This window comes from Salvelinus namaycush, unplaced genomic scaffold, assembly GCF_016432855.1.
Source record: "Salvelinus namaycush isolate Seneca unplaced genomic scaffold, SaNama_1.0 Scaffold61, whole genome shotgun sequence".
NCBI classification, from domain to species: domain Eukaryota; kingdom Metazoa; phylum Chordata; class Actinopteri; order Salmoniformes; family Salmonidae; genus Salvelinus; species Salvelinus namaycush.
The window spans coordinates 205,938-267,870 of NW_024061320.1; the positions used below are offsets into that span (position 1 = coordinate 205,938).

The 61,933-nt window shown below is 42.0% G+C and overlaps 1 protein-coding gene across 1 annotated transcript; it reads left to right on the forward strand.

Moving 5' to 3' along the window:
* Nucleotides 1-39,061: 39,061 nt before the first annotated feature.
* LOC120042065 (tudor domain-containing protein 3-like) lies at nt 39,062-60,526 on the forward strand. The gene is made up of 8 exons (XM_038986956.1): nt 39,062-39,275; nt 39,932-40,016; nt 41,213-41,278; nt 44,770-44,930; nt 53,122-53,263; nt 56,784-56,855; nt 57,575-57,724; nt 60,275-60,526. Exons 1-8 carry the CDS (start codon nt 39,238-39,240, stop codon nt 60,524-60,526), a joined length of 966 nt encoding a protein of 321 aa, XP_038842884.1. The 5' UTR covers nt 39,062-39,237.
* Nucleotides 60,527-61,933: the final 1,407 nt, after the last annotated feature.

A 61,933-nucleotide genomic window follows, 5' to 3' on the forward strand; every position in this document is an offset into this window, starting at 1 on the left:
TTTAGGTCCTTAAGTAAAGGTAGACATCCAAAATTTCAGCCCTTTGGGTCCTGCCACAGAGTTATATTACAAGTGCCCTTCCAAGAAGGATATAGGTCATTGGCCACAGATAGAATGACGTCAAATCATGTGATATCTACAGTCGCTTTGATTGGACTGATCATGTCAACATCATACTTTCAGTCTAAGCTAACAGTCATCATCATGAATCAAGTCGACAATCTACTGACAAATCATTTTTAACCCTTGTCATATGAAAATAAATAATGAAGAGAAAGTATAGATAAAACCTATCGGTGTTCATCGGCCATTGGACATAAAGATTACACACCAAGTTGGAAATCGCAAATTCAACAATGAGTCGTTTGGAAGGAATCAGTGGCTAACTGCAAGCATTGCAAAGCAACCAGTAGCCTGCTATTCAGTGGAGTGGCAGTGTGTTTTAAATCCAGAGAATGACAGACTTTGATGACAAAGTTTGATGACGAAATTTCCTCACAAGGGACTGCCGCGCCAACTTCCTGTTCAAGTGGGCACAGCACAACAAGGTGAGTCCAAAAATGTATTGAATGCCGCTGCATTAAGGATGTAATACGCCAGGGAGATGTGTATACTGTAGCTAAGAAAGTAATACTAAGTGTATGTTGTGTTGTAAGATGTTAGTAGCCCATGTGCCTTACCCTAATAATTTGGTCTATTTTCAACTCTTAATGTCGCCTAACGTTACTGTTCTGACTTGGTGGTGCTGCACATGTAGCTTATAACCTGTCTTTGAGAAATGTCATCATCTAATATTGTAAGAGGTTTCATTGTCTGCTTTATATGCCCCCTTTATTTATCCTACGGTTCTGACTTGGTGTACAGGGAAAATACTGTAAGAGCAGCCCATGTTCTGCATTCTGTCACAGTACTTTTCAAAAGTGCTGAACACAGTAGTTATATTTACTATGTCAGTCTTACTGTAGCTCGCTCATTAATGTCTTCATTGAAATTACGGAATGCCTCTTATCCGCTCATCTTTCCCTTATGCCATAGTTTGTACATCTCACTTGTCAGTAGAAACCACATTTGTTTAAGCAAGTCAGCCATATCAGCTATGGTTGTTTTTTTTAAAGGCAGAAAAACTAGGCTGAATTAATTGTTTCGCTGCCAGATAAGGCTCAGCTGATAACCAGGTGTAGCCGTGGTAAGGAGTCGCTCCATTGTGCTGCAAAGAAAGCTCTGCTGTTGCGACAGCTTTATGTTGGCCCTAACAGATTGTGGGCACCGTTTGTCACCGTTATAGTCCAATTAATGCATTGTTTAGTGTTGTGTCGTGTCTATGCTACACATAGTTGTGTTGTGTCTATGCTACGCTGTCTATACAGACAGCCTAATATAATAATCTACCATAGTGGCTGATATAGTCCAGTAATACAGACAGCCTAATATAATAATCTACCATAGTGGCTGATATAGTCCGGTAATACAGATAGCCTAATATAATGTGCCACGTGAAAATCTCTCGTATTTTAACCTATTTTTTAAGTTAATTTTTGCGCATTTGATATTGCCTATACAGTGCGCAAAAATGCTGTGACCATGGCTGGCAAGTGAGCTTCGTCACATACGCCTAAAATAACATTTGCTGGACTGCGGTTGGGTTTGGGACCAGTTCTTGCGGTACCGGGTTGGAGTCGGTACATAAAACCAGCGGGTGCGCTATGAAAAGCTGTGGGTGCGGGTGGGAGCGGGATTAAGAAATCAGTCCCGGGCAGACCACTAGTTAGTTGCTTGTCGCAACCCTGTGGTGCCAATTGAAATGACACTCTTATAACGCATTATAACGGCACCAGCATTAGGTCTCATTCAAATCTGCTTACTCACTCTCAAACCTATAGGCCCTAACTAACTGAATTCCTCGTGGATATGAAATGACTGGATATAGGATTAAACAGTTCAACACAATCTCACAAAAAATGGCCTTTCTAACTACAAGTTCACCAGTATCCCAAAATATTACGCGAAATCAAGCATATATAATAAAACACATTTTCCCACAAATTAAGTCGCACGTAAATGTGTCTTTTCTCGCAAATTCTCTTCAGAAAGTATTGTGTGTGTGTAGTCTACTGGTAAAATGTGTGTCCCTTTCACACGAATTAAGTAGCACATAAATTCGTGTCTTTTCTCACGAATTAATCCGCACAAAAACGCACGCAATTTGCTGAAATACATTATGTACATGTATGCACGAATTGAATGTGAGATTGTGTTGAACAGTTCCCCCTATGACATAAGAGCTTCTGCTAAATGACAAAAAAAATTCATGTAAATTAGGGTGTTACAGAACAAATGTGCCGTTGTAGCCAAATGTGTTCACCGTCTCTGTCTAGTGTAGCCGTGCGTGATTCACAGAGACCGGTTAAACCAGCCTAAAACCATGTGTCACTCAAACCACTGGACCGGAGGCTAACCCCAAGTCAAACACTTCAGTACCAAACCATACAAGGATATCAAGAATCAATGATTTGTGTATCAGTAATCTTTTGTCAAAGAACAGGACATTCGTTTTTGGGGTAGGCGATAGTTTAGAATTCATGAATGAATGATTCTTCCCCTCCAGTGTTCCGGGAAATGCTGGAACTGTCACATGAGTTGAAGCTGGAGAGACGAAGCAGGTACGGGGACTAAAACATTTAATCATAACAGACAGAGAGGAAACAGGAACAGCATCAGAAACAAATTCAAAAGACAAAAACAATACAATGCAGCAGCTGGGAACAGAGCTGGGGAACAGACAAATATAGGGGAGGAAAAGAACATGTGATAAGTGAGTCCAGGTGAGTCCAATAACGCTGATGCGAGTGACGAGGGAGGGCAGGTGTGAGTGATGGAGGGTAGGTGTGAGTGATGGAGGGCAGGTGTGAGTGATGGATGGCAGGAGAGCGTGATGCAGGGTAATCTGGCGCCCTCAAGCGCCAGAGGGAGGGAAGAGCGGGAGCAGACGTGACAGGAACAAAAAGTGAGCGGAGAGGGGGGTGACTTGGGGAACTCTGAGGTAAAAAACACATTTATAATAAAGCAGTGAAGGTCTATCATTTAATTTGCGTGGTGGCATAGAGCACTAGACTAGAGGCACTTATAGAAGTTGCAAACATGGTGACATTTTTTTTTGTAGCCTAGGGTCCAATAATTTTTTTGTTGCCTTTAATAAAATAATGTAATGCAATTCTATGTCATTTTACATGAATGGAGACTGTCAGAATCTTCTTTTAATACTGAACAAATGATCGAAATGTCAGGCTACTTTGACACACTGACAAACTGACAATCTGAAATCAATAAAAAAATGACCATGTCTTGAATCCATCAGTAGCCAAAGTGTGTGGATTCACTCTAAACATGTGGGGTTCAACAACGGTTCTTCTTAGATCCTCAAAGTTCTTCAAAGAACCTTAGGGTTCTTGGCATTGAAAATTTCCCCCCCCCCAAAAGGTTCCTCCAAGAACCTCCATAGGAGATGGGGTTCATCGTGGAACCTCCTTATGGTGGGGGGTTCTTGCAGGAACCTAACTGCCCAACTGAAACATTAGGATTTGAATTTGAAAGGACAGGAGGTGAAGGCCCTTAACTGAAAAATGTAAAGATCTCCTCAATTTAAGGTAAGGTTGGTCCCTTGTATATCATCTACATTTATATTGTTTTATGATCATACCATCTATCTTTTCATATTGGTGCAAATCTTTCTAAAAACAGAAAATGGACACAATTCAATGGGTATCAATCAACAAAGAGGTCAGAATATGTTGAAGGCTATAAGAATATGTTGAAGGCTATAAGAATATGTTGAAGGCTATAAGAATATGTTGAAGGCTATAAGAATATGTTGAAGGCTATAAGAATATGTTGAAGGCTATAAGAATATGTTGAAGGCTATAAGAATATGTTGAAGGCTATAAGAATATGTTGAAGGCTATAAGAATATGTTGATGGCTATAAGAATATGTTGAAGGCTATAAGAATATGTTGAAGGCTAGCTGTATTGGAGGCAGATGACTGCACTGATCACTTTTGTGTCTGTGTCTGCAAATCAAATCACATTTATATATATATAGCCCTTCTTACATCAGCTGATATATCAAAGTGCTGTACAGAAACCCGGCCTAAAACCCCAAACAGCAAGCAATGCCGGTGTAGAAGCACGGTGGCTAGGAAAAACTCCCTAGAAAGGCCTGCAGGTCTGCAGGTATACAGACGAGGAGGCATACAAAGGTATGTCAATCGGTATTGGAATGTTATGCAGATCACATGTACCATCCTCCTCCCTTACCTCTTTAATGAATATCCCAGAGGCCTCTACATTATGGACAAGGTATGTGTAAGAAAAACATTATCAAAATAGTTTTTTTTTCATTCACATTTACCACAAAAAACCAAGGTATGAATACTGTCATGTGCATGTTTTGTTCATCTTTATAATTCAGGGGAGCAACTTTCACTGGGGACACTCAATGCCCCCCCCCCCCCCCCCCCCCCATCTGAAATAGCATTTTTATTCCCCCTCAGTTTTATCATTGTAATGTGATACAAAGGCAAGCAACAGTGTGCTTTAGGACCATGTGGACGCCTCCGAGTGGTCGGTGTCGTGGATAATCGTCTCAGAAATATACCACTCTTATAAGAACTTGTAAAATCAATAAAGACTTTTAATACAATGTATCACAAGCCGGGGTGATCCGCGGATCACACACCTTCCCAGAGCACTGGCTCTGTCTTATACACACACAGCACATGAGATCATTACATACTTTAATTAAATGACTTCTCCTAGGTCATCTGCCACTATTATCCTTCATTTCAGGCTTCCTGCTTGTTTACGCCCAATAACGCCTGTATCTGCTCTTGATTAGATTATAATGGTGGCAGGACCCTCTTGTCTCCTAAAATTAATATATGTCTATCTTACCCTAAGCACTTATGGCCTTTACCCTAAGCACTTATGGCCTTTCCTCTCTATTTAATCTTCATAATGGTGTCCTGCTCTTTTCATAAATGCACTTTAAAGCACGTATGGCTTCGGCCATTTTACTCTCTGTTTTATCTTTGGTTTCCTGTTTTTACCAGCCTGTATCCATTCACTCACGTCTGCCTTCTCCTGTTATATTCTAATGTACACTTTTATGTCTGTCCCTAAATGTATCATTCACTCACGTCTGCCTTCTCCTGTTATATTCTAATGTACACTTTTATGTCTGTCCCTAAATGTATCATTCACTCCCACATCGGCTAGGCTGTTTGGAGTGTTAATCCGACCGGATAAATATATATATATATAAAATTATGTCCCCCCCCCCATTTCTAAAACCAAAATTGCGCCCCTGGTATAATTAGTAAATACAATTTTTTGGTTTCACAGACTTCACCCTCCCTACACCTCTGATGAATATAACAGGAAACCTGTTCCATCACCAAGCACTGCAAAATCATTCTGGCTATGGATAGAGGATATATCCAATGGACCTGCGGCTCTGCTGGGAGTTTACCTCATATTAAAAGCATTAACACTGACAACTAAAATGTTGTGTTATTGTTATGCATGTTATTATTAATAAACGAATAGGGGGAGGTAGTAGTTCAAAAAGGAACCCCGAAAGGTTCTTCGAGGATCCATTAAAACGGCTTCTTTGAATAACTATTTTTATTTATTTTGTTTATCCTTTATTTAACTAGGCAAGTCAGTTAAGAACAAATTCTTATTTACAATGACGGCCTACTTTTAAAGGGTTCTTCGAAGAATTTATAGAGGTTCCCTCATAGTTCCAATTTGAAGGACCCCTAAAGGATACTCTAGGAACATTTTCTTTTTAGAGTGTACATATCGTAGGCTACAATATGAGGAGGAAATTATAGTCCTTAAAATGCTTTCCAGTTTCACTGACTCACCCGAATGATGCGCTGCTCACTCGCTGGTGATGGCAGATCCGCTGGTGCCAAAAAAACGTTCTCTCTCTTGTTTAACTTTGTAAAAAATATATTTGGAAGTTGATTAAATATTTTGGTAGCCTACAGCAGATTGATAAGAGTTGTGTCTTTTCAGCAGGAGTTATTTTCTTTCCAACCTGTGTTTTCCCGCGATTGTATTTGAAAATATTGCAAAAAGGCCTGTTTTGTCCGCGTGCTGTTTGTCCGCTGACAGGTTTGCCGTGCGTTCCCGACTGTAAATTGAGTGTGAAAATGTGCTGGACTGTAGGCTATGCTTTGTTATTGGGCCATTGAAGAAGCCATTGATCTAAATTCTAGGCCTTATCTTGGTGTATTAGGCTATTCTGAATTATTTAATTTCTTTCTGAACAGACAGCTGTAAATCTATAATTTTTGGAAAATGTCTTTCAATTTCTCAGGGGTGCTGCGGCTCCTCCAGAACCCTTCGCACGGCTAAGATTCTATAAGTAAACAAAGTGTTAAGTGCAACGCTGGAGAAATGAGAGTTGCAGGTTCATGTCTATCAGAGAAGAGAGCGGGGGAGAGAGAGATGATGATAAGTGAATCTCATTCTAGTTCTGTGAGAGATACCAGGCGTGATTCTCACACAACCACCGCCAGGTGTTGGTCTCAAACAGGTTAGTTACCATGGTAAGGGAGCAAAAAAATATTGTAATAAAATTACAGATACTTTTGAAAAAACGAGATGATTACTTCGAGGATTACTTTTAAATTCAGAAAGAATGTTTTCTCAATGACATCTAAATCAGCGTTGAAAAAAAGGCGCAAAATACATTTGTTCCACCTGAGCGAGTCTGACCACAAATCAGAGACCACTACGATGACACACCAAATGACGATCACCAATCAGAGACCGCTACGATGACACACCAAATGACGATCACCAATCAGAGACCGCTACGATGACACACCAAATGACGACCACCAATCAGAGACCACCACGATGACACACCAAATGTGTTTGATGGATCGCGGGGGAAAGAGCAGGAATAGGATTTTGTAGGCTACGGTCCAAACTATGTCTTCCAATGGTGCGACTGCTGTCGGCATCCAAAGATTATCCAACTTGAATAAACGCTTGGAGGTAAGGATGACAGCAGTGGTTTAGTCTACGGCGATACGGATATCACTTATTATTGATATCTACGTAGCGCATTGATGTGAATCACACTGCTGCTCTCTCATTTAGCTATGTGTGCCTTATGGATTGTGGTTGTTGTGGATGGCTATGTTCACAAATCTAAAAATGTATATTTGAACCCAATTTAATGGTTGAATTCAAGAAGTTTAAAAGCTACCTATCAATCATTGTTTTTGAAACCAGTGGACAGCCAGTGAAAAAATGTGCTCTTGCAGCAGATGCACAGTGCGGATCCCAGCCTATGGAATAAAAATAGGGATTTTTATTGCTCAATCTAATTCAGGCTGATAAAATACATCCATAGGCCTAAAGGACACGTGCTCAAACTGGCACACTTATGATAGACTTCAAGGGGCAATCTGTGGTTGATAGACTTAAAGGGGCAATCTGTGGTTGATAGACTTAAAGGGGCAATCTGTGGTTGATAGACTTAAAGGGGCAATCTGTGGTTGATAGACTTAAAGGGGCAATCTGTGGTTGATAGACTTAAAGGGGCAATCTGTGGTTGATAGACTTAAAGGGGCAATCTGTGGTTGATAGACTTAAAGGGGCAATCTGTAGTTGATAGACTTAAAGGGGCAATCTGTGGTTGATAGACTTAAAGGGGCAATCTGTGGTTGATAGACTTAAAGGGGCAATCTGTGGTTGATAGACTTAAAGGGGCAATCTGTGGTTGATAGACTTAAAGGGGCAATCTGTGGTTGATAGACTTAAAGGGGCAATCTGTGGTTGATAGACTTAAAGGGGCAATCTGTGGTTGATAGACTTAAAGGGGCAATCTGTGGTTGATAGACTTAAAGGGGCAATCTGTGGTTGATAGACTTAAAGGGGCAATCTGTGGTTGATAGACTTAAAGGGGCAATCTGTGGTTGATAGACTTAAAGGGGCAATCTGTGGTTGATAGACTTAAAGGGGCAATCTGTGGTTACTACATCCACTATATATATTAATGTAAAGATATAATTTAATCGTATTCTTATATGTAGTAGAAAGTGATGGGTTAGAAGAAGCCTACATAACCAACTCATAAAGTAAAATTTAACATCCATGTATGCCCAGCTATGTAAACTTTAACATTGATTTATCCTGCAATAGATGTCGTTCAATTGGTAACACACATTCTATGTCTTCTTCTAATGCCTCTTAAGGGAAAAGTAATCTTTAAAAAGTAACTGAATGTAATCAGATTACATTACCGAGTGTGGGCAATCCAAAAGTTACTTTACTGATTACAATTTTTGACAGGTAACTTGTAACTGTAATAGATTACATTTAGAAAGTAACCTACCCAACCCTGTTAGTTATAATGTTGCTGAAACCATAAACACGGGGCGGCCCAACCAGAATCAAGTGTTAGAATATCAGGCCGGGATGAAAAATCTACTTTTTCACGTTATGGGGTGCAGAAGAATGAAAGAATACACAACTTGAATGAAATTTGATTGCTTTAATTCAAATTTTTACATTGCAAAAAGTGAGACTTTTTTTTTTATGCCACTATAAGTACCGTATCAGGCCAAATAAGTTCCGGAAGGCAATAGTCCAAAACGGAGAGGTGCCGGATCCTGTTCTGGCAGGATCCGGCTTAAATTAGGTACTGATCCCTTCTAAAAGTTGTAACCAGACAGACCCAAAGACTACTGATTTACGTGACATTTTTTATCCAAAATATTCATATGGTAAATGTACATGGTGCATCAACCTGGTCTCAGAGAAATTTGTATTATTCTGTACGTAAATCCGAGACATTCTATTTAGTTACGTTTCTAAGGTAAGGTGTTGATAAGGGAATTTATATGTTTAAAGTAATGACTAAAGGATTCCACCCTGAAATCATATAATTGTATGAAATATGTTAGTAGTCATAATTCCATAATGTAACTGGACCATTGTGTTGTGGTGTGGTGCTGTGTAGTGTGGTGTGGTGCTGTGTGGTGGTGTGGTGCTGTGTGGTGGTGTGGTGCTGTGTAGTGTGGTGTGGTGCTGTGTGGTGTGGTGCTGTGTGGTGCTGTAGTGGTGTGGTGGTGTGGTGCTGTGTAGTGTGGTGTGGTGCTGTGTAGTGGTGTAGTGGTGTGTAGTGGTGTGGTGCTGTGTAGTGGTGTAGTGGTGTGGTGCTGTGTAGTGGTGTAGTGGTGTAGTGGTGTAGTGGTGTGGTGCTGTGTAGTGGTGTAGTGGTGTGTAGTGGTGCTGTGTAGTGGTGTGGTGCTGTGTAGTGGTGTAGTGGTGTGGTGCTGTGTAGTGGTGTGGTGGTGTGTAGTGGTGTGGTGGTGTGGTAGTGTGTAGTGGTGTGGTAGTGTGTAGTGGTGTGGTAGTGTGTAGTGGTGTGGTAGTGTGTAGTGGTGTGTAGTGTGTAGTGGTGTGGTAGTGTGTAGTGGTGTGGTGGTGTGTAGTGGTGTGTAGTGGTGTAGTGGTGTGGTGCTGTGTGGTGGTGTGTGGTGGTGTAGTGGTGTGGTGCTGTGTGGTGTGGTGTGGTGTGGTGGTGTGGTGCTGTGTGGTGTGGTGCTGTGTGGTGCTGTGTGGTGTGGTGCTGTGTGGTGTGGTGGTGTGGTGTGGTGCTGTGTGGTGCTGTGTGGTGTGGTGGTGTGGTGTGGTGCTGTGTGGTGTGGTGTGGTGCTGTGTGGTGGTGTGAGAGTTGAGAGAACAGAGGACAACAGGAAAGAGGCTCCTTCCAAGGTCCCTCTAATCTGGGGAGGGAGGGAACGGGATGGAACAGCCAGCCTTCCAAGGTCCCTCTAATCTAGGGAGGGAGGGAACGGGATGGAACAGCCAGCCTTCCAAGGTCCCTCTAATCTAGGGAGGGAGGGAACGGGATGGAACAGCCAGCCTTCCAAGGTCCCTCTAATCTAGGGAGGGAGGGAACGGTATGGAACAGACAGCTTGGTAGTGATAAACGAGGAATGTGAACTGTGGGGAAAGATACATCCCACCTACTGTTTGTGTGTCTGTGTGTGTGTGTAATCCCCCTACTGTTTGTGTGTCTGTGTGTGCGTGTAAGTAGTTGGGAGGGGGTGGAAGTTATGAAATGACATGTCATTGCATTTTTTGACTTTAGAACGTTCTCGTGAATAAAGAACCAACCTTTTGCAGAAGCTGAGTCTTTGCCTAATTCTTCTTAACCCTAGCTTTACAACCTAGGGGGAATTGGTCAAAGCTATAGTGATTGTTATCATCATTGGGATTGAAAATTCTCGTGACAACTATATATTAATTTGTGGAGGTCCATCACCCATTTCGTATATGTTATGAATTACAATTCGTATTATATGTTATGAATTTGCAAAACGTACAATACGCAATGAGACATAATGCCTCGCCTGGTTCACTAACTACTTCTCAGAGTTCAGTGTGTCAAATCGGAGGGCCTGTTGTCCGGACCTCTGGCAGTCTATATGGGGGTGCCACAGGGTTCAATTCTCGGGCCGACTCTTTTCTCTGTATACATCAATGATGTCGCTCTTGCTGCTGGTGATTCTCTGATCCACCTCTACACAGACGACACCATTCTGTATACTTCTGGCCCTTCTTTGGACACTGTGTTAACAAACCTCCAGACAAGCTTCAATGCCATACAACACTCCTTCCGTGGCCTCCAACTGCTCTTAAATGCAAGTAAAACTAAATGCATGCTCTTCAACCGATCGCTGCCCGCCCATCTAGCATCACTACTCTGGACGGTTCTGACTTAGAATCTGTGGACAACTACAAATACCTAGGTGTCTGGTTAGACTGTAAACTCTCCTTCCAGAATCACATTAAGCATCTCCAATCCAAAATTTAATCTAGAATTGGCTTCCTATTTCGCAACAAAGCATCCTTCACTCATGCTGCCAAACATACCCTCGTAAAACTGACCATCCTACCGATCCTTCACTTCGGCGATGTCATTTACAAAACAGTGCCATCTTTTGTCACCAAAGCCCCATATACTACCCACCACTGCGAACTGTACGCTCTCGTCAGCTGGCCCTCGCTTCATATTCGTCGCCAAAGCCACTGGCTCCAGGTCATCTACAAGTCTCTGCTAGATAAAGCCTTGCATTATCTCAGCTCACTGGTCACCATAGCAGCACCCACCCGTGGAACGCGCTGCAGCAGGTATATCTCACTGGTCACCCCCAAAGCCAATTCCTCCTTTGGCCGCCTTTCCTTCCAGTTCTCTGCTGCCAATGACTGGAACGAACTGCAAAAGTCACTGAAGCTGGAGACTCATATCTCCCTCACTAACTTTAAGCATCAGCTGTCAGAGCAGCTTACAGATCATTGCACCTGTACACAACCCATCTCTAAATTGCACACCCAACTACCTCATCCCCATATTGTTTTTTTTGTTGCTACTTTGCACCCCAGTATCTCTACTTGCACATTCATCTTCTGCACATCTATCACTCCAGTGTTTAATTGCTAAATTGTAATTATTTCTCCTCTATGGCCTATTTATTGCCTTACCTCCCTAATCTTACTTCATTTGCACACACTGTACATAGACTTTTCTATTGTGTTATTGACTGTATGTTTGTTTATTCCATGTGTAACTCTGTGTTGTTGTTTATGTGTAACTCTGTGTTGTTGTTTATATGTAACTCTGTGTTGTTGTTTATATGTAACTCTGTGTTGTTGTTTATATGTAACTCTGTGTTGTTGTTTATATGTAACTCTGTGTTGTTGTTTATATGTAACTCTGTGTTGTTGTTTATGTGTAACTCTGTGTTGTTGTTTATGTGTAACTCTGTGTTGTTGTTTATGTGTAACTCTGTGTTGTTGTTTATGTGTAACTCTGTGTTGTTGTTTATATGTAACTCTGTGTTGTTGTTTATGTGTAACTCTGTGTTGTTGTTTATGTGTAACTCTGTGTTGTTGTTTATATGTAACTCTGTGTTGTTGTTTATGTGTAACTCTGTGTTGTTGTTTATATGTAACTCTGTGTTGTTGTTTATGTGTAACTCTGTGTTGTTGTTTATATGTAACTCTGTGTTGTTGTTTATGTGTAACTCTGTGTTGTTGTTTATATGTAACTCTGTGTTGTTGTTTATGTGTAACTCTGTGTTGTTGTTTATGTGTAACTCTGTGTTGTTGTTTATGTGTAACTCTGTGTTGTTGTTTATGTGTAACTCTGTGTTGTTGTTTATGTGTAACTCTGTGTTGTTGTTTATATGTAACTCTGTGTTGTTGTTTATATGTAACTCTGTGTTGTTGTTTATATGTAACTCTGTGTTGTTGTTTATATGTAACTCTGTGTTGTTGTTTATGTGTAACTCTGTGTTGTTGTTTATGTGTAACTCTGTGTTGTTGTTTATGTGTAACTCTGTGTTGTTGTTTATGTGTAACTCTGGTGTTGTTATTTTTGTCACACTGCTTTGCTTTATTCTTGGCCAGGTCACAGTTGTAAATGAGAACTGGTTCTCAACTGGCCTACCTGGTTAAATAAAGGTGAAATAAAAATTGTATACATAAAGTTGTGTATGTGTGCCATTCAGAGGGTGAATGGGCAAGACAAAAGATTTACGTGTCTTTGGACGGGTTATGGTAGTAGGTGCCAGGCGCACCGGTTTGCAATGACTGCTAGGTTTTTCACGCTCAACAGTTTCAATATGTTCCACCACCCAAAGGACATCCAGACATCTTAAACACAACTGTAGGAAGTACATTGGAGTCAACATGGGCCAGCATCCCTGTGGAACGCTTTAGACACCTTGTCACCTTGACACAGGGATGCTGGCCCATGTTGACTCCAATGTACTTCCTACAGTTGTGTTTAAGATGTCTGGATGTCCTTTGGGTGGTGGAACATTTTTGATTCACACAGGAAACTGTTGCCCTGTTGCAACTCAATATAAGGAAGGTGTTCCTAATGTTTTGTACACTAAGTGTAAGAAATATTGTCCGATTTTCGTTTTGCGAAGACACAAGATAAAAACATATTGATGAGCAGTATGTTATGTTGTTCTATGTTGAACCCCCAGTGGGGGGGGGGGTGTGTGTGTGTGTGTGTGTGTGTGTGTGTGTGTGTGTGTGTGTGTGTGTGTGTGTGTGTGTGTGTGTGTGTGTGTGTGTGTGTGTGTGTGTGTGTTCGCCCAAGCGTGAGTGTCAGGAGACAATGGACTCCCATTTGAACACACACACACAGTTGTAAACAGTTACATTGTTTGTTTCTTGTCTATATTTCACAGGGTGTCTGGTCTGTGACAGTGGGAATCTTCAAGAAGCAAGGAGTCTCTCTCTCTCTCTCTCACCTGACTGGATAAACTTTGAAATTGAAGCATCTGGGCAGGCCAATAGAACGGCAGCTCTGTCAGTCTTGAGGACTTAAGAGACATGGTTAATCTAAGGCACACGTTCTAGCCTTAACGATAGCAGAAACACAGAAAGATAGACGCATGGGGAAGGCAGCGGAGGCCATGACCGAGTCCTACATGAAGGAAACCAAAGCTCTATTTCAAACAGTGTATAATTTGGCCCCCCAAAAAACCCCGACCTTTCTCTGATCATGAGAGCCTCATTGACCTGCAGGAACTGAATGTTGTTAAAATGGTTTAAAAATATATATAAAAATAATGTAACCTTTATTTAACTAGGCAAGTCAGTAAAGAACAAATTCGTATTTACAATGACGGCCGGCTAGGGAATAGTGGGTTAACTGCCTGTTCAGAGGCAGAACAACAGATTTTTACCTTGTCAGCTCAGGGATTCGATCCAGTGCTCGGTGACTGGCCCAACGCTCTAACCACAAGGCAACCTGCCGCCCCTACGCTCTAACCACTAGGCAACCTGCCGCCCCTACGCTCTAACCACTAGGCAACCTGCCGCCTCTACACTCTAACCACTAGGCAACCTGCCGCCCCTACACTCTAACCACTAGGCAACCTGCCGCCCCGGGTTAAAATTGTCTCAATACTTAATTCACGTTACAGTGTAACCTAAATGACCAAACATGTGGCCACTGAGATGCAGAGCAATTTCAGGTGTAGCAACCAGGTTGACCTCAAGAGGCCCAAAGTGTTTTACATGGTAATGTATAAACCACAGACTTGTTTTACATGGTAATGTATAAACCACAGACTTGTTTTACACGGTAATGTATAGAACCACATAATTGTTTTACATGGTAATGTATAAACTACAGACTTGTTTTACATGGTAATGTATAGAACCACATAATTGTTTTACATGGTAATGTATAAACTACAGACTTGTTTGACACGGTAATGTATGGAACCACAGACTTGTTTTACATGGTAATGTATAAACCAGACTTGTTTTACATGGTAATGTATAGAACCACATAATTGTTTTACATGGTAATGTATAAACTACAGACTTGTTTGACATGGTAATGTATAAACCACAGACTTGTTTTACATGGTAATGTATAGAACCACATAATTGTTTTACATGGTAATGTATAAACTACAGACTTGTTTGACATGGTAATGTATAAACCACAGACTTGTTTTACACGGTAATGTATAAACCAGACTTGTTTTACATGGTAATGTATAAACCACAGAATTGTTTTACACGGTAATATATGGAACCACAGACTTGTTTTACATGGTAATGTATAAACCACAGACTTGTTTTACACGGTAATGTATAAACCACAGACTTGTTTTACATGGTAATGTATGAACCACAGACTTGTTTTACATGGTAATGTATAAACCAGACTTGTTTTACATGGTAATGTATGAACCACAGACTTGTTTTACATGGTAATGTATAAACCAGACTTGTTTTACACGGTAATGTATAAACCAGACTTGTTTTGCACGGTAATGTATAAACCAGACTTGTTTTACACGGTAATGTATAAACCACAGACTTGTTTTACATGGTAATGTATAAACCATACTTGTTTTACATGGTAATGTATAAACCAGACTTGTTTTACATGGTAATGTATAAACCAGACTTGTTTTACACGGTAATGTATAAACCAGACTTGTTTTACACGGTAATGTATAAACCACAGACTTGTTTTACATGGTAATGTATAAACCAGACTTGTTTTACACGGTAATGTATAAACCAGACTTGTTTTACACGGTAATGTATAAACCACAGACTTGTTTTACACGGTAATGTATAAACCACAGACTTGTTTTACATGGTAATGTATAAACCAGACTTGTTTTACACGGTAATGTATAAACCAGACTTGTTTTACACGGTAATGTATAAACCACAGACTTGTTTTACATGGTAATGTATAAACCAGACTTGTTTTACATGGTAATGTATAAACCAGACTTGTTTTACATGGTAATGTATAAACCACAGACTTGTTTTACATGGTAATGTATAAACCAGACTTGTTTTACATGGTAATGTATAAACCAGACTTGTTTTACGTGGTAATGTATAAACCACAGACTTGTTTTACACGGTAATGTATAAACCACAGACTTGTTTTACACGGTAATGTATAAACCACAGACTTGTTTTACACGGTAATGTATAAACCACAGACTTGTTTTACATGGTAATGTATAAACCACAGACTTGTTTTACACGGTAATGTGTAAACCACAGACTTGTTTTACATGGTAATGTATAAACCACAGACTTGAACTAGGGCTGTATCAGATACAGTTGATGAGGTCAACGCTGTCAACCATTTCAAAGCGTTTTATGAGGAAGCTACACTCTCTACATAGTATGTCAAACAAAAATGAACCTTGAACTCAGGGATGCAGCAGCCCAAGTAGGCTCACAACTTCTTCCGTCATCGTCAAGAGTGTTGGATGTGAGCTGGGTCGCCAGTCGTTTTTTGTTCTGTCTGTACGTCGCCGGGTGCACTTGTGCAGCACTTCTAAAATGCTTGTGCAGATGAGAGGAGAACCAACACAGAGAAGCAAACATACAAAGGGTGATTAGACCGCGGCCTTATGCATCATACACTGCATGATCTAAGCATCAGAATCGCTCTAGAACTCTCCTCAGAGCAGAGCAACTTCTAGATCACACAGAGCGATAGGTTCTAAATCACACAGAGCGATACGTTCTAAACCACACAGAGCGATAGGTTCTAAACCACACAGAGCGATAGGTTCTAAACCACACAGAGCGATAGGTTCTAAATCACACAGAGCGATAGGTTCTAAACCACACAGAGCGATACGTTCTAAACCACACAGAGCGATAGGTTCTAAATCACACAGAGCGATAGGTTCTAAACCACACAGAGCGATACGTTCTAAACCACACAGAGCGATACGTTCTAAACCACACAGAGCGATACGTTCTAAACCACACAGAGCGATAGGTTCTAAATCACACAGAGCGATAGGTTCTAAATCACACAGAGCGATAGGTTCTAAATCACACAGAGCGATAGGTTCTAAATCACACAGAGCGATAGGTTCTAAATCACACAGAGCGATACGTTCTAAATCACACAGAGCGATACGTTCTAAATCACACAGAGCGATACGTTCTAAATCACACAGAGCGATACGTTCTAAATCTCACAGAGCGATAAGTTCTAAATCACACAGAGCGATAGGTTCTAAATCACACAGAGCGATACGTTCTAAATCACACAGAGCGATAGGTTCTAAATCACACAGAGCGATACGTTCTAAATCACACAGAGCGATACGTTCTAAATCACACAGAGCGATACGTTCTAAATCACACAGAGCGATACGTTCTAAATCACACAGAGCGATACGTTCTAAATCTCACAGAGCGATACGTTCTAAATCTCACAGAGCGATAAGTTCTAAATCACACAGAGCGATAAGTTCTAAATCACACAGAGCGATACGTTCTAAATCACACAGAGCGATACGTTCTAAATCACACAGAGCGATACGTTCTAAACCACACAGAGCGATACGTTCTAAACCACACAGAGCGATAGGTTCTAAATCACACAGAGCGATAGGTTCTAAATCACACAGAGCGATAGGTTCTAAATCACACAGAGCGATACGTTCTAAATCACACAGAGCGATACGTTCTAAATCACACAGAGCGATACGTTCTAAATCACACAGAGCGATACGTTCTAAATCACACAGAGCGATAGGTTCTAAATCACACAGAGCGATACGTTCTAAACCATACAGAGCGATACGTTCTAAATCACACAGAGCGATACGTTCTAAATTACACAGAGCGATACGTTCTAAACCACACAGAGCGATAGGTTCTAAATCACACAGAGCGATAGGTTCTAAATCACACAGAGCGATAGGTTCTAAATCACACAGAGCGATAGGTTCTAAATCACACAGAGCGATACGTTCTAAATCACACAGAGCGATACGTTCTAAATCACACAGAGCGATACGTTCTAAATCACACAGAGCGATACGTTCTAAATCACACAGAGCGATACGTTCTAAATCTCACAGAGCGATAAGTTCTAAATCACACAGAGCGATAGGTTCTAAATCACACAGAGCGATAGGTTCTAAATCACAGAGCGATAGGTTCTAAATCACACAGAGCGATAGGTTCTAAATCACACAGAGCGATACGTTCTAAATCACACAGAGCGATACGTTCTAAATCACACAGAGCGATACGTTCTAAATCACACAGAGCGATACGTTCTAAATCACACAGAGCGATACGTTCTAAATCTCACAGAGCGATACGTTCTAAATCTCACAGAGCGATAAGTTCTAAATCACACAGAGCGATAAGTTCTAAATCACACAGAGCGATAAGTTCTAAATCACACAGAGCGATACGTTCTAAATCACACAGAGCGATACGTTCTAAATCACACAGAGCGATACGTTCTAAATCACACAGAGCGATACGTTCTAAATTACACAGAGCGATACGTTCTAAACCACACAGAGCGATAGGTTCTAAATCACACAGAGCGATAGGTTCTAAATCACACAGAGCGATAGGTTCTAAATCACACAGAGCGATACGTTCTAAATCACACAGAGCGATACGTTCTTAATCACACAGAGCGATAGGTTCTAAATCACACAGAGCGATAGGTTCTAAATCACACAGAGCGATAGGTTCTAAATCACACAGAGCGATAGGTTCTAAACCACACAGAGCGATAGGTCCTAAACCACACAGAGCGATAGGTTCTAAATCACACAGAGCGATACGTTCTAAATCACACAGAGCGATACGTTCTAAATCACACAGAGCGATACGTTCTAAATCCCACAGAGCGATACGTTCTAAAGCACACAGAGCGATACGTTCTAAATCACACAGAGCGATACGTTCTAAATCACACAGAGCGATACGTTCTAAACCACACAGAGCGATAGGTTCTAAATCACACAGAGCGATAGGTTCTAAATCACACAGAGCGATAGGTTCTAAATCACACAGAGCGATAGGTTCTAAACCACACAGAGCGATAGGTTCTAGATCACACAGAGCGATAGGTTCTAAATCACACAGAGCGATAGGTTCTAAATCACACAGAGCGATACGTTCTAAATCACACAGAGCGATACGTTCTAAATCACACAGAGCGATACGTTCTAAATCACACAGAGCGATACGTTCTAAACCACACAGAGCGATAGGTTCTAAATCACACAGAGCGATAGGGTCTAAATCACACAGAGCGATAGGGTCTAAATCACACAGAGCGATACGTTCTAAATCACACAGAGCGATACGTTCTAAACCACACAGAGCGATACGTTCTACATCACACAGAGCGATAAGTTCCTTCATGGAAAGTTCAGGAGAGAAGTATGCAGAGGCTTTAGAAGCGCAAAAAAAGAGTGGCGAGTATCAGTCAATAACCTTAAAACCAAAAGCAAAGTTCAAGTCAATCAATGCGGGTCAGTTTCTACCAAGACTCATTAACAACTCAGAGAAACGCTTGTCTTTTTGAGGATGAAATAAAATCAAAGACTTCAGCATTCTGGATCAGACTAAAGGACCATCAAACCCCAACATCCGCCACGGTGAAGCAGAAGTAATACTTCTGTGCAAAGGGTTTTTAACTTGTCCCCAGACTAATCACTGAACGGGATAGGACCCTAACAGTGAGCCCAAGAACCTAAATCCGCTTATGAACTGTGTGAAAACGTTCCCTGTCAGCGCAGAGAAGTGTGGGAGGAATTATAGCCTTATTAACAATATCAGCACAGACATAAAGGGCTACGCTAGTGCCCACAAACATATTAAACTTCAAGATGAGTAACATCAATGTCCCTCCTCCCCATATTTCCTGGGTTTGACCCCTGATAGTAAACCAGGACCTGGTTACAGAGCCACCGTGCTGGCCCTCTGCTTTTGACCCCTGATGGTAAACCAGGACCTGGTTACAGAGCCACCGTGCTGGCCCTCTGCTTTTGACCCCTGATGGTAAACCAGGACCTGGTTACAGAGCCACCGTGCTGGCCCTCTGCTTTTGACCCCTGATAGTAAACCAGGACCTGGTTACAGAGCCACCGTGCTGGCCCTCTGCTTTTGACCCCTGATAGTAAACCAGGACCTGGTTACAGAGCCACCGTGCTGGCCCTCTGCTTTTGACCCCTGATAGTAAACCAGGACCTGGTTACAGAGCCACCGTGCTGGCCCTCCGCTTTTGACCCCTGATAGTAAACCAGGACCTGGTTACAGAGCCACCGTGCTGGCCCTCTGCTTTTGACCCCTGATAGTAAACCAGGACCTGGTTACAGAGCCACCGTGCTGGCCCTCCGCTTTTGACCCCTGAAGGTAAACCAGGACCTGGTTACAGAGCCACCGTGCTGGCCCTCCGCTTTTGACCCCTGATAGTAAACCAGGACCTGGTTACAGAGCCACCGTGCTGGCCCTCTGCTTTTGACCCCTGATAGTAAACCAGGACCTGGTTACAGAGCCACCGTGCTGGCCCTCTGTGTTTGACCCCTGATAGTAAACCAGGACCTGGTTACAGAGCCACCGTGCTGGCCCTCTGCTTTTGACCCCTGATAGTAAACCAGGACCTGGTTACAGAGCCACCGTGCTGGCCCTCTGCTTTTGACCCCTGATAGTAAACCAGGACCTGGTTACAGAGCCACCGTGCTGGCCCTCTGCTTTTGACCCCTGATAGTAAACCAGGACCTGGTTACAGAGCCACCGTGCTGGCCCTCTGCTTTTGACCCCTGATAGTAAACCAGGACCTGGTTACAGAGCCACCGTGCTGGCCCTCTGCGTTTGACCCCTGATAGTAAACCAGGACCTGGTTACAGAGCAACCGTGCTGGCCCTCTGCTTTTGACCTACGGTCAGATGAGACCAACATAGAGTTTCAATGGGACCAGGTTCTATGTTCAGATGAGACCAACATAGAGTTTCAATGGGACCGGGTTCTATGTTCAGATGAGACCAACATAGAGATTAAATGGGACCGGGTTCTATGTTCAGATGAGATCAACAGAGTTTCAATGGGACCGGGTTCTATGGTCAGATGAGACCAACATAGAGTTTCAATTGGACCGGGTTCTATGTTCAGATGATACCAACATAGAGTTTCAATGGGACCGGGTTCTATGTTCAGATGAGACCAACATAGAGATTAAATGGGACCGGGTTCTATGTTCAGATGAGATCAACAGAGTTTCAATGGGACCGGGTTCTATGGTCAGATGAGACCAACATAGAGTTTCAATGGGACCGGGTTCTATGGTCAGATGAGACCAACATAGAGTTTCAATGGGACCGGGTTCTATGGTCAGATGAGACCAACATAGAGTTTCAATGGGACCAGGTTCTATGGTCAGATGAGACCAACATAGAGTGTTGAGAATGAGAATGCATGCTCTTCAACCGATCGCTGCCTGCACCTGCCCGCCTGTCCAACATCACTACTCTGGACGGCTCTGACTTAGAATATGTGGACAACTACAAATACCTAGGTGTCTGGTTAGACTGTAAACTCTCCTTCCAGACTCACATCAAACATCTCCAATCCAAAGTTAAATCTAGAATTGGCTTCCTATTCCGCAACAAAGCATCCTTCACTCATGCTGCCAAACATACCCTTGTAAAACTGACCATCCTACCAATCCTCGACTTCGGTGATGTCATTTACAAAATAGCCTCCAAAACCCTACTCAATAAATTGGATGCAGTCTATCACAGTGCCATCCATTTTGTCACCAAAGCCCCATATACTACCCACCACTGCGACCTGTACACTCTCGTTGGCTGGCCCTCGCTTCATACTCGTCGCCAAACCCACTGGCTCCAGGTCATCTACAAGACCCTGCTAGGTAAAGTCCCCCCTTATCTCAGCTCGCTGGTCACCATAGCAGCACCTACCTGTAGCACGCGCTCCAGCAGGTATATCTCTCTGGTCACCCCCAAAACCAATTCTTCCTTTGGCCGCCTCTCCTTCCAGTTCTCTGCTGCCAATGACTGGAACGAACTACAAAAATCTCTGAAACTGGAAACACTTATCTCCCTCACTAGCTTTAAGCACCAGCTGTCAGAGCAGCTCATAGATTACTGCACCTGTACATAGCCCATCTATAATTTAGCCCAAACAACTACCTCTTTACCTACTGTATTTATTTATTTTGCTCCTTTGCACCCCATTATTTCTATCTCTACTTTGCACTTTCTTCCACTGAAAACCAACCATTCCAGTGTTTTTTTACTTGCTATATTGTATTTACTTCGCCACCATGGCCTTTTTTTATATTTTTATTTATTTATATATATATTTTGTTTGCCTTCACCTCCCTTATCTCACCTCACTTGCTCACATTGTATATAGACTTATTTTTCACTGTATTATTGACTGTATGTTTGTTTTACTCCATGTGTAACTATGTGTTGTTGTATGTGTCGAACTGCTTTGCTTTATCTTGGCCAGGTCGCAATTGTAAATGAGAACGTGTTCTCAACTTGCCTACCTGGTTAAATAAAGGTGAAATAAAATAAATAAAATAAAATATGGTCAGATGAGACCAACATAGAGATTCAATGGGACCGGGTTCTATGGTCAGATGAGACCAACATAGAGTTTCAATGGGACCGGGTTCTATGGTCAGATGAGACCAACATAGAGTTTCAATGGGACCGGGTTCTATGGTCAGATGAGACCAACATAGAGTTTCAATGGGACCGGGTTCTATGGTCAGATGAGACCAACATAGAGTTTCAATGGGACCGGGTTCTACGGTCAGATGAGACCAACATCGAGTTTCAATGGGACCAGGTTCTATGGTCAGATGAGACCAACATAGAGTTTCAATGGGACCAGGTTCTACGGTCAGATGAGACCAACATCGAGTTTCAATGGGACCAGGTTCTACGGTCAGATGAGACCAACATCGAGTTTCAATGGGACCAGGTTCTATGTTCAGATGAGACCAACATAGAGTTTCAATGGGACCAGGTTCTATGGTCAGATGAGACCAACATAGAGTTTCAATGGGACCGGGTTCTATGTTCAGATGAGACCAACATAGAGTTTCAATGGGACCGGGTTCTACGGTCAGATGAGACCAACATAGAGTTTCAATGGGACCGGGTTCTATGGTCAGATGAGACCAACATAGAGTTTCAATGGGGCCGGGTTCTATGGTCAGATGAGATCAACAGAGTTTCAATGGGAACGGGTTCTATGGTCAGATAAGACCAACATAGAGTTTCAATGAAACCGGGTTCTATGGTCAGATGAGACCAACATAGAGTTTCAATTGGACCGGGTTCTATGTTCAGATGAGACAAAAATAGAGATTTTTGGAAACAAACACCAGAGGTGGGTTTGGCGAAGACAAAAGAAAGATAGATAGACAGAAAAGTACCTCATCCCCACTGAGTAAACTCAATTATTTTACTTTAATAAAAGGTAAGATTTTTGTGAATATTTTGAATGAAAGACCAAGACCAAATAAAATTCACAGTTCGTGTTTACGTAGGCTGCCAATATTAGTGGAGAGCACTGTGCATGTCACTGGGTGCCAATATTAGTGGAGAGCACTGTGCATGTCACTGGGTGCCAATATTAGTGGAGAGCACTGTGCATGTCACTGGGTGCCAATATTAGTGGAGAGCACTGTGCATGTCACTGGGTGCCAATATTAGTGGAGAGCACTGTGCATGTCACTGGGTGCCAATATTAGTGGAGAGCACTGTGCATGTCACTGGGTGCCAATATTAGTGGAGAGCACTGTGCATGTCACTGGGTGCCAATATTAGTGGAGAGCACTGTGCATGTCACTGGGTGCCAATATTAGTGGAGAACACTGTGCATGTCACTGGGTGCCAATATTAGTGGAGAGCACTGTGCATGTCACTGGGTGCCAATATTAGTAGAGAGCACTGTACATGTCACTGGGTGCCAATATTAGTGGAGAGCACTGTGCATGTCACTGGGTGCCAATATTAGTAGAGAGCACTGTACATGTCACTGGGTGCCAATATTAGTGGAGAGCACTGTACATGTCACTGTTTCTCATGTAATCTATTCAAACAGGGCGCCTTTCCTTTGCCGGGATGAAATGTTTGGGGTGTATAGTATACCCACTTCTCCAGGCACCACTATACCACTGCTGTTATTAGTTAGAAAAATGATGACAAAGTCACACACACACACACACACACACACACACACACACACACTCACACTCACACTCACACTCACACACACACTCTCTCTCTCTCCAGGTATCCCCAAAGCAATGCTATAGGCCTAGGACTACCATTATAATGGCCATATGGTCCTGGACACCGAATGGAGTTTACTCTCTTGGTACTGTCGTTGAATGTGAACACATGGAGTTTATCCTCTTGGTACTGTCGCTGAATGTGAACACGTGGAGTTTACTCTCTTGGTACTGTCGCTGAATGTGAACACGTGGAGTTTATCCTCTTGGTACTGTCACTGAATGTGAACACATGGAGTTTATCCTCTTGGTACTGTCGCTGAATGTGAACACGTGGAGTTTATCCTCTTGGTACTGTCGCTGAATGTGAACACGTGGAGTTTATCCTCTTGGTACTGTCGCTGAATGTGAACACATGGAGTTGCGTACATCAATCCCTGTCAGGCTGCCCTTCAAATGCGCTACGATGTTATATCTTCAAATTCCTTGCGTATGCCAACACCTTGCATGTTAAAGAGAGTCCACAGCTAATCCTAGCCTCTATGTCCAAACGGAAGGTTCATTTACAAATCTGTGTGTAGTGGCATGGTGTTTTATGTAGGCATACACTTCCATACACTTCCTACACTTCCATACACTTCCTTCACTTCCTACACTTCCATACACTTCCTACACTTCCATACACTTCCTACACTTCCATACACGTCCTACACTTCCTACACTTCCATACACTTCCTACACTTCCTACACTTCCATACACTTCCTACACTTCCATACACTTCCATACACTTCCTACACTTCCTTCACTTCCATACACTTCCTACACTTCCTACACTTCCATACACTTCCTACACTTCCTACACCACCATACACTTCCATACACTTCCTACACTTCCTTCACTTCCATACACTTCCTACACTTCCTACACCACCATACACTTCCTACACTTCCTACACCACCATACACTTCCATACACTTCCATACACTTCCTACACTTCCTTCACTTCCATACACTTCCTACACTTCCTACACTTCCTACACTTCCTACACTTCCATACACTTCCTACACCACCATACACTTCCTACACTTCCATACACTTCCATACACTTCCTACACTTCCATACACTTCCTACACTTCCTTCACTTCCATACACTTCCTACACTTCCTACACTTCCTACACCACCATACACTTCCTACACTTCCTTCACTTCCATACACTTCCTACACTTCCATACACTTCCTACACTTCCATACACTTCCTACACCACCATACACTTCCTACACTTCCTTCACTTCCATACACTTCCTACACTTCCTACACTTCCTTACACTTCCTACACTTCATACACTTCCATACACTTCCATACACTTCCTACACCTCTATACACTTCCTACACTTCCTTCACTTCCATACACTTCCTACACTTCCATACACTTCCTACACTTCATACACTTCCATAAACTTCCATACACTTCCTACACCTCCATACACTTCCTACACTTCCTACACTTCCATAGACTTCCTACACTTCCATACACTTCCATACACTTCCTACACCTCCATACACTTCCTACACTTCATTCACTTCCATACACTTCCTACACTTCCTACACTTCCATACACTTCCATAAACTTCCATACACTTCCTACACTTCCATAAACTTCCATACACTTCCTACACCTCCATACACTTCCTACACTTCCTACACTTCCATAGACTTCCTACACTTCCATACACTTCCTACACTTCCTACACCACCATACTCTTCCTACACCACCATACACTTCCTACACTTCCTTCAGTTCCATACACTTCCTACACTTCATACACTTCCTACACTTCCATACACTTCCTACACTTCCTACACCACCATACTCTTCCTACACCACCATACACTTCCTACACTTCCTTCAGTTCCATACACTTCCTACACTTCCTACACTTCCTACACTTCCTTCAGTTCCATACACTTCCTACACTTCATACACTTCCTACACTTCCATACACTTCCTACACTTCCTACACTTCCTACACTTCCATACACTTCCTACACTTCCATACACTTCCTACACTTCCTACACTTCCATACACTTCATACACTTCCTACACTTCCATACACTTCCTACACTTCCATACACTTCCATACACTTCCTACACCTCCATACACTTCCTACACTTCCATACACTTCCTCCACTTCCTCCACTTCCTTACACTTCATACACTTCCTACACTTACATACACTTCCTACACTTCCTACACTTCCATACACTTCCTACACTTCCTTACACTTCCTACACTTCCTACACTTCCATACACTGCCATACACTGCCATACTCTTCCATACACTTCCATACACTTCCTACACTTCCTACACTTCCATATGCCTATCATTATTATTTTGTGAATGTAGCCTAATGCACGGATTGAGTTGAGAAGGCTGTTGGGCTCACTGGCTGCCCCCGAACCCCTGTGATTGACACCTTGCATAGCCACGGGGCAGGGAGCATGTGTCCGGGTAAAGCCCCGTCTGAGACAGCAATTTTACGGTCCATTATCATAACCTATTACAGGTCTAACCACAAGCCTCAGTCTATATATGATGAGTCATTATACAAAAATGGTGTCTTTCCTGTCCCCCACCTTAACTACCGGGAAAAACACTTAGAAATGTCAGATAATGACACAATATCTGTTTTTGTTTTAATTTAAGTGTTTTATTGTTAATAAAATATATTTGTAAGACAGTTATATTGCAAATTATTATTTTTATATATTTTAGGCGGGCTGTTTTAAAAAGCACATCGTGAGTCTGCACTTTCGTCATATGTTAAGCAATTTGACTACTAATTTGGTAATTTCATGCGAAGCTTTAAGATGTGTCTCTGGTGTTACACAGTTTATAGTAAAGGGGAAAAGGAAATTTGATTAATATAATTGATCAAATCACATTATTTTTTATTAATTTACAACTTAAGAAGTGTTGTTTGAGCTACTGTGGCCGCCATTTTAGATATTCTATATTCTCTGTAGATTTGTCACTGGTGTTGCCATGACTGCTGTTACTGTTCCTGATGGATTTAATACAATAGTCTGAAGATTAGTCACTGGTGTTACTGGTCACTTGTGTTACCGGTACTGGTGTTATTATAGAAAAATGTGTTAAAAGTAAATTATTACTAATGAATACAAATACAGATATTCATATTAACATGAACCTTTTCTCTCTTTGATTTTATATGCAAAGTAAAGAGTAAAATTACATTCTGGAATGCCTGAATTGTCATTAAAAGGTTATAGAGGCATATGAACTAACAGGTTATAGAGGCATATGAACTAACAGGTTATAGAGGCATATGAACTAACAGGTTATAGAGACATATGAACTAACAGGTTATAGAGACATATGAACTAACAGGTTATAGAGGCATATGAACTAACAGGTTATAGAGACATATGAACTAACAGGTTATAGAGGCATATGAACTAACAGGTTATAGAGACATATGAACTAACAGGTTATAGAGGCAAGGCATATGAACTAACAGGTTATAGAGACATATGAACTAACAGGTTATAGAGGCATATGAACTAACAGGTTATAGAGGCATATGAACTAACAGGTTATAGAGGTAAGGCATATGACCTAACAGGTTATAGAGGCATATGAACTAACAGGTTATAGAGGCATATGAACTAACAGGTTATAGAGGCATATGATCTAGCAGGTTATAGAGGTAAGGCATATGACCTAACAGGTTATAGAGGCATATGAACTAGCAGGTTATAGAGGCATATGAACTAACAGGTTATAGAGGCATATGACCTAACAGGTTATAGAGGTAAGGCATATGACCTAACAGGTTATAGAGGCATATGAACTAACAGGTTATAGAGGCATATGAACTAACAGGTTATAGAGGCATATGACCTAACAGGTTATAGAGGCATATGACCTAACAGGTTATAGAGGCATATGAACTAACAGGTTATAAAGGCATATGAACTAACAGGTTATAGAGGCATATGAACTAACAGGTGGTAGAGGCATATGAACTAACAGGTTATAGAGGCATATGCACAAACAGGTTATAGAGGCATATGAACTAACAGGTTATAGAGGTAAGGCATATGAACTAACAGGTTATAGAGGCATATGAACTAACAGGTTATAGAGGCATATGATCTAACAGGTTATAGAGGTAAGGCATATGACCTAACAGGTTATAGAGGCATATGAACTAACAGGTTATAGAGGCATATGAACTAACAGGTTATAGAGGCATATGAACTAACAGGTTATAGAGGCATTAGAACTAACAGATTATAGAGGCATATGAACTAACAGGTTATAGAGGCATATGAACTAACAGGTTATAGAGGCATATGAACTAACAGGTTATAGAGGCATATGAACTTACAGGTTATAGAGGCATATGAACTAACAGGTTATAGAGGCATATGAACTAACAGGTTATAGAGGCATATGAACTAACAGGTTATAGAGGCATATGAACTAACAGGTTATAGAGGCATATGAACTAACAGGTTATAGAGGCATATGAACTAACAGGTTATAGAGGCATATGAACTAACAGGTTATAGAGGCATATGAACTAACAGGTTATAGAGGCATATGAACTAACAGGGTATAGAGGCATATGAACTAACAGGTTATAGAGGCATATGAACTAACAGGTTATAGAGGCATATGAACTAACAGGTTATAGAGGCATATGAACTAACAGGTTATAGAGGCATATGAACTAACAGGTTATAGAGACAAGGCATATGAACTAACAGGTTATAGAGGCATATGAACTAACAGGTTATAGAGACATATGAACTAACAGGTTATAGAGGCATATGAACTAACAGGTTATAGAGACAAGGCATATGAACTAACAGGTTATAGAGGCATATGAACTAACAGGTTATAGAGCCATATGAACTAACTGGTTATAGAGGCATATGAACTAACAAGTTATAGAGGCATATGAACTAACAGGTTATAGAGGAATATGAACTAACAGGTTATAGAGGCATATGAACTAACAGGTTATAGAGGCATATGAACTAACAGGTTATAGAGGCATATGAACTAACAGGTTATAGAGGCATATGAACTAACAGGTTATAGAGACATATGAACTAACAGGTTATAGAGGCATATGAACTAACAGGTTATAGAGACAAGGCATATGAACTAACAGGTTATAGAGGCATATGAACTAACAGGTTATAGAGACATATGAACTAACAGGTTATAGAGACATATGAACTAACAGGTTATAGAGGCATATGAACTAACAGGTTATAGAGAAATATGAACTAACAGGTTATAGAGGCATATGAACTAACAGGTTATAGAGGCATATGAACTAACAGGTTATAGAGACATATGAACTAACAGGTTATAGAGGCATATGAACTAACAGGTTATAGAGACATATGAACTAACAGGTTATAGAGGCATATTAACTAACAGGTTATAGAGGCATATGAACTAACAGGTTATAGAGACATATGAACTAACAGGTTATAGAGACATATGATCTAACAGGTTATAGAGGCATATGAACTAACAGGTTATAGAGGCATATGAACTAACAGGTTATAGAGACATATGAACTAACAGGTTATAGAGGCATATGAACTAACAGGTTATAGAGACAAGGCATATGAACTAACAGGTTATAGAGACAAGGCATATGAACTAACAGGTTATAGAGACATATGAACTAACAGGTTATAGAGGCATATGAACTAACAGGTTATAGAGACATATGAACTAACAGGTTATAGAGTCATATGAACTAACAGGTTATAGAGGCATATGAACTAACATGTTATAGAGACAAGGCATATGAACTAACAGGTTATAGAGGCATATGAACTAACAGGTTATAGAGACAAGGCATATGAACTAACAGGTTATAGAGGCATATGAACTAACAGGTTATAGAGGCATATGAACTAACTGGTTATAGAGGCATATGAACTAACAGGTTATAGAGGCATATGAACTAACAGGTTATAGAGGCATATGAACTAACAGGTTATAGAGGCATATGAACTAACAGGTTATAGAGGCATATGAACTAACAGGTTGTAGAGGTAAGGCATATGAACTAACAGGTTATAGAGGCATATGAACTAACAGGTTATAGAGGCATATGAACTAACAGGTTATAGAGGCATATGAACTAACAGGTTATAGAGGCATATGAACTAACAGGTTATAGAGGCATATGAACTAACAGGTTATAGAGACATATGAACTAACAGGTTATAGAGACATATGAACTAACAGGTTATAGAGGCATATGAACTAACAGGTTATAGAGGCATATGAACTAACAGGTTATAGAGGCATATGAACTAACAGGTTATAGAGGCATATGAACTAACAGGTTATAGAGGCATATGAACTAACAGGTTATAGAGACATATGAACTAACAGGTTATAGAGACATATGAACTAACAGGTTATAGAGGCATATGAACTAACAGGTTATAGAGGCATATGAACTAACAGGTTATAGAGGCATATGACCTAACAGGTTATAGAGGCATATGAACTAACAGGTTATAGAAGCATATGAACTAACAGGTTATAGAGGCATATGAACAAACAGGTTATAGAGGCATATGAACTAACAGGTTATAGAGGTAAGGCATATGAACTAACAGGTTATAGAGGCATATGAACTAACAAGTTATAGAGGCAAGGCATATGAACTAACAAGTTATAGAGACAAGGCATATGAACTAACAGGTTATAGAGGTAAGGCATATGAACTAACAAGTTATAGAGGCATATGAACTAACAGGTTATAGAGGCATATGATCTAACAGGTTATAGAGACATATGAACTAACAGGTTATAGAGGCATATGAACTAACAGGTTATAGAGGCATATGAACTAACAGGTTATAGAGGTAAGGCATATGAACTAACAGGTTATAGAGGCATATGAACTAACAGGTTATAGAGGCATATGAACTAACAGGTTATAGAGGCATATGAACTAACAGGTTATAGAGGCATATGAACTAACTGGTTATAGAGGCATATGAACTAACAGGTTATAGAGGCATATGAACTAACAGGTTATAGAGGCATATGAACTAACAGGTTGTAGAGGTAAGGCATATGAACTAACAGGTTATAGAGACAAGGCATATGAACTAACAGGTTATAGAGGCATATGAACTAACAGGTTATAGAGGCATATGAACTAACAGGTTATAGAGGCATATGAACTAACAGGTTATAGAGGCATATGAACTAACAGGTTATAGAGGCATATGAACTAACAGGTTATAGAGGCATATGAACTAACAGGTTATAGAGGCATATGAACTAACAGGTTATAGAGGCATATGAACAAACAGGTTATAGAGGCATATGAACTAACAGGTTATAGAGGCATATGAACTAACAGGTTATAGAGACATATGAACTAACAGGTTATAGAGGCATATGAACTAACAGGTTATAGAGGCATATGAACTAACAGGTTATAGAGGCATATGAACTAACAGGTTATAGAGGCATATGACCTAACAGGTTATAGAGGCATATGACCTAACAGGTTATAGAGGCATATGACCTAACAGGTTATAGAGGCATATGACCTAACAGGTTATAGAGGCATATGACCTAACAGGTTATAGAGACATATGAACTAACAGGTTATAGAGGCATATGACCTAACAGGTTATAGAGGCATATGACCTAACAGGGTATAGAGACATATGAACTAACAGGTTATAGAGGCAAGACATATGAACTAACAGGTTATAGAGGCATATGAACTAACAGGTTATAGAGGCATATGAACTAACAGGTTATAGAGGCATATGACCTAACAGGTTATAGAGGCATATGAACTAACAGGTTATAGAGGCATATGAACTAACAGGTTATAGAGGCATATGAACTAACAGGTTATAGAGGCATATGTACTAACAGGTTATAGAGGCATATGAACTAACAGGTTATAGAGGCATATGAACTAACAGGTTATAGAGGCATATGACCTAACAGGTTATAGAGGCATATGAACTAACAGGTTATAGAGGTATATGAACTAACAGGTTATAGAGGCATATGAACTAACAGGTTATAAAGGCAAGACATATGATCTAACAGGTTATAGAGGCAATGCATATGAACTAACAGGTTATAGAGGCAAGGCATATGAACTAACAGGTTATAGAGACATATGAACTAACAGGTTATAGAGGCATATGAACTAACAGGTTATAGAGACATATGAACTAACAGGTTATAGAGGCATATGAACTAACAGGTTATAGAGGCATATGAACTAACAGGTTATAGAGGCATATGAACTAACAGGTTATAGAGGCATATGACCTAACAGGTTATAGAGGCATATGAACTAACAGGTTATAGAGGTATATGAACTAACAGGTTATAGAGGCATATGAACTAACAGGTTATAGAGGCAAGACATATGATCTAACAGGTTATAGAGGCATATGAACTAACAGGTTATAGAGGCAATGCATATGAACTAACAGGTTATAGAGGCAAGGCATATGAACTAACAGGTTATAGAGACATATGAACTAACAGGTTATAGAGGCATATGAACTAACAGGGTATAGAGGCATATGAACAAACAGGTTATAGAGGCATATGAACTAACAGGTTATAGAGGAATATGAACTAACAGGTTATAGAGGCATATGAACTAACAGGTTATAGAGGCATATGACCTAACAGGTTATAGAGGCATATGAACTAACAGGTTATAGAGGCTTATGACCTAACAGGTTATAGAGGCATATGAACTAACAGGTTATAGAGGCATATGAACTAACAGGTTATAGAGGCATATGACCTAACAGGTTATAGAGGCATATGAACTAACAGGTTATAGAGGCATATGAACTAACAGGTTATAGAGGCATATGAACTAACAGGTTATAGAGGCATATGAACTAACAGGTTATAGAGGCATATGAACTAACAGGGTATAGAGGCATATGAACAAACAGGTTATAGAGGCATATGAACTAACAGGTTATAGAGGCATATGAACTAACAGGGTATAGAGGCATATGAACTAACAGGTTATAGAGGCATATGAACTAACAGGGTATAGAGGCATATGAACAAACAGTGTATAGAGGCATATGAACTAACAGGTTATAGAGGCATATGAACTAACAGGGTATAGAGGCATATGAACAAACAGGTTATAGAGGCATATGAACTAACAGGTTATAGAGGCATATGAACTAACAGGTTATAGAGGCATATGAACTAACAGGTTATAGAGGCATATGAACTAACAGGTTATAGAGGCATATGAACTAACAGGTTATAGAGGCATATGAACTAACAGGGTATAGAGGCATATGAACAAACAGGTTATAGAGGCATATGAACAAACAGGTTATAGAGGCATATGAACTAACAGGTTATAGAGGCATATGAACTAACAGGGTATAGAGGCATATGAACAAACAGGTTATAGAGGCATATGAACAAACAGGTTATAGAGGCATATGAACTAACAGGGTATAGAGGCATATGAACTAACAGGTTATAGAGGCATATGAACTAACAGGGTATAGAGGCATATGAACAAACAGGTTATAGAGGCATATGACCTAACAGGTTATAGAGGCATATGAACAAACAGGTTATAGAGGCATATGACCTAACAGGTTATAGAGGCATATGAACTAACAGGTTATAGAGGCATATGACCTAACAGGTTATAGAGGCATATGAACTAACAGGTTATAGAGGCATATGAACTAACAGGTTATAGAGGCATATGACCTAACAGGTTATAGAGGCATATGAACTAACAGGTTATAGAGGCATATGACCTAACAGGTTATAGAGGCATATGAACTAACAGGGTATAGAGGCATATGACCTAACAGGTTATAGAGACATATGAACTAACAGGTTATAGAGGCATATGAACTAACAGGGTATAGAGGCATATGACCTAACAGGTTATAGAGACATATGAACTAACAGGTTATAGAGGCATATGACCTAACAGGTTATAGAGGCATATGAACAAACAGGTTATAGAGACATATGACCTAACAGGTTATAGAGGCATATGACCTAACAGGTTATAGAGGCATATGAACTAACAGGTTATAGAGGTATATGAACTAACAGGTTATAGAGGCATATGAACTAACAGGTTATAGAGGCAAGACATATGATCTAACAGGTTATAGAGGCATATGAACTAACAGGTTATAGAGGCAATGCATATGAACTAACAGGTTATAGAGGCATATGAACTAACAGGTTATAGAGGCATATGAACTAACAGGTTATAGAGGCATATGAACTAACTGGTTATAGAGGCATATGAACTAACAGGTTATAGAGGCATATGAACTAACAGGTTATAGAGGCATATGAACTAACAGGTTATAGAGGCATATGAACTAACAGGTTATAGAGGCATATGAACTAACAGGTTGTAGAGGTAAGGCATATGAATTAACAGGTTATAGAGGCATATGAACTAACAGGTTATAGAGGCATATGAACTAACAGGTTATAGAGGCATATGAACTAACAGGTTATAGAAGCATATGAACTAACAGGTTATAGAGGCATATGACCTAACAGGTTATAGAGACATATGAACTAACAGGTTATAGAGGCATATGAACTAACAGGTTATAGAGGCATATGAACTAACAGGTTATAGAGGCATATGAACTAACAGGTTATAGAGACATATGAACTAACAGGTTATAGAGACATATGAACTAACAGGTTATAGAGGCATATGAACTAACAGGTTATAGAGGCATATGAACTAACAGGTTATAGAGGCATATGAACTAACAGGTTATAGAGGCATATGAACTAACAGGTTATAGAGGCATATGAACTAACAGGTTATAGAGACATATGAACTAACAGGTTATAGAGACATATGAACTAACAGGTTATAGAGGCATATGAACTAACAGGTTATAGAGGCATATGAACTAACAGGTTATAGAGGCATATGACCTAACAGGTTATAGAGGCATATGAACTAACAGGTTATAGAAGCATATGAACTAACAGGTTATAGAGGCATATGAACAAACAGGTTATAGAGGCATATGAACTAACAGGTTATAGAGGTAAGGCATATGAACTAACAGGTTATAGAGGCATATGAACTAACAAGTTATAGAGGCAAGGCATATGAACTAACAAGTTATAGAGACAAGGCATATGAACTAACAGGTTATAGAGGTAAGGCATATGAACTAACAAGTTATAGAGGCATATGAACTAACAGGTTATAGAGGCATATGATCTAACAGGTTATAGAGACATATGAACTAACATGTTATAGAGGCATATGAACTAACAGGTTATAGAGGCATATGAACTAACAGGTTATAGAGGTAAGGCATATGAACTAACAGGTTATAGAGGCATATGAACTAACAGGTTATAGAGGCATATGAACTAACAGGTTATAGAGGCATATGAACTAACAGGTTATAGAGGCATATGAACTAACTGGTTATAGAGGCATATGAACTAACAGGTTATAGAGGCATATGAACTAACAGGTTATAGAGGCATATGAACTAACAGGTTGTAGAGGTAAGGCATATGAACTAACAGGTTATAGAGACAAGGCATATGAACTAACAGGTTATAGAGGCATATGAACTAACAGGTTATAGAGGCATATGAACTAACAGGTTATAGAGGCATATGAACTAACAGGTTATAGAGGCATATGAACTAACAGGTTATAGAGGCATATGAACTAACAGGTTATAGAGGCATATGAACTAACAGGTTATAGAGGCATATGAACTAACAGGTTATAGAGGCATATGAACAAACAGGTTATAGAGGCATATGAACTAACAGGTTATAGAGGCATATGAACTAACAGGTTATAGAGACATATGAACTAACAGGTTATAGAGGCATATGAACTAACAGGTTATAGAGGCATATGAACTAACAGGTTATAGAGGCATATGAACTAACAGGTTATAGAGGCATATGACCTAACAGGTTATAGAGGCATATGACCTAACAGGTTATAGAGGCATATGACCTAACAGGTTATAGAGGCATATGACCTAACAGGTTATAGAGGCATATGACCTAACAGGTTATAGAGACATATGAACTAACAGGTTATAGAGGCATATGACCTAACAGGTTATAGAGGCATATGACCTAACAGGGTATAGAGACATATGAACTAACAGGTTATAGAGGCAAGACATATGAACTAACAGGTTATAGAGGCATATGAACTAACAGGTTATAGAGGCATATGAACTAACAGGTTATAGAGGCATATGACCTAACAGGTTATAGAGGCATATGAACTAACAGGTTATAGAGGCATATGAACTAACAGGTTATAGAGGCATATGAACTAACAGGTTATAGAGGCATATGTACTAACAGGTTATAGAGGCATATGAACTAACAGGTTATAGAGGCATATGAACTAACAGGTTATAGAGGCATATGACCTAACAGGTTATAGAGGCATATGAACTAACAGGTTATAGAGGTATATGAACTAACAGGTTATAGAGGCATATGAACTAACAGGTTATAGAGGCAAGGCATATGAACTAACAGGTTATAGAGACATATGAACTAACAGGTTATAGAGGCAAGGCATATGAACTAACAGGTTATAGAGACATATGAACTAACAGGTTATAGAGGCATATGAACTAACAGGTTATAGAGACATATGAACTAACAGGTTATAGAGGCATATGAACTAACAGGTTATAGAGGCATATGAACTAACAGGTTATAGAGGCATATGAACTAACAGGTTATAGAGGCATATGACCTAACAGGTTATAGAGGCATATGAACTAACAGGTTATAGAGGTATATGAACTAACAGGTTATAGAGGCATATGAACTAACAGGTTATAGAGGCAAGACATATGATCTAACAGGTTATAGAGGCATATGAACTAACAGGTTATAGAGGCAATGCATATGAACTAACAGGTTATAGAGGCAAGGCATATGAACTAACAGGTTATAGAGACATATGAACTAACAGGTTATAGAGGCATATGAACTAACAGGGTATAGAGGCATATGAACAAACAGGTTATAGAGGCATATGAACTAACAGGTTATAGAGGCATATGAACTAACAGGTTATAGAGGCATATGAACTAACAGGTTATAGAGGCATATGACCTAACAGGGTATAGAGGCATATGAACTAACAGGTTATAGAGGCATATGACCTAACAGGTTATAGAGGCATATGAACTAACAGGTTATAGAGGCATATGAACTAACAGGTTATAGAGACATATGACCTAACAGGGTATAGAGGCATATGAACTAACAGGTTATAGAGGCATATGAACTAACAGGTTATAGAGGCATATGAACTAACAGGTTATAGAGGCATATGAACTAACAGGTTATAGAGGCATATGAACTAACAGGGTATAGAGGCATATGAACAAACAGGTTATAGAGGCATATGAACTAACAGGTTATAGAGGCATATGAACTAACAGGGTATAGAGGCATATGAACTAACAGGTTATAGAGGCATATGAACTAACAGGGTATAGAGGCATATGAACAAACAGGGTATAGAGGCATATGAACTAACAGGTTATAGAGGCATATGAACTAACAGGGTATAGAGGCATATGAACAAACAGGTTATAGAGGCATATGAACTAACAGGTTATAGAGGCATATGAACTAACAGGTTATAGAGGCATATGAACTAACAGGTTATAGAGGCATATGAACTAACAGGTTATAGAGGCATATGAACTAACAGGGTATAGAGGCATATGAACAAACAGGTTATAGAGGCATATGAACAAACAGGTTATAGAGGCATATGAACTAACAGGTTATAGAGGCATATGAACTAACAGGGTATAGAGGCATATGAACAAACAGGTTATAGAGGCATATGAACAAACAGGTTATAGAGGCATATGAACTAACAGGGTATAGAGGCATATGAACTAACAGGTTATAGAGGCATATGAACTAACAGGGTATAGAGGCATATGAACAAACAGGTTATAGAGGCATATGACCTAACAGGTTATAGAGGCATATGAACAAACAGGTTATAGAGGCATATGACCTAACAGGTTATAGAGGCATATGAACTAACAGGGTATAGAGGCATATGACCTAACAGGTTATAGAGACATATGAACTAACAGGTTATAGAGGCATATGAACTAACAGGGTATAGAGGCATATGACCTAACAGGTTATAGAGACATATGAACTAACAGGTTATAGAGGCATATGACCTAACAGGTTATAGAGGCATATGAACAAACAGGTTATAGAGACATATGACCTAACAGGTTATAGAGGCATATGACCTAACAGGTTATAGAGGCATATGAACTAACAGGTTATAGAGGTATATGAACTAACAGGTTATAGAGGCATATGAACTAACAGGTTATAGAGGCAAGACATATGATCTAACAGGTTATAGAGGCATATGAACTAACAGGTTATAGAGGCAATGCATATGAACTAACAGGTTATAGAGGCATATGAACTAACAGGTTATAGAGGCATATGAACTAACAGGTTATAGAGGCATATGAACTAACAGGTTATAGAGGCATATGACCTAACAGGTTATAGAGGCATATGAACTAACAGGTTATAGAGGCATATGAACTAACAGGTTATAGAGGCATATGAACTAACAGGTTATAGAGGCATATGACCTAACAGGTTATAGAGGCATATGAACTAACAGCTTATAGAGGCATATGAACTAACAGGTTATAGAGGCATATGAACTAACAGGGTATAGAGGCATATGAACAAACAGGTTATAGAGCAAACAACGCAATTATCACAACACATTGGTTGTAATGTGAATTTCTTTCTGGCCTGGCTTCCCCAGTGATTTTACTCATGCATTCTACTGGATCTTTAGTTACCCCCTATTCTGAACATTCCTTTCGTTATAAAGGCCTAGCTGTTAGACTTCCTAAACTAGGCAATGCGAGGTGTTCGCCTAAATTATGCAGAAGAACGTTGTAGCTCATTCTGGGTACAGACTGACCGGGACTCAACCCCAGGCCTCTTCGCACAGTCAGTGACCATAGACATTAAAACCAGTCGCTGACAGTGCCAAGAGAGTTTCTTCATTTGCTTGTGCTCATGACCGTTCTAAGAGTGTATGCCTGGTCTGCAGTTGCACAGGGGGAAAACAAATTTGAAATTGAAACATTGAACCTAATATTATTCCATTTCACGGAGTGTAGTAGATCATTGGATTGATAAAGCACGGTACATGTAGGGATTTCCTTTGCCACTGGGGCTGCTGTGTTTGTCCCTTCCCTCTTTGCCGCCAAGTACCAGATTCAACTTTGACGTCTCGCCCAACGAGAGGTCATTTGTTTTAGTCGGCAAACGCTAAAATATCCGGCTAAACTCATTGATTATCGGATTAATTATTAAAGATAAAACAATGGATAATCCACAAATTAAATAGTTCATCGACTATATTTGCATTTGATACTTTATTTTTTAAAGAAAATGGCTGAAATCAACTTAGCCCTCACCAAAGAAGGCTGGTGGGTAGCTTGTGGCTAAGGTGTTAGCTAGCTAGCTACATCACACGTTCACTTTGCTAGCATAGCTTTGGCTTTTCTATTTAACGTTAGCTAAATTAACACCTAATGTTAGATTTAGGATCTCACATACTATGATTCCTGTGAAAATGTAGTTAAAATGTTTGTACGCCAGATATGTGTAACTATGGTATTACATATCTGGCGTACGAACTGATAACAGTAGCTAATAATGATTATTTTGGCAGTTGATGTTGCGAAGTGTGTCATTTGTCTAGCAAATTGCTGTCAATTATTTTAGCATGTATAGCTTTGGTACGCTAACTAACAAGGCCATGTATGCTCATTTGAAGCTAAGTAGCTACCTAGCTAGCTACCTAAGTAAACAACTCCGTGACCACCGGTGTAGCTAGCTAGCTCTACATTACTGTACTATAGCTAGCTAGCTATTAATATATCTTCAAAGTTGATCTGCTAGTCAGTTGTTAGCTACGTTAGTTAAGTACACTCGAGTGATATGCGAGTTGGCTGGCTAGCTAGCTTTTGAATTTCAATGTGTTTGTTCACTGTAGCTAGCAGGAGTGTTGTTTAACCACAGTAACGTTACATAGGTTACGCCATGATGTGAGCCCTTTCTTTTGGTTTACCTTCCTACACAGGTACCTTACAGACGAAGGAATAGAGGAGTTGAAACGCACTTCTGAGAAACCCTCAGCTAATTACATTATTCGCATTGCACTTAATGTAAGTAGCTAGTATTCTCTCTTCTAGTATACAGGAAAAACGTTTTCCCTTCACCCCTGTAGATGTACATTTAACTGTCTCCTGGGGTTTGAGTAGAAAAGAGACTGTTTGTCAAGTGCTTACAGTCGACCTCATTTCAAAATCAATCAAGCTTACAAAACAGGTTTGTGTAAGGCCCACAAAACAGATTCCTCTACATTGCTTTGAATATTGCTTATTGAATGTTTTGATGGTGTGTCAGTAAACCAAAGTCACCCTAATATGGCTGCATTCCAATTCCCCACCCTTGTTTGTACTTGCACACTCCCACAGTCCCTCCAGCCAATGCTTACGACAATCTAGTCTGAATAATCAGGCTCTAATACATACTATACACAATTGGTATATACAGCCTGAGACATTTGTGTGCACAATGTTGTAAATGTTCCTTTACAAGCCAGAATGTTGATTAAAATCGCATGTAAGCTCACTCTACCGGTTGTTTGTGTGGTTTGTCCCTTTCCGCTGCTCTAAATTTGAGACAAAATATCCACAGGAAGGTCTTGTTTACCTGACATTGTAGAGAGCCGGTGGGTATGTGGTTTGGTACTGAGGTAAAGTGAGTTTTATATTGGATATTTGGATTTCTATCTTCAAAAAAAGATTCAGAATATACAATTTTCATTGTCATGGCATACTTGGTTCGATAGCTATTGACAGAATATACCATTTTCATTGTCATGGCATGCTTGGTTCAATAGCTATTGACCAGAGAGTCTGGGCTTTGAGCACTCTAAAAAGTCACTTAAACAAGACCTTCCTGTGGATATTTTGTCTCAAATTTAGAACAGAGGAAAGGGACAAACGGGGAGAGTAAGTTCAAATGTGATTGTATTAAACATTCTGGCTTGTAAGGAACATTTGCACACGTCTGGCTGTCTATACCGATTAATTGTAAATTACAGCCTGACTAATCAGACTAATACCAATCCAATAGTTTGAAATCCATGACTGGAAGTGTACTCATGCCCACTTTGGGAGACGTGGAGAATCAGGATTCAGGCAATATTTACCAGTGCTTTGAAAAAACAGGTTTCTCTACATTGCTTTCAATTATGCTTCTCAAGGTTTACAGGTAATCTCATTGTCAGCTTAATATGTTGGTTGGGCAAGTATTGCTTAACCCCCCCCCCCTGTCTCTGTGGCTATCTCTACAGAGTGACCTGAGGCCTATTGGCAGGAAGTTTCTCCCTGCGGACATCAACAGTGGCCGGGTGGAGAAGGTGAGGCATTGTCTGTGTGTGTGTGTGTGTGTCTCTCTGTGTGTGTGTGTGTGTGTGTGTGTCTCTGTGTGTGTGTGTGTGTGTGTGTGTGTCTGTGTGTGTGTCTCTCTGTGTGTGTGTGTGTGTGTGTGTGTGTGTGTGTGTGTGTGTGTGTGTGTATTAGCACAGATATGTGTACGCCAAAGGGTCAGAGAAACTATCAAAGATCCTGTCATAATGATTCAATACAGAACAAAAACAAAGTTAGAACCAACAGGATAACAGTGTAATAGTCAGTGGATGGAGGTTAGTCAAGCTAGACTGCTATGGTGAGTAACCATGCTGAAGACCCATGGCAATTTAGAAAGCTAATTCCTGGGCTTTTATCTCAGTGGGCTGTATATCTCAGCCTTGAAAACAACATGCACCTGACCCGGGTTTGATACCCTGTTGGTTACACTGTCCTGTGAACGTTTGAGTAATACATAAATGCACTACTTCCAAAGGCCACTAGATGTCTCTTGTCACACCAGCTTTAAAATGCCTTCATTCCTTCCTTCAGCCATGGGGAGTTGCACTGAGTTCAACTGAGAAAATGCCACAGATGATGACGAGGTAGATAATTAATGAATTCATTTGTATGTGAGCAAATAACCCACGGTACTCCTAAGGCTCAGAGAGCTAAAAACCCACGGTCCTAAAGCTCAGAGAGCTAATAACCCACGGTCCCCCTAAAGCTCAGAGAGCTTATAACCCACGGTCCTAAAGCTCAGAGAGCTAATAACCCATGGTCCTTCTAAAGCTCAGAGAGCTTATAACCCACGGTCCTAAAGCTCAGAGAGCTAATAACCCATGGTCCTCCTAAAGCTCAGAGAGCTAATAACCCACGGTCCTAAAGCTCAGAGAGCTAATAACCCACGGTCCTCCTAAAGCTCAGAGAGCTAATAACCCACGGTCCTCCTAAAGCTCAGAGAGCTAATAACCCACGGTCCTCCTAAAGCTCAGAGAGCTAATAACCCACGGTCCTCCTAAAGCTCAGAGAGCTAATAACCCACGGTCCTTCTAAAGCTCAGAGAGCTAATAACCCACGGTCCTTCTAAAGCTCAGAGAGCTAATAACCCACGGTCCTCCTAAAGCTCAGAGAGCTAATAACCCACGGTCCTTCTAAGGCTCAGAGAGCTAAAAACCCACGGTCCTTCTAAGGCTCAGAGAGCTTATTACCCACGGTCCCCCTAAAGCTCAGAGAGCTAATAACCCACGGTCCCCCTAAAGCTCAGAGTAAGATATTGCACTCCTTTCAGGTAAGTACAACTCCCACTCTGCATTAGTCTAACAGGGAACACGCCATCAATACTGGTAATTCAGAATTTCTCAGTCTGCATTGAGTTATTTATTTATTGTTGCCTGGCTCTTTTCCCAGAGTAGGTTATCACTAGACTGCAATTAATATGTACTGCATTTACAAAGAGGTGATTGAATATGCCGTAGAATGCCAGCTCTTGGAGCTCAGATACACTATTTTAATTGGAACGTGTAAACCTCAGTTTTTCACAATTCCTGACATTTAATCCTAGTAACAATTCCCTGTTTTAGGTCAGGTAGGATCACCACTTTATTTTAAGAATGTGAAATGTCAGAATAATAGTAGAGTGATTTATTTCAGCTTTTATTTCTTTCATCACATTCCCAGTGGATCAGAAGTTTACATACACTCAATTAGTATTTGGTAGCATTGCCTTTAAATGGTTTAACTTGGGTCAAATGTTTTGTGATGCCTTTCACAAGCTTCCCACAATAAGTTGAGTGAATTTTGGCCCATTCCTCCTGACAGAGCTGGTGTAACGGAGTCAGGTTTGTAGGCCTCCTTTCTCGCACACGCTTTTTCAGTTCTGCCCACAAATTTTCTATGGGATTGAGGTCAGGGCTTTGTGATGGCCACTCCAATACCTTGACTTTGTTGTCCTTAAGCCATTTTGCCACAACTTTGGAAGTATGCTTGGGGTCATTGTCCATTTGGAAGACCCATTTACGACCAAGCTTTAACTTCCTTACTGATGTCTTGAGATGTTGCTTCAATATATCCACATAATTTCCCTCCTCATAATGCCATCTATTTTGTGAAGTGCACCAGTCCCTCCTGCAGCAAAGCACCCCCACAACATGATGCTGCCACCCCCGTGCTTCACGGTTGGGATGGTGTTCTTCAGCTTGCAAGCATCCCCCTTTTTCCTCCAAACATAACGATGGTCATTATGGTCAAACAGTTCTATTTTTGTTTCATCAGACCAGAGGACATTTCTCCAAAAAGTACGATCTTTGTCACCATGTGCAGTTGCAAACCGTAGTCTGGCTTTTTTATGGCGGTTTTGGAGCAGTGGCTTCTTCCTTGCTGAGCGGCCTTTCAGGTTATGTCGATATAGGACTTGTTTTACTGTGGATATAGATACTTTTGTACCTGTTTCCTCCAGCATCTTCACAAGGTCTTTTGCTGCTGTTCTGGGATTGATTTGCACATTTCGCACCAAAGTACGTCCATCTCTAGGAGACAGAACACGTCTCCTTCCTGAGCGGTATGACGGCTGCATGGTCCCATGGTGTTTATACTTGCGTACTATTGTTTGTACAGATTAACGTGGTATCTTTAGGCGTTTGGAAATTGCTCCCAAGGACGAACCAGACTTGTGGAGGTCTACAAATTTTTTTCTGAGGTCTTGGCTGATTTCTTTTGATTTTTCCATGATGTCAAGCAAAGAGGCACTGAGTTTGAAGGTAGGCCTTGAAATACATCCACAGGTACACCAATTGACTCAAATGGTGTCAATTAGCCTATCAGAAGCTTCTAAAGCCATGCCATCATTTTCTGGAATTTTCCAAGCTGTTTAAAGGCACAGTCAACTTAGTGTATGTAAACTTCTGACCCACTGGAATTGTGATACAGTGAATTATAATTGAAATAATCTGTCTGTAAACAAATGTTGGAAAAATTGCTTGTGTCATGCACAAAGTAGATGTCCTAACTGACTTGTCAAAACTATAGTTTGTTAACAAGAAATGTGTGGAGTGGTTGAAAAACGAGTTTTAATGACTCCAACCTAAGTGTATGTAAACTTCCGACTTCAACTGTAAAAGCAGTAAGGTCAATTTGAGCGAGGAGACGGCGAGGGTAGCTCAATTCAATAAACTTTATTCATCCCAGAGGAGCAGTTATTGAAGCCAGGACCATCTGCTGAGGTTGTTTACCAGTTAGTGCTTACAAGGCCGATGTCTTTACTGCAACAAACCCTGGCATTAGGACACACCGTAGCAAAAAAATTGTTTTGCAACTTTAAAAACAAAACGCTACATTTCTTATTGGACAAGTTCAGGTCCCCTCTCTGTGTTGATCTGTTTGGTGCCTCATGAATACGGACCCTAACTCACTCTCTGGCTGTAAAAAACGTTTTTTTGCTACAGTGTGCCCTAATTAACACGACCCCTGTCTTTTATCTCGCCCTACCCGTTCCCACCCTCAGTTGGAGGGTCCTTGTGTGCTGCAGATTCAGAAGGTGAGGAACGTGTCGGCTCCCAAGGACAACGAGGAGTCTCAGGGAGCCCCCAGGATGCTGCGGCTGCAGATGACAGACGGACACACCAACGCTGTCGGCCTCGAGTTCAAACACCTGTCCCAGATCAGGTAGAGAACCACTACTAGTTCAAACACCTGTCCCAGATCAGGTAGAGAACCACTACTGGTTTAAACACCTGTCCCAGATCAGGTAGAGAACCACTACTAGTTCAAACACCTGTCCCAGATCAGGTAGAGAACCACTACTAGTTCAAACACCTGTCCCAGATCAGGTAGAGAACCACTACTAGTTCAAACACCTGTCCCAGATCAGGTAGAGAACCACTACTAGTTCAAACACCTGTCCCAGATCAGGTAGAGAACCACTACTAGTTCAAACACCTGTCCCAGATCAGGTAGAGAACCACTACTAGTTCAAACACCTGTCCCAGATCAGGTAGAGAACCACTACTAGTTCAAACACCTGTCCCAGATCAGGTAGAGAACCACTACTAGTTCAAACACCTGTCCCAGATCAGGTAGAGAACCACTACTAGTTCAAACACCTGTCCCAGATCAGGTAGAGAACCACTACTAGTTCAAACACCCGTCCCAGATCAGGTAGAGAACCACTACTAGTTCAAACACCCGTCCCAGATCAGGTAGAGAACCACTACTAGTTCAAACACCCGTCCCAGATCAGGTAGAGAACCACTACTAGTTCAAACACCCGTCCCAGATCAGGTAGAGAACCACTACTAGTTCAAACACCCGTCCCAGATCAGGTAGAGAACCACTACTAGTTCAAACACCTGTCCCAGATCAGGTAGAGAACCACTACTAGTTCAAACACCCGTCCCAGATCAGGTAGAGAACCACTACTAGTTCAAACATCCGTCCCAGATCAGGTAGAGAACCACTACTAGTTCAAACACCCGTCCCAGATCAGGTAGAGAACCACTACTAGTTCAAACACCCGTCCCAGATCAGGTAGAGAACCACTACTAGTTCAAACACCCGTCCCAGATCAGGTAGAGAACCACTACTAGTTCAAACACCTGTCCCAGATCAGGTAGAGAACCACTACTAGTTCAAACGCCTGTCCCAGATCAGGTAGAGAACCACTACTAGTTCAAACGCCTGTCCCAGATCAGGTAGAGAACCACTACTAGTTCAAACGCCTGTCCCAGATCAGGTAGAGAACCACTACTAGTTCAAACACCTGTCCCAGATCAGGTAGAGAACCACTACTAGTTCAAACACCTGTCCCAGATCAGGTAGAGAACCACTACTAGTTCAAACACCTGTCCTAGATCAGGTAGAGAACCACTACTAGTTCAAACACCTGTCCCAGATCAGGTAGAGAACCACTACTAGTTCAAACACCTGTCCCAGATCAGGTAGAGAACCACTACTAGTTCAAACACCTGTCCCAGATCAGGTAGAGAACCACTACTAGTTCAAACACCTGTCCCAGATCAGGTAGAGAACAACTACTAGTTCAAACACCTGTCCCAGATCAGGTAGAGAACCACTACTAGTTCAAACACCTGTCCCAGATCAGGTAGAGAACAACTACTGGTTCAAACACCTGTCCCAGATCAGGTAGAGAACAACTTGTGGCCAGAATTACAATGAATTATAGGATCTCTAAGATCAGGTAGAGAAATGGCTTTTTAAGGGTCTAGGTCAGGTTACTATAAATTACTTTGACAACTGTTAATTTAAAAAGTGCTTTCTGAAATAAATTGGATTGATTGATCAGGTAGAGAATAGCTACTTTTTAAACACCAGGCTGAGCTCAGAGGTCGTTTGTATCAGTCTTCTTAGAGTATGGGTGCTGATTTCAGATCAGTTTTGTCTTTTAAATCTCCATGAATGAGAGTAAATAGACAGGGGTGACCTGACCCTAGATCAGCACTGCTACTCGGACATCCTTGATGCATACGGGCCATAGGAACAAGATCAGCTACTGAAACTCGGAGATCCTTGATGCATACGGGCCATAGGAACAAGATCAGCTACTGAAACTCGGAGATCCTTGATGCATACGGGCCATAGGAACAAGATCAGCTACTGCTACTCAGAGATCCTTGATGCATACGGGCCATAGGAACAAGATCAGCTACGGAAGCTCTCTCGATCATCACCGTCACTCCAGTTGGAACATAGTATCGCGTTAGCATCAAAAGGCTATCCGCTTCTTCTCCAAAGGCACAGAACCAACACCTAGTAAATCATTTGGTTTTCTGGACTGGAGACAACTCCGGCATTCCAGCGTACAAGGAATTTACCACCCAGGAAAAGTACCGTACGGTGCCAGGAACGGAGAAAAAACCCCATATATATATGTACAGTGCATTCGGAAAGTATTCAGACCCCTTGACTTTTTCCACATTTTGTTTTACGTTAAAACCTTATTCTAAAATGGATAAGCAAAAACTGGTTTTTAGACAACATTACACCTAGATAGGGCCTACCATCTGAATATCTAGTCATCAATTAATTACTCCTAGATAGGGCCTTCCATCTGAATATCTAGTCATCAATTAATTACTCCTAGATAGGGCCTTCCATCATGGAATATCTGGTCATCAATTAATTACTCCTAGATTGGGCCTTCCATCATGGAATATCTAGTCATCAAGTAATTACTCCTAGATAGGGCCTTCCATCTGAATATCTAGTCATCAATTAATTACTCCTAGATAGGGCCTTCCATCTGAATATCTGGTCATCAATTAATTACTCCTAGATAGGGCCTTCCATCATGGAATATCTAGTCATCAATTAATTACTCCTAGATAGGGCCTTCCATCTGAATATCTGGTCATCAATTAATTACTCCTAGATATAGGGCCTTCCATCTGAATATCTAGTCAATTAAATACTGACAAAAATATAAAAATGGTACATTCCCCTGACAGAGGCCTTGTTAGATCCCCATTTCAGATATCTCTGTTGATGATTCTGGCTATTCCCTACGTAGGGCATTACTTTTGACCAGAGCCCTATGTGTCTCCCTATGGGTCTCCCTATGGGTCTCCCTATGGGTCTCCCTATGGGTCTCCCTATGGGTCTCCCTATGTGTCTCCCTATGGGTCTCCCTATGTGTCTCCCTATGTGTCTCCCTATGGGTCTCCCTATGTGTCTCCCTATGGGTCTCCCTATGTGTCTCCCTATGGGTCTCCCTATGTGTCTCCCTATGGGTCTCATGGGTCTCCCTATGGGTCTCCCTATGGGTCCTGGTCAAAAGTAGTGCCCTATAGACGGAATAGAAAGCCATTTGGGAAGCAAGCCTCCATCTAACAGGCTGATGAATGGACACGTCTTCCTTTTTTCAGAAGTACAAAGGAGGCTTCAGATCAAGGAGGCTTTAGAATTAAGCCAGCCACTTGATTGGCGGTCACTTCTTCTTTACCAAAACAAGGGTTTCTTCCAACCGTGTTAATTGGTTGAGAGAAGGGACGTATCAGAGCAGGAGGAGGGTCTTTTCTGTGTTTCTCAGCTGCATGGTTATTCAGGTGGATATGTGGTATGAAGGTATGAACACTGCATACAATTACCACAGCGAATCCTTCCTCTTTAAACCCCCGATAGTCGATGTCCACTGCACCGCGAAAATCAAATTGGCATAGTAATAAAAAATCCCACATCAAAATGTGTCAGTTTATGCTGGAGATGTTTTTGTTGCTTTGGATGCGTCTCAATCCACCGTATCAGACGACGTCGATACGTCACTACTGATACGTCCCCAGGTAGAAGGTGGCAGAGCTAGACGCTGTGTTTGTCACACTAGGAAACATCCTGAAAATCGGTCTTCACGGAAAAACGTCTGTAGCGTACGAATGGTTTGGCCTACAGATGAGACTCTCAGGAACACCATGGTGTTCTCCGTTTTTGCTCTACGATCCTCACAAGCCACTCGGTTCCGCCGATCTGCCAACTGAAGTCGGTTCCGCCAACTTCTGTCTGTAGCGTCCGAACAGTTTGGGATACACATTAATATGACCCCCCTCTGTGGAAAGGTGAGTCTCTCACGAACACGTAGTTGTCGGTCGTTTTGCTCGAGGACACCAACAAGCCTCACAAAACTCGAAGGTTCCCGGGAAACGAGTTTTAAAAAATTAATAGGAAAATATATGGAGATAGTTTAGTGCCAACAATAAGGGATAAAATACATGACCCAAAAATGATAAATAGTTTCCTGATCTTCTATCTCCTAGATATAGGGCAGATGCTTCAGAACAAACTTCCTTATGATTCTTTTGGGGGGGGGTTTATCTGTTCCATGTAGTGAATCTGTTATTCAATGTGTTTCTATTGTCTAATAGCTATAAGGCCAAATACAATTTTTCATCAAAAACAAAAAAAGTTATACTTCAAGTGTATAATGTGATCCTTGGTATGACCTTTTAAAATAATTCTATATAGCTTAGTAAGGAAATGCCATTTTATGACCTTTTTAAAAACAATTCCATATAACTTAGTAAGGAAATTACATTTTATGACTTTTTTTAAACTTTTCCAAATAGCTTAGTAGAACCCCTCCCCCGCCTTGTTAGACAGGGCTTTTGTATATTTTTTTTTATAAGGAAATGCCATTTTATGACCTTTCAATTGATTTCCCCCAAAATATATTAGTACTCTGAATGTGTACCTCATGTAAAAGTATAAAAATGACTGAAGAAAGTAACTGGCAGTCATTCGTATGGTCTTGGTGACACACTGTTGCTATCCATTATGAATTACCATTTAGAAGTGGATACGGTTCAAATCACTACCTGTTGACTATATAGACCTGTAGACTGATGCTGCTTCACTCCTGTCTACCAATCACCTCCTGTTGACTATATAGACTGATGCTGCTTCACTCCTGTCTACCAATCACCTCCTGTTGACTATATAGACTGATGCTGCTTCACTCCTGTCTACCAATCACCTCCTGTTGACTATATAGACTGATGCTGCTTCACTCCTGTCTACAAATCACCTCCTGTTGACTATATAGACTGATGCTGCTTCACTCCTGTCTACAAATCACCTCCTGTTGACTATATAGACTGATGCTGCTTCACTCCTGTCTACAAATCACCTCCTGTTGACTATATAGACTGATGCTGCTTCACTCCTGTCTATAACTCACCTCCTGTTGACTATATAGACTGATGCTGCTTCACTCCTGTCTACAAATCACCTCCTGTTGACTATATAGACTGATGCTGCTTCACTCCTGTCTACAAATCACCTCCTGTTGACTATATAGACTGATGCTGCTTCACTCCTGTCTACAAATCACCTCCTGTTGACTATATAGACTGATGCTGCTTCACTCCTGTCTACAAATCACCTCCTGTTGACTATATAGACTGATGCTGCTTCACTCCTGTCTACAAATCACCCCCTGATGACTATATAGACTGATGCTGCTTCACTCCTGTCTATAACTCACCTCCTGTTGACTATATAGACTGATGCTGCTTCACTCCTGTCTACAAATCACCTCCTGTTGACTATATAGACTGATGCTGCTTCACTCCTGTCTACAAATCACCTCCTGTTGACTATATAGACTGATGCTGCTTCACTCCTGTCTACAAATCACCTCCTGTTGACTATATAGACTGATGCTGCTTCACTCCTGTCTACAAATCACCTCCTGTTGACTATATAGACTGATGCTGCTTCACTCCTGTCTACAAATCACCTGTTGACTATATAGACTGATGCTGCTTCACTCCTGTCTACAAATCACCTCCTGTTGTCTATATAGACTGATGCTGCTTCACTCCTGTCTATAACTCACCTCCTGTTGACTATATAGACTGATGCTGCTTCACTCCTGTCTACAAATCACCTCCTGTTGACTATATAGACTGATGCTGCTTCACTCCTGTCTACAAATCACCTCCTGTTGTCTATATAGACTGATGCTGCTAGACTGATGCTGCTTCACTCCTGTCTACAAATCACCTCCTGTTGTCTATATAGACTGATGCTGCTTCACTCCTGTCTACAAGTCACCTCCTGTTGACTATATAGACTGATGCTGCTTCACACCTGTCTACAAATCACCTCCTGTTGACTATATAGACTGATGCTGCTTCACTCCTGTCTACAAATCACCTCCTGATGACTATATAGACTGATGCTGCTTCACACCTGTCTACAAATCACCTCCTGATGACTATATAGACTGATGCTGCTTCACTCCTGTCTACCAATCACCTCCTGATGACTATATAGACTGATGCTGCTTCACTCCTGTCTACAAATCACCTGTTGACTATATAGACTGATGCTGCTTCACTCCTGTCTACAAATCACCTCCTGATGACTATATAGACTGATGCTGCTTCACTCCTGTCTACCAATCACCTCCTGATGACTATATAGACTGATGCTGCTTCACTCCTGTCTACCAATCACCTCCTGATGACTATATAGACTGATGCTGCTTCACTCCTGTCTACAAATCACCTGTTGACTATATAGACTGATGCTGCTTCACTCCTGTCGACAAATCACCCTCTGTTGACTATATAGACTGATGCTGCTTCACACCTGTCTACCAATCAGTCAGTATCGTAGCTAGATCCTAATTTTCAACCAAAATACTCGTCTTACTTTTGGAATGGAAGCACAGACAGAGATGTTGGTGACTTTCTGAACTTCCTCAGTCTCCCTCCCTCCTCCCTCCCTCCCTCCCCCGGTCTCCATCTCTCTCGCTTTCTTCTCCTCCTTCTCAATTTCCACTCGTCAGTGGCTGATCCGCTACCAATCCGTTTCCTTAATTACAACTCCATCCAAGCAGCGTCCGCGGCGACGGCTGCCGTGGCTACCAGCCAGCCCTTACAGGTGGAGTGGCTGGAGAGGAGCGCTGTGTCCCACACGGTTCCCTATTATCTATGGACTCTGGTCCCAAAAAATGCAGTGCACTACAAAGGGAATAGGGTCCCATTTGGGACGGAGAGGAGAGCTTGCCCAGAATCTATCCATGAGGAGAGAACAGTACAACCCTTTTATAATGACAACACTAACTAGTGTCTGTTCTGTTGATATCAGCTAGCTCTGATAGTGGAGAGAGAGGGAGAGGGAGAGAGAGAGAGACAGCGAGAGAGACAGACAGACAGAGAGAGAGAGAGGTTAGATTGTAACGGCGTACAGCTCCATTCCACGCTGTCCCAAATGGCAACCTATTCCCTATGTAGTGCACTACTATTTGCCCTATTGGGGAGGGGCTCTTGTCAAACATGATGCCCTATATAGGTGGATAGGCTGCCGTTTGAGACCTACTGGGCCATTGGGTTGGAAGTGAAATCCCTAATTGCTGCATCAGCAGCTGGACATCCCTCTATAAGTCCCTGTGTTTTTTTAATGAGAGGACTAGGGGCTGAATTCCAAATGGCACCTTATTCCTTATGGGCCCTTGGTCAAAAGTAGTGCACTACATAGGGAATAGGATCACGTTTGGGACGCGGGGCCGGGGGCTCAGAGCTGGTGGTGATCAGAACAGGGCTGTTAATTTAAAATGAGAACGGCCTGAACCGGGGATGGGATTATTCCTAGGGTGTGTCCCAATTTGGCCCCCTATTCCCTATATAGTGCACTACTTTTAACCACAGGCCGTGCCCTATCCAGACCACTTTTCTAAATGACACAACTGTGTTTCTATAGGGTGCTATTTTAGGACACAATCCCTCGTCCCGCTCGTCTCACCATCCTACTGCAACACAGCGTGTCATTTAGAAGAGTGGTCGGACAGGACAGAGAGGGGGAGAGGTTTGTGGGTAACGTAAGCTAAGCTGTTCTTTTGGCATGGCTCGCCCCGTTGGACAGTAGCCATCACAGGCATAGCTGGCTGGATGAAGAGTTTTAGGAGGGAAAATGAATCGTGATGATTTGTGTTTTTCTTTTCTAATTAAAGCTGGGCCCCCCCCCCAAAAAAAACTGCTTTCATATCAATACAACTGTTTGTTCTGTCTGTTGTTTGTGACGTTGTTACAGAGATAGAAATCTATTGTTTATCCATCTCCTGTGTTTATTTTTGTCCTATCCAATATTAGGTTAACATATGACCTGTCCTTCCATTCCATTGCTGTAGCCAATCTGTATTAAATGTAACTGTAAACATATTCCATGTAAACCTATTATAATCAATCTCCTTGTTTGTTTGTTTTGGCATTGGTTTAAGCTTCCTTAACCGCTTAATTGATTTGGTCTACTTAGAGCTCTCCATATAATACAAAATGGGTTCTCTATGGAGCTGTCCTCTGGCCTCCCTAATTCACCCCCCCCCTGTGTTGTTTTTTTTTTTTAGCCTGAACACCCCTCCAGGAACCAAGGTGAAGGTCCTTGGTACGGTCCAGGTGAAGAATGGCATTCTGCTTCTGGACGACTCCAAGATCTCCGTCCTCGGAGGGGAGGTCGACCACATGATGGAGAAATGGGAACTGCAAAGGGTGAGGAAGAGGAGGCGTTTTTTACCCTTCGTTTTACAGCAGACTGTCTCTGTCTACTGGACAGTTGTTCGTCCTGTCTGGTTCAAAGGACCATGAAAAAGGATGTCCTAAAGGGCATACTAAAGGGCATACTAAAGGGCGTTCTAAAGGGCGTACCAAAGGGCGTACCAAAGGGCGTACCAAAGGGCGTACCAAAGGGCGTACCAAAGGGCGTACCAAAGGGCGTACCAAAGGGCGTACCAAAGGGCGTACCAAAGGGCCGTACCAAAGGGCGTACCAAAGGGCGTACTAAAGGGCGTACTAAAGGGCGTTCTAAAGGGCGTACTAAAGGGCGTTCTAAAGGGCGTACTAAAGGGCGTACTAAAGGGCGTTCTAAAGGGCGTACTAAAGGGCGTTCTAAAGGGCGTACTAAAGGGCGTACTAAAGGGCGTACTAAAGGATGTCCTAAAGGGCGTTCTAAAGGGCGTACTAAAGGGCGTTCTAAAGGGCGTACTAAAGGGCGTTCTAAAGGGCGTACTAAAGGGCGTACTAAAGGGCGTTCTAAAGGGCGTTCTAAAGGGCGTACTAAAGGGCGTACTAAAGGGCGTACTAAAGGGCGTACTAAAGGGCGTAGCCTAGTGGTTAGAGCGTTGGGCTAGTAACTGAAAGGTTGCAAGTTCAAATCCCCGAGCTGACAAGGTACAAATCTGTCATTCTGCCCCTGAACAAGGCAGTTAACCCACTGTTCCTAGGCCATCATTGAAAATAAGAGTTTGTTCTTAACTAACTTGCCTAGTTAAATAAAGGTTAAATGTAAGTCGCTCTGGATAAGAGCGTCTGCTAAATGACTTAAATGTAAAATGTAAAGGGCGTTCTAAAGGGCGTACTGAAGGGCGTACTGAAGGGCGTACTGAAGGGCGTACTGAAGGGCGTACTGAAGGGCGTACTAAAGGGCGTACTAAAGGGCGTACTAAAGGGCGTACTAAAGGGCGTACTAAAGGGCGTACTGAAGGGCGTACTGAAGGGCGTACTGAAGGGCGTTCTAAAGGGCGTTCTAAAGGGCGTTCTAAAGGGCGTACTAAAGGGCGTACTAAAGGGCGTTCTAAAGGGCGTTCTGAAGGGCGTACTAAAGGGCGTTCTAAAGGGCGTTCTAAAGGGCGTACTGAAGGGCGTACTGAAGGGCGTTCTGAAGGGCGTACTAAAGGGCGTACTAAAGGGCGTTCTGAAGGGCGTACTGAAGGGCGTACTAAAGGGCGTACTAAAGGGCGTTCTGAAGGGCGTTCTGAAGGGCGTACTAAAGGGCGTACTAAAGGGCGTTCTAAAGGGCGTACTGAAGGGCGTACTGAAGGGCGTTCTGAAGGGCGTACTAAAGGGCGTACTGAAGGGCGTTCTGAAGGGCGTACTGAAGGGCGTACTGAAGGGCGTACTGAAGGGCGTTCTAAAGGGCGTACTAAAGGGCGTACTAAAGGGCGTACTAAAGGGCGTTCTAAAGGGCGTACTAAAGGGCGTTCTAAAGGGTGTTTTAGATTTTTACGTCAGCAAATAACCTTCAATTCATTACATTTGATCTGTTATCAAAATGAAAAGAGACCAATAAATACATTTTTATTTAATTTTTTACCTTTCTCAAAAACGTTTGTTTATAGTTCCATACAATAATCTGTACTCTTAATTATTTTGTTCCTAAAATAAAAGGTAAAAGAAACAATCTAATCTAATGTTATTTGTCACATACACGTGTTTAACAGATGTTATTGGTCACATACACGTGTTTAACAGATGTTATTGGTCACATACACGTGTTTATCAGATGTTATTGGTCACATACACGTGTTTATCAGATGTTATTGGTCACATACACGTGTTTATCAGATGTTATTGGTCACATACACGTGTTTAACAGATGTTATTGGTCACATACACGTGTTTAACAGATGTTATTGGTCACATACACGTGTTTAACAGATGTTATTGGTCACATACACGTGTTTATCAGATGTTATTGGTCACATACACGTGTTTATCAGATGTTATTGGTCACATACACGTGTTTAACAGATGTTATTGGTCACATACACGTGTTTATCAGATGTTATTGGTCACATACACGTGTTTATCAGATGTTATTGGTCACATACACGTGTTTAACAGATGTTATTGGTCACATACACGTGTTTAACAGATGTTATTGGTCACATACACGTGTTTAACAGATGTTATTGGTCACATACACGTGTTTAACAGATGTTATTGGTCACATACACGTGTTTATCAGATGTTATTGGTCACATACACGTGTTTATCAGATGTTATTGGTCACATACACGTGTTTATCAGATGTTATTGGTCACATACACGTGTTTAACAGATGTTATTGGTCACATACACGTGTTTATCAGATGTTATTGGTCACATACACGTGTTTATCAGATGTTATTGGTCACATACACGTGTTTAACAGATGTTATTGGTCACATACACGTGTTTAACAGATGTTATTGGTCACATACACGTGTTTAACAGATGTTATTGGTCACATACACGTGTTTATCAGATGTTATTGGTCACATACACGTGTTTAACAGATGTTATTGGTCACATACACGTGTTTATCAGATGTTATTGGTCACATACACGTGTTTAACAGATGTTAATGGTCACATACACATGTTTATCAGATGTTATTGCGAGTGTAAAGAAATGCTTGTGCTTCTAGCTCCAACAGGGCAGCAATATCTAACAAGTAATATCTAACAAATTACACAACATATACACAATACACACATCTAATTACACAACATGTACCCAATACACACACATCTAATTACACAACATATACCTAATACACACACATCTAATTACACAACATGTGCCCAATACACGCACATCTAACTACACAACATATACACACGCACATCTAACTACACAACATATACACACACATCTAACTACACAACATATACACACACATCTAATTACACAACATATACACACACATCTAATTACACAACATATACCTAATAAACACACATCTAATTACACAACATATACACACACATCTAATTACACAACATATACACACACATCTAATTACACAACATATACACACACATCTAATTACACAACATATACACACACACATCTAATTACACAACATATACACACACACATCTAATTACACAACATATACACACACACATCTAATTACACAACATATACACACACACATCTAATTACACAACATATACACACACATCTAATTACACAACATATACACACACATCTAATTACACAACATTTACCCAATACACACACATCTAATTACACAACATATACACACACATCTAATTACACAACATATACACACACATCTAATTACACAACATATACACACACATCTAATTACACAACATATACACACACATCTAATTACACAACATATACCCAATACACACACATCTAAATAAAGGAATGGAATTAAGAATGTATAAATATATGTACTAACGGGCTAAATTCCCCTCTTCTCCCCTTTGACCTCCAGAGCTTGGCCAAACACAGCAGGAGTAACATCGGAAGAGAAGGTGGAGCCCCTCCCTTTGTGCCCTTCGGACAGGTATGACCTGCCAATATTTACCTAGTTCCACACACAGCCAATCAGACTGATTCTCTCTCTGTTGACTAACCAATCAGACTGATTCTCTCTCTGTTGACTAACCAATCAGACTGATTCTCTCTCTGTTGACTAACCAATCAGACTGATTCTCTCTCTGTTGACTAACCAATCAGACTGATTCTCTCTTTGTTGACTAACCAATCAGACTGATTCTCTCTTTGTTGACTAACCAATCAGACTGATTCTCTCTTTGTTGACTAACCAATCAGACTGATTCTCTCTCTGTTGACTAACCAATCAGACTGATTCTCTCTCTGTTGACTAACCAATCAGACTGATTCTCTCTCTGTTGACTAACCAATCAGACTGATTCTCTCTCTGTTGACTAACCAATCAGACTGATTCTCTCTCTGTTGACTAACCAATCAGACTGATTCTCTCTTTGTTGACTAACCAATCAGACTGATTCTCTCTTTGTTGACTAACCAATCAGACTGATTCTCTCTTTGTTGACTAACCAATCAGACTGATTCTCTCTTTGTTGACTAACCAATCAGACTGATTCTCTCTCTGTTGACTAACCAATCAGACTGATTCTCTCTCTGTTGACTAACCAATCAGACTGATTCTCTCTCTGTTGACTAACCAATCAGACTGATTCTCTCTCTGTTGACTAACCAATCAGACTGATGAATTTCTCTTCTCTCTGTGCTCCTCAGAAGTGTGTAAGGAATGAGGAAGTGGACTCCAGAGAGCTGGACACCAGGAAGACTCTGGTCAGCACCAGTGTGGTGAAAACAGCTGACGAGAACGAAGAGTTTGAGAAGCAGAGGCTAGCAGCCATCGCCGAGGTCGCCAAGAACAAAGAGGTGTGTGTGGTTTTATCCCTGTTGTCGTAGCTACAGTAACTGAATCACACATGTCTGTTAGACTCTGTCCGTGTCCCACATGTCTGTTAGACTCTGTCCGTGTCCCACTTGTCTGTTAGACTCTGTCCGTGTCCCACATGTCTGTTAGACTCTGTCCGTGTCCCACTGTGTCTGTTAGACTCTGTCCGTGTCCCACTGTGTCTGTTAGACTCTGTCCGTGTCCCACTGTGTCTGTTAGACTCTGTCCGTGTCCCACTGTGTCTGTTAGTCTCTGTCCGTGTCCCACTGTGTCTGTTAGACTCTGTCCGTGTCCCACGTGTCTGTTAGTCTCTGTCCGTGTCCCACTGTGTCTGTTAGACTCTGTCCGTGTCCCACTGTGTCTGTTAGACTCTGTCCGTGTCCCACATGTCTGTTAGACTCTGTCCGTGTCCCACTGTGTCTGTTAGTCTCTGTCCGTGTTCCACTGTGTCTGTTAGACTCTGTCCGTGTCCCACATGTCTGTTAGACTCTGTCCGTGTCCCACTGTGTCTGTTAGTCTCTGTCCGTGTCCCACTGTGTCTGTTAGACTCTGTCCGTGTCCCACATGTCTGTTAGTCTCTGTCCGTGTCCCACATGTCTGTTAGACTCTGTCCGTGTCCCACATGTCTGTTAGACTCTGTCCGTGTCCCACTGTGTCTGTTAGACTCTGTCCGTGTCCCACTGTGTCTGTTAGACTCTGTCCGTGTCCCACTGTGTCTGTTAGACTCTGTCCGTGTCCCACTGTGTCTGTTAGACTCTGTCCGTGTCCCACTGTGTCTGTTAGTCTCTGTCCGTGTCCCACTGTGTCTGTTAGACTCTGTCCGTGTCCCACTGTGTCTGTTAGACTCTGTCCGTGTCCCACTGTGTCTGTTAGACTCTGTCCGTGTCCCACTGTGTCTGTTAGACTCTGTCCGTGTCCCACTGTGTCTGTTAGACTCTGTCCGTGTCCCACTGTGTCTGTTAGACTCTGTCCGTGTCCCACTGTGTCTGTTAGACTCTGTCCGTGTCCCACATGTCTGTTAGACTCTGTCCGTGTCCCACTGTGTCTGTTAGACTCTGTCCGTGTCCCACTGTGTCTGTTAGACTCTGTCCGTGTCCCACTGTGTCTGTTAGACTCTGTCCGTGTCCCACTGTGTCTGTTAGACTCTGTCCGTGTCCCACTGTGTCTGTTAGTCTCTGTCCGTGTCCCACTGTGTCTGTTAGACTCTGTCCGTGTCCCACTGTGTCTGTTAGACTCTGTCCGTGTCCCACTGTGTCTGTTAGACTCTGTCCGTGTCCCACTGTGTCTGTTAGACTCTGTCCGTGTCCCACTGTGTCTGTTAGACTCTGTCCGTGTCCCACTGTGTCTGTTAGACTCTGTCCGTGTCCCACTGTGTCTGTTAGACTCTGTCCGTGTCCCACTGTGTCTGTTAGACTCTGTCCGTGTCCCACTGTGTCTGTTAGACTCTGTCCGTGTCCCACTGTGTCTGTTAGACTCTGTCCGTGTCCCACTGTGTCTGTTAGACTCTGTCCGTGTCCCACTGTGTCTGTTAGACTCTGTCCGTGTCCCACTGTGTCTGTTAGACTCTGTCCGTGTCCCACTGTGTCTGTTAGACTCTGTCCGTGTCCCACTGTGTCTGTTAGACTCTGTCCGTGTCCCACTGTGTCTGTTAGACTCGGTCCGTGTCCCACTGTGTCTGTTAGACTCTGTCCGTGTCCCACTGTGTCTGTTAGACTCTGTCCGTGTCCCACTGTGTCTGTTAGACTCTGTCCGTGTCCCACTGTGTCTGTTAGACTCTGTCCGTGTCCCACTGTGTCTGTTAGACTCTGTCCGTGTCCCACTGTGTCTGTTAGACTCTGTCCGTGTCCCACTGTGTCTGTTAGACTCTGTCCGTGTCCCACTGTGTCTGTTAGACTCTGTCCGTGTCCCACTGTGTCTGTTAGACTCTGTCCGTGTCCCACTGTGTCTGTTAGACTCTGTCCGTGTCCCACTGTGTCTGTTAGACTCTGTCCGTGTCCCACTGTGTCTGTTAGACTCTGTCCGTGTCCCACTGTGTCTGTTAGACTCTGTCCGTGTCCCACTGTGTCTGTTAGACTCTGTCCGTGTCCCACTGTGTCTGTTAGACTCTGTCCGTGTCCCACTGTGTCTGTTAGACTCTGTCCGTGTCCCACTGTGTCTGTTAGACTCTGTCCGTGTCCCACTGTGTCTGTTAGACTCTGTCCGTCTCCCACATGTCTGTTAGACTCTGTCCGTGTCCCACTGTGTCTGTTAGACTCTGTCCGTGTCCCACTGTGTCTGTTAGTCTCTGTCCGTGTCCCACTGTGTCTGTTAGACTCTGTCCGTGTCCCACATGTCTGTTAGTCTCTGTCCGTGTCCCACTGTGTCTGTTAGACTCTGTCCGTGTCCCACTTTGTGAGTTGGTACTGTTTCTACTGGCTGGTTGTGTATTAAGGACCAGTTTCCCAGACACAGATTAGGTCTAGATTCACCATAGTCCAGGAAGAGACTTTGTCTGTCTGCCGGGGAAACCAATCTCTTGACCTCTTCTGAAGGGAACTCGGACGTTTGGCGGCGGAGGCAATGCCGGGGGAAACCTCGGTAATCCAGGCAGCCGGGACAGCTACCGACGAGGAGACCGAGGAGACAGGGACTCGTACCGGCAGAGACGAGAGGAGAGGACGGAGAGGACAGAGGAGTCCAGCCGACCAGAAGGAAACTACAGAGAGCTCGGGAGTTACCGGGAACAACCAAACTACCGGGAACTAGGAAATTACCGCGAGCTGGTGAGGGCTTTGACCTTTTGACCCAGTGTTTTCCTTAGCTCTGTATAGGCGGGTGGGTCTCCTTCCCTCTGTCTAAAAGCCCCCCCCCTCGCTCCTTTCAGTTTTAATTGAAGATGTTTGAGGTCTTTGTGGTCAGGAGAATAATTCTGGGAAAATATGCCTTGGCTCTCTGGTTTTGGGCTTGACCTGTCTACCCTTCACAACAACAAGTCAATTTAATTCATTTGTTTAATCTAGGTTCCTGGTTTGCAGTAAAAATGTCTCTGATTTGGAGGAGGGGGGATAGATGGAGGGGGGAGGATAGATGGAGGGGGGAGAGGAGGGGGGAGGAGGGTGGGGACAGGAGAGGTGGAGGGGGGAGGGTAACAGATTAAGGAGATAATCTGAGGAGTCTCAATAGAATAGAAAGGCTGTTAATCTGGAGCAGACTACAGCTTCATTAACCCCCCCCATTTGAACTCCCCCCTCTCTCTCTCTGGTCTGGAGCAGACTACAGCTTCATTAACCCCCCCCATTTGAACTTCCCTCTCTCTCTCTGGTCTGGAGCAGACTACAGCTTCATTAACCCCCCCCATTTGAACTCCCCCCTCTCTCTCTCTGGTCTGGAGCAGACAACAGCTTCATTAACCCCCCCCATTTGAACTCCCCCCTCTCTCTCTCTGGTCTTCATTATCCCCCCCCCCCCCCCCCCCATTTGAACTTCCCTCTCTCTCTCTGGTCTGGAGCAGACTACAGCAGAAGTGATGATCAACTGTGGATGTATTTTTATAGGGTTAATGAAGACCAGAGAGAGAGAGAGGGGAGTTCAAATGGGGGGGGTTAATGATGACCAGAGAGAGAGGGAAGTTCAAATGGGGGGGGTTAATGATGACCAGAGAGAGAGAGGGGAGTTCAAATGGGGGGGGTTAATGATGACCAGAGAGAGAGAGGGGAGTTCAAATGGGGGGGGGGGGGGGGGGTTAATGATGACCAGAGAGAGAGGGAAGTTCAAATGGGGGGGGGGGGGGGTTAATGAAGACCAGAGAGAGAGAGGGGAGTTCAAATGGGGGGGGGGGGGGTAATGATGACCAGAGAGAGAGGGAGTTCAAATGGGGGGGGGGGGGGGGGTAATGAAGACCAGAGAAGAGAGGGAGTTCAAATGGGGGGGGGGGGTGGGGGGGGGTTGGGGGGAATGATGACCAGAGGAGAGAGGAGTTCAAATGGGGGGGGGGGTTAAAATGAAGACCAGAGAGAGAGGGAAGTTCAAATGGGGGGGGGGGGGGGGTTAATGAAGACCAAGAGAGAGAGGGGAGTTCAAATGGGGGGGGTTCCAAATTGAGGGGTTTGGGGGGGGGGGGGGGGGGGGGGGGGGGGGGGGAGGTGGGGAGGGGGGGGGGGGGGGGGGGGGGGGGGGGGGGGGGGGGGGGGGGGGGGGGGGGGGGGGGAGGG

Excerpts from the sequence above, each read along its gene's own strand:
- LOC120042065 (XM_038986956.1), top strand. The coding sequence starts at position 39,238 with ATGGCTGAAATCAACTTAGCCCTCACCAAAGAAGGCTG. Across the intron at positions 40,017-41,212 it reads TTATTCGCATTGCACTTAAT|AGTGACCTGAGGCCTATTGG; the intron begins GTAAGTAGCTAG and ends CTATCTCTACAG. Across the intron at positions 56,856-57,574 it reads CCTTTGTGCCCTTCGGACAG|AAGTGTGTAAGGAATGAGGA; the intron begins GTATGACCTGCC and ends TGTGCTCCTCAG.